The following is a 61,623-nucleotide window of genomic DNA, read 5'->3' as shown; positions in this document are numbered from 1 at the left end:
GTGTGTGTGTGTGTGTGTGTTACAGCAGGGCAGGGGAGTGTGGGTGTGGGTGTGGGTGTGGGTGTGTGTGTGTGTATGGGGTGTGTGTGGGTCTATGGTGTGGGGTGTGTGTGTGTTACAGCAGGGCAGGGGACTATGGTGGAGTGCTATGTGTGTGGGTGTGGTCTATGTATGGGGTGGTTTGGGCTATGGTTTGCTGTGGTGTGGTGTGGGGTGGTGTGGGGTGTGTGTGTGTGTGTGTGCTGTCGTATGGGGTGTGGGGTGTGTGTGTGTGTGCTATCGTGTGGGGTGTGGGGTGTGTGTCTGTGTGGGGTGTGTGTTTCTTTAGGTGTGCCTGTGTGTCGTGGGTGGTGTAGGAGTGAGTGTGGGTGGGTGTTCTCAAGTACATCAAGGGGCTTCAGCAGGGGTGGGTGTCCTCAGGTACAGGGTACAACAAATAGCTTCAATAAGGGGGGTGTTCTCAGGTATAGCAAGGGCTTCAGCAGGGGTGGATGTTCTTCGATTGAGCAAGGGGCTGAGCAAGGGGGTGGATGTTCTTCGATACAGCAAGGGGCTGAGCAGGTGGGGGTTCTCTAATGCAGTAAGGGGAAAGAAGAGAAGATGGAAGCAGAAAGAGAAGCATATAGCAGGAGCAAGAGAGGGAGATGTAATGGAGAGGAGGAGGTGGAAAGAAGATAAAGAAGAACCTGTGTTTGTCACCTCTCTGGTGTGCTGGTTGCAGATATGGAGGCAAGGAGAGCTCGGCTACCCTAGGTCTTTCACAATTTTGAACTCCCAACGGTAAGATTAGGTTGGGGATGGGTTTTTTATGTTTGGGAATAAAGGGTAGTTTTGACATTTTACTTTTGCACAGTTAACTCCCTTTATATCCGTTAGTTTTTGGTCCATTACTGACATATTGGTGCTTAGGGGGGTGACATTAATATATTGGTCCATTTGAGGGGGTGGCGACAAAAATTTCCCATAAAACATAGGGAAAATTACATTGATTAGCTACTATTACTATTATTTTAGGTTTATGTTTACAAAATTATCCAAAACAGTGTGACACCCTCAATCATGCATTTTTTGACTGTTTTACCCCTCCACCTCCCCTTCTCGATTGATCATCATGTCCAATCTAATCCTCCCGCCCCACCATCACAGATCGTCTCTGCCATCCACCGTCGATCTAAACTCCCGCAACAACCTCCACCAGCAACCTCTCCATTGCATTGTTCCTCCTTCGACAAACCCTCCAGCACCCCTGCAATTCCCTCCCATTATCCTCCTTGTCTAAACCTTCCCCCAACCTCCGAGACATGGTGATCGAAGAGGAATTTACTCTCCTCGGCGACTCTTACCTCAGGGACGGTGTTGTGGGCCTTACCAGGAAGAAGGAGGAGGGCTGACCAGAACCTCACATAGCTCCTAGAAGTACTGGCTAGAGATTCGCTATCTTTTGAAGACGACGGTACCTTGGCATCGCGTTCGCTTTTTCTGCTTTGACGTTGCCCACATCGAATCCATCGGTAGTGAAATCGAAAGATCAGAATGGTTTCTGGTTTTGTAATTTAAAGAGGAAAAACGTGAGACGCTGAAAAAATGGAACTGTTGGGAAGTCAAGGCATCGATCTCTGAGATTTGATGGTTATTTTTCTCCACCAGATGTCTTCAACCTCCAAAAGCGTTTCTTGCAACTAATATTCAGTTGAGCTAATGTGAGCTTCTACACTACATAGACTTTTGGGCTTCTTCGTATAGTTTGTTTCCGCACTGATTACAGGGAAATCTTAGTTGAACTTGCACAAACAATGGGTTTTTCTGTTTTCCATATCTGCAATTATTTGTTGTCTTATAGCACTTCAATGTGGCAGCACATGCATTGGCAAATAATGGGAGAGAGAGAGAGAGAGAGAGAGAGTGTGTGTGTGTTGGGCGGGTTGGCAGGAAGAAGAAGGTGGTTCAGAGCGGGTGGTCTCGTCGGAAAACATTGGAGAATGGGAGAGGTGGGGGTAAAATTGTCAAAAAAAAAGGTCTTTAGTGAGGGTGCAACATTGTTTTGTGTAGTCTTGTAAATCCAAACGCAAAACAGTGTATTTTTGTTGACTAAAACAACGAGTGTTTAGTTTTATAAAGACAAACTTAAGAGTGGCTAATCAGATAATTTTCCCTAAAACATAAGTTCATTTATCCCATCATAGGGTATTTGATCAATATATGAAAAGCTCTAGAGCTGACGAAGGGTTTTAGTAATTGGTATCGGTTTTTTCCGATATTGATTTGATATCGATCTAGATTGGTCAAGTTTACCCTTATTTTCTTTGAAAATTTTAATTTTGTTTACAATTTTACCTTTGTCCGTATCGATCCACCGATATAGGATCAAATGATCGACTAGAAATCGAATTGAACTTAATAAATTAAGTCCTTTGTGGCTTGCATAATAACACTTCTGTTTTTTGGGACATGTTTCTATTTCATAAATGACTTTTTGTATTTCTACTACTAGGCAAAATTTCTAGGCGAAAAAACACATTTGGTAACGAATAATAATATCTATTTCTGAGCCAAAAAAGAAACAAAACACGATGATGGTGATCATTTGTTGTTCGATTGCTTGTTTGCTAGAAGTGTTTGGTTTGGCTCTTCGCTTCAGTTCTCTCCTCCTGTTGATTCTCCTTGTTTAGCGAAATGGATCCAAAGTTGGGATGTATGGTTCCATGAAGATAAGAGGCCAGCTTGTGATGCTCTTTCAAGGGCCTCTTTTATCTGTTGGTATTTGTGGAGAGCTCGCAATGATCTGGCCTTTAATGGTAAAGTCTGGACTCCCTCTGAAGTTGTTATGATCGCTGAGAATGCTTATAGGGAGTTTGTTGCTGCCAACCAAAGGCCCTCGCCTCACTTTGAGGAGGGAGGTGGTAACCCCCCTTACTGCTGTCAACACTGGGAACCTTCTCTTGTTGGAATTTTCAAGCTAAATTGCGACGTAGCCTTCTCTAAAAACAGTAGTAGTGGGGGTCTGGGGGTGGTACTGAGAAACCATACTGGCTCGCTCTATCCCCTTCCCCTTTGGAACTGTTATCCAAGGGGAGGTCCTTGCCATTCGTAGTGGCCTCTCAGTGACACTGGAGATGGGTGTTGTGAATGTTCTCGTTGAGTCTAATTGCCAAGACGCTGTCTGTTATATCAATGGTGTTAAACCTCCCTGCGTGGAGGTTGAGGACTTGGTTTCGGATGTTCTCCAGTTGGCGTCTCAAATTTCCTTTGTTTCGTTCTCCTTTATTCCTAGGGCTAAGAATAATATTTCGGATGCCCTAGTTCGGAAGGCCCTGTCACTTGGGTGCACGAAAGATTGACCACACTTCATTCGGTGGCTCCACGACCTCTGTGTCGCTGAAGCCACTGGTTGTACTCACCCCCCTTTCCAACAGTAAAAGTCCCCTTTATCAAAAAAAAAAGAAATAAAGAGGTAAATCAAGAGAGAAAGAGTTTCAAAATTAAAAAGGTAAAATTCTCATTTCAAGTGAAATATAACGATGACATCATCACTTAACGTTTACTTCTTCAAGAATTGTGTGTGTGTTTTTAAATAAAGGGGGTGTACAAGGTGCTGTTTTTTTAAACCTCTGGGTTTATTATTAGTTTATTACTGCGGCAAAGTAAAAGGGTGTACACATAATTTTCTCTTCATTTATTTATTTATTTTGTGTCGAACACTGAACCAGAGGTTTTTTATTTTGTTTTATTTTTTGTTAACACTGAACCAGAGGTTAAAACTTAGGAAAGATTATTATTTCCCATCCAACTTAACAGTCAATACTCAGTATCATGGCCTCTTAGTCGATTCGGTTAGTCATTAACAGTAAACAAATAAGACACCGAAGCGCTTCGAAGTCTCTGCAATTTTGAAGTTTGAAGGTGTCGTCTTCTTCTTATTCCCATTTTGTTCCGACTCTTATCTCCTCTTCTTTCAGTCCATTTGAACCGAACTTTATCAGTTGAGACTCAAGACTGCCAGACCTGTTGTTGCCATGTTCATTATCTTACTATCAGAAGAATGTCTGGACGTGGATTCTGCAAGTTCTTGAGAATACAATTGCCTACATCAATCAAAAGAGATTGTTGAGTTGTGCTTCATGCTCCCCAAGCTAAAAGGATACAAGTGAATTGATATTTGTAGTTGTTTTTCAGAGACAAGCATAATCGAGTGTGTCCTCCCTTATAAGGTCGTTCCTATCTGAAGGTGTGACCTTCCATTTGCGGGTCCTATCTACCTGAATGTGTGCTTTTTCTACCCAAATATTGTGGCTGATATATTTTCTTAGGTTTCACCATTGGTTAAATGTGTATGTAGATACAATGCAATCCACTTCGGTTGGATTTGTATACTGATATATTTTCTCAACTATTCTTTCCTTTCTATGAATTATTTACTGGTTTCTGATGATGGCTATGGAATCCTTTTATGCAGAAAGAGAATTGAGAAAACCAGATGAGTCAAATTTTGAATTTACTTCACGGTACTTTCATCCTTCATAATTCAAGCTTCTGTGGCCATCACAAGGAATCTTTGTTGTTGCTTCAGCAAAGATCATGTTTGTCTCATCGAAACAGTACTGGATTTCAGGGTTGTCTAGGTCTTCAATCATCTTTTCAAGGTTGTCATTCTATACTGAAGCAAATATGGTATTCTTGGATGTACATTCGTTAGTTCTATTAATTATCAATAATTTCAGTTACCACTGATATAGTTGTGTACTATTCTGCCTAGCAGGAAGTTGTGGGATAAAATATTCTGAAGAGAAATGCTTGGTCATCTCTAAGGTACTCTGCTAGCAAACTGATTTCTGCTAAGGATTTTAGATAAAGTCTTTAGTTAACATGGGAATTTGTATGTTGTGCTCCAGTGTTGTACAATATTTTGTGTACTGACGTAGAATCACAGGTTTTGATGAATAGAGAAGTTTTCGTCAATGTGATACAAACTCTACAAGGTTATGCACTTTCAGCCTTGCATTGTCACTGGATACCAATGGATAGTTAAATCAGCTTCTCAGCTGGATTCTTAACAGCGCCCCTCCCCCCCCCCCCCCCCCAAAAAAAAAAAAAAGAAGAAGAGAGAAAATACAAGCGTCTATTTGGATCATTGGCATTCCAAATTGCTGTGAGACACCTGACTTGGACTTGATCAGCTGGGCAAAGATCAGGCATTGTTGATTTACTATCTATGTAGTCTAATTCCCACAACCAATGGGAATTCAGCCCTCCACCTAATTTTTTGTATTTTGATTCTAATAGAACATAGGAGTCTGATTAGGGAGTGGGAATATAACCCGACGATGAATCTTGATTCTACTGAACAGTTGATAGAGCAGATAACCATAGGAGGATTCCTGTAGGCTGTAGCTGATCCTGGCTATTTTTAACATTTCTCACTCTACTTGAATTATGACAGTGATGTTCAATACTATGCTGTCCGACTAGTTCCGGTACCATTTATAGATTGTCTGCTTGGGATATTGCTACCAAATTAAAAATTATTTCAAAATTTCAATACTTCGAATTTTGCAAATTTGCCATTTCTGTTTTTTTTTTATTTTTTAAATCTTATATGTTTGTGATTCTATCCTTAATATTGTAATTTGGTTTTTATATTCAGGCCAAAATCGCTGATGGAAGAGAACTTGATGCCATTCCACCTATACAAACTCTTAAAGAATATCCTAAGGAAGAGCTTTCTGGGAAAGTTGTTATGGTCCGATTTGATTCTAACATTCTGCTTCGGGAAGCACTGTATCTAAAGAGTCCATTAGCTGTTTTTACCATCAAATATTTATATAATGCTGGTGCCAAAGTGGTTCTAGCCAGTAACTGGGGTGGCTCTAGCATCCCAGTTCATCTCTCAGAAGAGTCTGTTGCAGGTACATAAGTATATTTAGATCATTCTTTCTGCTGACTGTCTTTCCCTGTTAAATATTGTTTGGATAATAGCATGACCAATGAAATCTGATGGATTTTTAGAAAAGCTACCTACTTACTTTGGCAGGCATTTACTCCGAATATTTAACCTGTAGTGCAGTTAATTATTTAAGTGAGGAGGCCTGTTTTATTATGTGCATTTTAGTTGCTACATTTGTGGTGTCAATTGGAAAAAGTAAAGAGAAATGAAATTATAAAAGAAACATCAAAGGACAAGAGATATTTCTGACTTGCACATGAATAATGCACTTACAATTGTCTGCTAATTTCTTGACGTGCTTTATATTTCAGATTATCTCTCATCAGTTCTCCAACTCAAAGTGATACCAGTAAATTCTGTTTCTGGCTACATGCAGTCTAAGACGAAAGCACTTGAGGAAGCAGATGCCATTCTTCTTGAGAATCTTTCAAAATTTAGAGGAGAACTTTCCAATTGTGCAGTTTTTGCTGAAAAACTAGCGTCATCAGTTGATATTTTTGTTAATGATGCATTCTCCCAATCTCATAAAAATCTTGCATCAAATGTTGGTATTACTCGCTTCTGCTATGCTTCTGTTGCTGGCTTCCACTTTGAGGAGAACCTGTCTCAACTAAGAGAGGCGACAAAAACTAACAAGTGCCCATATTTTGCAATCGTATGTGCTTCATGTTGTTTAATTATTTCTCTGTTTTTTGGCTAAGCTTGCGTACAGCTAACCCCCAAAAAAATTGCTCCATTGAGGAAAACCTTTTTTTTTTGGGGGGGGGGGTTGAGACCTGGAGGTCGTGGGTTTGAATCTGGAAACAGCCTCTCTGCAAAAGTGGTGGTGGGGGGGTAAGGTTGCGTACATCTGCTCCTCCCAAGCCCTCGCATTGGCGGGAGCCTCATGCACTGGGCGTACATATAAACAGATTTTCAATATATGGTTTGGGTTAGATTTGATGATAAAAACTGTTAAACCCCTGGTTGGTTCTAGTGTATCTGTTGCCATCCTCCTCTCCTGTATTGGAGGGAGCCTCATGCACTGGATACACCCTTTATGCCCTTGCGTACAGATAAACAGATTTTCACTATATGGTTTGGGTTATGTTGCCATCCTCCTCTCTCTCTCTTTGGACGACTAGAGAATGATATTTTTGGATTTTCTGAATGTTGTTAAATTGGTCTGAATTGGTTCTTATATTTCTTCAAGAATGGTGTTTATATGGAACAAACTTTGATGTTGTGATGTTCCAGCCTGTCATTTCTTAGAGGATATATGCCATCAGTAATGATCCATGGCCTGAAAACTCAAGGTTTGAAAATCATGCAGATCATGTGATTGTATTCTTATAGTCACCATTGGTTACAAAGTTTCAGTGACGGGGTCATTGGGCTCATCCAATTAATTTTTTATTTCAAAAGGTTCCAATGCTTGTCCACTATATTCAGGGATAGACAGGAGTTAATACCCCCCCCCTCGGTAGCTTATTTGTGGGAATTTGCTTGTTATAGTTGAAGAACTCATGGTTTCCCATTAATAGCTAAAAACTGGTGTTTTCTAAAATATTCTTCTTCTTTTTTCTTCAAAAGGTTCAAATGTTCAATCCCTACTACAAGAAAGCAAAATTCATGCTTTATTTTGTTGTACCAGAAATTATTTATACCAATGTAATGTTGCTTGCAATATTCATATACTGCTATCTGCTCATAACAAATGATTTTGCTTAAACTAGTGCAGATTGGAGGGGGCCATCTCATTGACAAAGCATCTTCCTTGCATTTCTTAGCTTCTAAATGTGATGGACTGGTGTTTGTTGGTATGATGGCCTTTCAAATAATGCATGCTTCAGGCCTGACTGTTCCTGTGAATTTGGTAGACCCCTCTGCAACTGAAGATTCTTTGAAGATAATTCAGCTTGCAAATTGTAGAAAAATACCAGTTGTATGCCCGAAGGACTTTTGGTGTGCAAATGATCATCTTCCAAAGCGGTTGGATTTATTTCCTATGAATGGGATTGTGGAAGGTGAGCTCAGTTCCATTCGGCTTGCCAGACTTTTGTCAAGTTTCCTTTAGTTCGAGAAATAAGATTTTTCTTGAAAAATTGGCCGTTAATGCTGCAAAGATTATCACCTAATCTTCATTTATATTATGATGTTTTTAAGCTGATGCGCAAATTTGAAATGATAACTGATAAGTAAAATTTAGTTCATCTAAGTTGAAGCTTGTTACTTAATCCAAGTATTAAAATAGGTAATGTTTTAATGAGGGTATCATTAACAGGATTATTTCGTCCTAGGATCAATTAATCTAGCCCTATTTTCTTGGAGGTTAAGCCTACCCTCGATTATCATTACCTGCAAGATTTGAATCTTCCCTGCTTCAAAATTGAAATGCTTTCTGTAAAGAATGAGAAACTAATAACCAATCCACACAAATACTTGAAGGAGAGAAGAAGGAGAGAAGGCTATGGAGGAAGAAGAGAGATCTGAACCAGGATAGATCCAGTGTGTGTTCTATTGTGATCTGTCCCCTTTAGTTATAATAGCGAACAATAGACTCCTAGTAGGAGTCCTACTAAGGGTGTACACTGTACAATACCAAGACTGCTTATAAAGGAAACATAAGCGTACCACGATAGGGACACTCCCCCTATCGTGATTAACCACAACTTAACACAATAAATACCGCAGGACTATAATACCCCTCTGCTAGATCTTAACGCTCCCAATGTGGTTGTTGTTCAGTTGTGTATCCGTGGATACATCTCTCTTTCTACATTCTAGTATTTTGATGTAGCCCCTGGTTATTCAACCTGAAAAAGGGAAAAATAAATAAATAAAAAGTATGATGTGTGGATTTCAATCAGCTTATCTAAGAACAGCTTTGATTATTTTTTCTTTAAAGAAGAAAATTCTTACAGATTTCAGTGAAATTATTGATCATGCAAATATGTATTTTGAGTTCCACTATATAATGTTATTGTTTGTGTTACAACTGCTTATCCCAAAAGCTTGATCTGTTAAGGGCCACAACAATGTATATCAATACATAATAATAGCCCCCGCACATGCAGCACCACACACACACATGGCTCTGCACGTGACACCAAAGGGGCACAACAACACATTGCACAAAACCCTTGCACTTACCAGGGATCAAACACCCGACCTCCTGAGTCCTTTCTCTGATACCATGTTACAACGGCTATCCCAAAAGCTCAAGCTGCTGAGTAAGGGCCACAACAATGTATATCAAAACATAACAACATATGGGAGACCATTAATCATTAACCACTTCAAGTTAGAGTTAGAACTCTTGAGTGGAGGGTTCCTTACTTGTCAGGCTATACAAGCAAACAGTACATCCAAGATTTAAGCAATGAGTAGGGTTCAAGATTTTGGTGGTTTGTTGTGTGTTGTCTGGATACAATAGCTACATATATATTTATAATTGAAATCTCAATTATGCATGATCTATAGTCAGGAAAAAAAACACATTTTCACTTGATTTATTTTTGGTTATGACATTTCTGACTTTGTTATCACATTATCAAAATAATGATATTTTATATTTTGGTTGTTTCTCATTTGAACTTCAGGTTGGGAGCCTGTTGATCTTGGACCAGTTTCCTTGGGCGAGATTTTCTCTTTGCTTTCAAAGGCCAAGGTAAAAAAGATTGCTCTATATAGTGCCATAAATAATACACTGTTTTCCTCAGGTGAACTAGTTTTGCTTCATTTGATTTTTCTGTGCTACAGTTGGAAGAGTGGTTGATAACTTAATATCTATTGTTATTGGCAAAATATTCAAAACTGCAACCAATGGGTCTTGGGTGTGTTTATGCTGAACATCAGCTTTTTTCACTATGTAATACATGGTTATAATTTGTAGTTGGATGATGAATTTCCTGGCTGTAGCTCAGATTGTGTAGAGTTTCTGGCTTGACTGGATGGAAACTTTGAAATGAGTGCATTTTTCTATGTGCTTCATGTGTGTCCACGTACACCTGCATATGTGTTGAGGCATTCATGTAGGCATCTCTCTGTATAGGGAACACAAAAAAGCAACAAAAGGGTCCAAGATGGTTGAACTACCAAACTGAATGAAGAAAACACAAGAAATTAATTATAAAGGCTTTAGGGCCAACCCTACAGATGACCAAGATTTTAACTCAGATGAAATTTACTCCTGATTAAAGTTATTCTTCATGGAAGTTTATGGAAGCTGATGAAAATCAATCGAATGATGAAGTTTTTATATGGAACTTATAAAATACTAGGATAAGCACCAATGCAGACCCAGTAAGCACCGCAAATTGCAAAAGCAAGACAACTATCTAAGATGGTTGAAGATATACTTCTTGAGAGATGCTTTCGTGCATTTTTGGAACAGTAAGGTTCATTATACACAGTAATAATAGTTCCCAGGTCTTAATACATTCCTTAAAAGGAAAACACAGCATAAAAAGTAATCTCTTGACATGACTCTATGTTATAGCTGTAAGACCTCTCCACCGTCCAATCCATAAACTACCTATATTCAGCTTTTTTTTTTGGGTGAATAAATATATTACCAAACTGTCATACCCCGGCCCTGTTAGTAAGGGCAAGGTGTGACCGAATGCCCACTGGCACCCAATCAATCCTCCAGGATCATAAGTGTAGTACTCCCATTCACAGTTCATCAAACACAGTAAATCATCGCAGCGGAAGAGAATAATCAGTTATAATAACAACAATAAATAGAGAAATCAAGTGATAACTAGATATTTATATTAACTGAACTTCGTATTACAGTGAAAATATTCTCACAAGATACTTCCAAACAAAAGTATAACAGTATCTATAAAGTATACTACACAAAAGAAATTTATAAACACAAAAAGAATAGCCTGCTCCATCAGGCCAATCACGCGAACGCGCAAGCATCACATCCACAGGACGCCTTATGTACTTCAAACTCCTGCACTGTATGACCCTCATCGGTGTGGAAGTCCGAAGCAGAAACAAACACATCATCTGGTTTCTCAGAATCAACAGCACTATCTGAAAAAGAAGAGGTACCAACGGGGGTGAGCTCCACTGAGCCCAGCAAGGGAAACATACAAGCATCTGCATATAGTCCATGATGCATGACCAAAAACTAAGAATGCTACTAGCATCAATTCTAGGTCTCATGAGGTATAAATGTTACTGTAATAGGTATGATATTCCCAGTCACGAAATGAACTCATCGGTCTTCCCAAGAATACCACTCTACTACGGTGGGGACCCGCCAGTTCCGGAATGAACACATCAGACCCCAATGAACCCCCAATGATAACCCTACTGTTTGTTCCCATTCCAATATGTACTCATCAGACCTGGGACAATGAATGGCATTCCGGTATGTACCCATCAGACCTGCCACGGGTTATCCAACACCTCACCCCTGTTGGCAAGGGTCGTAGCATTGGGTTCATGCTAGTCCTAACCATATGCATACTATCATGATGGCATATGAATCATTATCAAATAAGAACATGAGTAATTTTTATGCATATGCATCATGTAATGCATCCTAGTAACATGCATCATCTAATGCAAAGAAAGAAGAAGCTATAAAACTATATGATCAGTTTGATAATATGATGCATGACATGACAAACATTAACAAACAACAATAAATACAACAAACACACTGAAATTAAGTCAAATCCCCTTACCTGTATTGGAGAAATATCCTAGCCAAATGAAGCTCCAATACACACAAACTACCCCACCACTTGATGATATTATAGCCTATATAAACATTATAAATCATGTATTAGGTCTAACAAAGCCCTGAGTAAAAGCCCTAAGCATACAAGAATCAAAACTAGGTTTGTGGGTAGAACCGGATTCAGAGCTGGCAGAATCCGGTCGGCCATAGGATTCAGCTGGCTGAATCCGGTGGCCAAACCAGTGGCTGTTTTAGGTCTTGTTTTTGCTTAATTAAACCTTGCTCAGGTCCCCATCACCCAAATTGAATTAAGGCTATACAAGGGTATAGTTTTGGGTCTAAAATGACCCACTTACATGTATCATCCATGCAATAGTTGAAACCCTAGAAAGGATTAAAGGAAATTTCTGAGTTTTATATGTAAATGGGCAGGTATGTATGGAACCAAAGGATTAGGGTTCTAATGGGTCGGGTGATGCCCTAGAATGGTAGGTTAGTCTAATTAGGTTAGGGTTTAGGGTCATTAACAACCCCAAACTTAGGGTTTCTTATGCTAGGGTTGGTATGGGTTATGAACCCAACTGAAACCAAAGAAGAAGGGAAGAGATTGATATATCAGCATGGCTTTGGTGACCTACCAAGCTATTTCCATGTTTAATTTTGGGATTATACCATCAATTATCTAATCCCCTAGGTTTGAGCTAAATTGAATTATAAACCCAAGAAGATTTCAGCAAGAAATCAAAGAAGAGATTGAGAAATCAGAGTTGGGGTTGGGTTATCTACCTGAAATTAGGGTGGAGATGATGGTGGCAGTCCCAATTCCAAGCTCCAAGTGAAAACCCCAAGTTCCAAATGACCAAACCCTAGCTTTCCTTCTCTTTTCTCCTCTTTCTCCTAAGCTGAATCGTTTCCTTAGCCTTAGATAGGAAATGGAATGAATAAAAGCTAAGTCCTGTATTTATAGTATAGCCCTACTGAGGAGTGTTTGGTTTGGGTTAGGTAGAATCAATTTTAGGAAATGTGTTTCTTACAACAGGTTTTAAAGATAATTAATTACTTAATTCAAATTTTTAGGTTATGATTTAAACCTTAATAGGCTATAAAGGTGGGCCCGGGTATGCTGGCACACCGGCAGCCCCAGACTACAATTTGGGTGTGGGTCCCACGAGGGAAAATTACTATTCTGCCCCTAATACATTAATTAAACTATTATACCATATACATATATATAAGAAACAGACTTTTACCTATAATCTGGCCTAAGAAATTGTGAGGTTCTGCATATGCTCGATCCAACATGTTTGGCATATGAAGCTGATATGCTGGGACCCGGCAGGATTCTTAGACTCAAGGATAGCTAGCTGTGCTGGCTCCTCGGAATCCTCCATAGGTGAGTCCATGGATTGCTCCGAATCCACCACCGATGTAGCCCACAACATAGAGGCAAGCATAGACACTGACCTAGAACCTGTAATCATACAAGTTCAAAAAAGTTCAAATTAGAGGTGGGTTTCACACAAATCCCAGGAGGGGGCAGGGGGGGGATATACAAGGAGAGGGGAGAGGGGAGAGGGAAGAGAGGAGGAGGGGGGGGGAGAGCAAAATCAGGCCATCCTAGAAAGGGGAGGCCGCAAAAGAGAGAGGTCTAAATCCCAGGTAACAACAATGTGCCTGTTCCTTGGGGTGTCAATGAGAACTATGGGGTAAGGTGCTGAGCTTAGAGGAGACATCGAAAGGGATGTCTTTCCAAATCAAGTCAATAGATCTAGATTTGGAAGTCCATCTTCTAAGATTCCTCTCCATCCAAATGTGATGAACGGCAGAGCCAAAAACCAGCTTTCCAACCATATCACAGAGGGTGCTGCCTTTGTAGGTCATTACCTATATTGAGCTTATTAAGATCACTGATGTGTTTGGATGTCAGCAACCCTTCTTGGGACAATTAAATATTGGTGAGAACATATTTTGATCTCTAATCTAAAGCACTGTTTGTATGCTGAGGCCAATTTGTTGACATTATAGGGTCAATGATCCACCAATTTGTTCAGTACATTGACAAACTCTTCTTGATTAACATGATCTTGATGAATATCAGATCACCATCATACCTTTCAATGAGCCAGGGGTATTTTTGTGATTATAAGGGTCATGACCCTGTATATGTGTTTGGTATGTTGACAAATTATTATTGGGCATTTTTTTTCTTATTTGCTTTGACAATGGATGGTGGACTTGATCCTTCTGTAAGATTGTCTGCGCTTTTTTTTTTTTGTTTTTTGATAAATAATGAATTTTATTGGAATAAGAGAATGGACACAAAGACCAAAATATACAATCACAAGCCAGAACAAAGAGAACTTACAGTCCCCACAACCCAGACCACCAAAACAAAAGAACCTATTACAGTGGGTAGGCATTATCTGAGCACAATCTTGGTCTCACAATGCCTTGCTTTGACAGAAGATCAACCAAAATCAGTTTCTGATCTGGGGTTCCAGTTGAATTAGAGGTTCACTTGAGAAGCTAGATACTTTGTTTGCCCTATTATGTGACCGAATCTCCACATCTCTCCTCTGAAGATGAGACCCTATATATAACCGTGGCAGTGTCACCCTCCACCGTAATATTATTATTGCCCTCCTTGATTTGTGAACTCCAACCCAACTTGCAAGAGAACAATTCAGCACATCATTGAGTTCCCTCTTCTATAGGACCAGAATGAATCCTTTGTGCTTTATTTTTACACTTATTTTTTGTGATTTGTTGATTATGTAAAGCTATTTCATTCCCTTAATCTTTTCTAAGATGCAAATGTGCTGTATCAGTCTGTCTATATTAACAAAAGGTTTTCTAATGCATTTGAGGTATTTGCAATGGGTTATTTGATAAAAAAAATGGAAGCTCTATAAAAAAGGGAGTACCCAGTGCAAGACGCTCCTGCCACTGCAGGGTCTGGGGAGGGTCATAATGTACGCAGCCTTACCCCTGCTTTCGCAAAGAGGCTGTTTCCAGACTTGAACCCATGACCACTTGGTCACAATGGAGCAACCTTACCGTTGCACCAAGGCCAACCCTCTTATCGAAAATGGAAGCTCTAATTTTTTTAAATTGAATTGTATCAAACAGTAATTTCAATTCATTTCAAAAAAAATAAGCCTAATCCTCATCTATAGGGAAGGCTGTCACACATAGAATCACCACCACCGTCATGATCCAAACATTGTTATTTTTTTGGGTGAATAACCCAAACGTTGTCATTACTAAGGCTAACCAATGGGGATGTTGGAAGGAGACATGGAAAAACTGAGTAGCTAGAGAATATGAGGAAGGCTTCTCCAGATCATGAGAAATATCAGTAAGCCGAAAGTTGAGATTAGACATTTATCTTAAATTGCTTATTTCTCTTAGACCTTCCCAAAACCAATGAATTATTCCATAAAGAGTAAATTTTTTTAGCCAACACTCCTACAAAATTCTAAAGAATCTCAGCAGTGGGTGGTAAACGTAGAGGTGGTGAAATGCAACCCTACCTGCCAAAAGCTGCCAAGTTTTATCAACTTGGGTCATCTTTCCTACTCATGGCCTCATGGGTCAGTCACAAGTTGTGAAAGGTGGACTGTTACAGCTTACAACACTTATCCCAAAAGCTTGAGCTAGTAGGAAGGGCACACAACAATGTATATCAACACCCCCGCACGTGCAAACCCATACACACATGGCTCTGCACGTGAACACCAACACGTGGCACTGAGGATACATGGCTCAAGGGCACAACACCATACTCTCCCACAACCTAGCAGGGATCAAACACCCAACCTCCGGCAAACTCGAGCTATTAGGAAGGGCACAGAACAATGTATATCAACATGGACAATCTATAATCTATTTGCATTAAGCTAGGTACTGGTATATACACCAAATCTGCTGGTGATGGTCATATCTTTCATTTTTTTTTATGTTGAATGTGAACCAGCAACCTTTACAAACAGATTTTGTTGAGTACAGAATCTACCTACAACAACAACTCAGCCTTATCCCAACTAAATGGGGTCGGCTACATGGATCCTTTCAAAACAACTTAGGGAAAAACTGAGGTCCTCACAAAGAAAAGAAAAAAAAAAAGAGTATTGCAGAAAAAAAAAAAGAAATGAGATAAAAAAAAAAGTGAGATGGAAAATGAAAATGAAAGTAAGAGGAAAGAGGATAGCCCATAAAATCAGGAAAAATCCCAGCTACATGGTGTCGACAACATGGATCCTTGCCCTCCAATAGGCTCTATTTGAGGTCATACTTGGCACAAGTCCCAGACTATGCATATCATTCTTCACAACCTCTCTTATGGTCATTTTAGGCCTGCCCCTAGCTCTTTTAGCTCCTTCAATCGGAATCTGATCACTCCGCTTTACTGGGGCGTCCCCTGGCCTCCGTTGCACATGACCAAACCACTTCAGACGACATTCTCGAAGCTTGTCATTAATCGGGGCCACTCCCACATCAGCTCTAATACGTTCGTTCCTCACTTTGTCCTTCCTAGTTTTGCCGCACATCCATCTTAATATCCTCATCTTTGCAACACATAGCTTTACTATATGACACTTCTTAACTACCCAACATTCCGCCCCATACATCATAGCAGGTCGGACAACAGTCTTGTAGAACTTTCCTTTAAGTTTTAAAGGAATGTGTCGGTCACACCTCTCCACTTCATCCATCCCACTTTAATTCTTTGTGAAACATCATCATCTATGTCCCCTTCTTTGTGTATGATAGACTCCAGATATCTGAAATAGTCACTTGGCGGTATCTCTCTCTCCTCAATTTTCACCATGCCATCATCCATCATAGTGTGACTGAAGTTGCACATCATATACTCCGTCTTTGATCTACTAATCTTAAAGCCTCGTGTTTCCAAGGTCGATCTCCACATCTCTAGCTTAGTGTTGATTCTTACTTTTGGCTCATCCACCAAAACGATATCATCGGCGAAGAGCATATACCGCGGAACCTCGTCTTGGATGTGCTTGGTTAACTCATCCATGGTAAGCGCAAACAAATAAGGGCTAAGGGCTGATCCTTGAGGTAACCCAACCCTAATTGGGAATTCCTTGCCCTGGCCTCCCTTAGATCTCACACTAGTTACCACATCCTCATATATATCTTTAATTACATCTATATATTTACTTGACACCCCTCTCTTCGCAAGAACGTGCTGGATTAAATCTCTAGGGACTCTATCATAGGCTTTCTCCAGGTCAATAAAGACCATATGGAGACCTTCTTGCTAGCTCTACATCTTTCCATCCTCCCCTTTGATACATCTCACCTGGTCGAAATCTCTACTCTTCCTTTCTCTAATTTTGGCTATTTTATAAATAGCTTTTTCCCCTTCCTTTGTGTTTAGATTAATATGGAGCTCCTCATATTTCCTCGCTCTAGCCATTCCCACCATCTTCTTAGCCTCGTTTCTAGTCTCATTATACCTCATTTTGTCTTCTATTTCTTTAGTCCATTGCCAAGTCTTACACCTCTCTTTCTTGGTCTTGATGGCTGCTTGGACCTCCTCATCCCACCACCAAGTCTTCCTAGGCGCCTAATGTTAGAGTTGTTAGTATTTTGTATAAGGGTAGTTCTGTCAACATAAAGTTGATGTTGTTGCAATTGCAGAACCTAAGGCGCCAGTCTCAAAGGCGCGTTTGGTGATGAGGAGAGTTGGTTTAGACTCGGTTCATACTTCAGATAGGCTTTGGGTTTTTTGGAGGGCATCGGTTCAAATGTAGGTGGTGGAGGAACACCAACAATTTGTTACTTTTAAGGGTGTGGATGTTAGTGTGGGGAGGTTTTTTATAACCTTTATGCATGGACTTTGTTCGGTGATTGAGAGAAGGGAGATGTGGACCAGGCTCGAGACGTTCTCTAGATCTGTTGCTTGCCTGTAGGCTGTTGGGGGAGATTTTAATGCGGTTGCTTCCCCGTTGGAAAAAGCGGGTGGTAGACTTGCCTATTCGACGTCCATGGAAGAGTTTGGGAACTTTGTGAGTGGAGCTGGTCTATTGGATGCTGGTTTTTCAGGTAGTATGTTCACTTGGTCGAATAACCAGGTAGGAGCTGGAAGAGTAATGGTCAGGCTGGACCGGTTTCTGGTTAATGTCGAATGGGTTGGTGTTTTTTCTAGGTGTGAAGTCTCCCATCTCAATCGTACTTGTTCAGATCATGCTCCTATTTGGTTATCCTTTGCCGTTACGTGTAACCAGTCTTTTTTGGCCTTTAAGTTCCAGCATATGTGGCTGCTTCATCCAGGCTTTACTAAATTTGTTAAGGGCCAGTGGGAAAAGCCTGTTTTTGGCTCGCCCCTATTTGTGTTGTTTATGAAGCTCAAGGGCCTCCGCTGTGCCCTCCGTAAATGGAACAAGGAGGTTTTTGGCAATATCCACCAAAAGTCAAGGATGCTGAGGATTCGGTTAGCAGGGCAGAAACGGACTTCGACCAGGGTAATAGTGTCGAGTCCAGGGCGACTCTCGAGGAGGCCAGAAAAGTGCTGCAGGGGGTTTTGCTTCAGGAGGAGATTTTTTGGAGGCAGAAGTCCAGAGTAACCTGACTTAAAGAGGGGGACCGGAACACGAAGTTTTTTTCAGTCCATGGTTAATGTCAGAAGGAGGAAGGTTGGCATTAATAGAATTAAAGGGGAGGGTGGTGAGTGAATTTCTGACCTTGATGAGGTACAGGCTGAGGCTGTGCGGCACTTCGCAAGGATTTTCGCTTCTCAGGGGTGCCTGGTTGATGAGGAGCTCTTGTCCTTGATCCCCAAGGTGGTGACTGATGTTGATAACTCCGCCCTTATGCTAACCCCCTCTCTGGAGGAGGTCAGGGGGGCAGTCTTTTTTCTATCTGGTGACAGTGCGCTGGGTCCAGATGGTTTCTCTAGGATCTTCTTCTCGGCCTGCTGGGAGGTGGTGAGCAATGATGTGCTGGCTGCAGTTTAGGATTTTTTTGAGGGAGGTGTTCTCCCTAGAAGCTTCAACTCTACCAATCTTTTGCTCGTTCCTAAGAAGGATAACCCTGAGGTAATGACTGATTTTAGGCCTATTAGTCTCTGTAATTTCTCTTATAAGATTATTGCCAAGATCATTACTTCTAGGTTGGCAGGGCTCCTCCCTTCCCTAATGGCAGAGGAGCAAGGTGCTTTTGTGCAGGGCAGGTGCATACATGATAATATTGCCAATGTTCAAGAGGTGACTCAAGACTTAAACAGGAAAGCTCGGGGGGGGGGGGCAATGTGATTGTCAAACTGGATATGGCAAAGGCCTACGACAGGTTGGAATGGCAATTTCTTTGGTTGGTACTTTCCAGATTTGGCTTTGGCAGTGCTTGGCTTAAATTAATCAAGAAGACGATGGAGAATTGCTGGTTCTTTGTTGTTATGGGGGGCAGATAGTCTGGTTTCTTCAAGTCCTCCAGGGGAGTGCGGCAGGGGGACCCGTTATCTCCTACTCTTTTTATCTTGGCGGAAGAGGTCCTTAGTAGAGGTATTAAGGGGTTGTTTGTAGAGGGGCATGCTTCTTTCTTTAGGCTTCCGAGAGGGTGCCCTGGGATCTCTCACAGCCTGTTTGCTGATGACACCATCATCTTCACTAGGGGCTTGAAGACCTCGCTCAAGCAAATTATGGGTTTCATTAGTAGATATGAAGGCTCTTCGGGTCAGCTAGTCAACGGACAAAAAAGCTGCTTTGTGGTAAGTGATAAAATCTCGATGGCTCGAGCACGCATGATTGGAACGGTTACTGGTTTTCCTAGACAGTCGCTCCCAATTACCTACCTAGGGACTCCTCTCCACTCAGGTAGACTCAGGATCTGCTTCTTTGATGGGTTGGTGGAGAAAATCAGGAACAAGGTGGCTGGCTGGAAAGGAAGATTGTTGTCGTCAGCAGGACGTGTTACGCTTTTAAAACACGTTCTCTCTTCTATCCCGATTCATGTTCTGCCCACATTGGACCCGCCGAAGGCTGTCATTCGTAAGCTTTATGGGATTTTTGCTGATTTTCTTTGGGGAAGCTCGGAATGGGGGAAGCGCAGGCATTGGGTGTGTTGGCGGAAGGTCTACAGACCTCTTGAGGAAGGGGGCCTGGGGGTTAGACTGTTGGAGGAGGTAGGTCTATCCCTCAGGCTTAAAAGCCTTTGGAGGATCTTTTCAGATCATTCTCTGTGGAGTTGCTTTTTCTGGGCAAAGTATTTTAAAAATACTCATCCTACCCTGGCAGGGGCGGTGGGGATGGGCTCTAAGACTTGGAGAGTTACCTTGGAACACAAGGGGTTCATGATGGATAACTCACAGTGGCTACTCGGTTCTGGTAATGTGTCCTTTTGGCTCGATAATTGGGCTGGGGCTGGCCCCTTGATTGACTTTGTAGACAATGGACTTCTGGTTGACCCAGATTTGAGTGTGAAGGACTCGTTAGATGAGGACGGTTCTTGGAGGGAGGACATTTTAAACCATATTGACTCGGCAGCAGTTAGAAACAGCATCTCCTAGGGTAACTTCACTCTTTCAGATAGTGATGATGTGCTGGTGTGGACTCCTTCTAGTGATGGTTGCTTCTCAACTAAGTCGGCGTGGAATGAGATTCGGCGTGTGTCACCAGCCGCATCCTACGCTAGATGGATCTGCAACCAAGCGTTGCCCTCGAAAATAGCTTTCTTTTCTTGGCAGCTCCTTAATGGTAAAATCCCAACCGATGACTCTTTAATGTCGGTGGGTATCCCCCTGGCCTCTAAATGCAATTGTTGTGGGCAGCCAAGGAGGTAAACTACTGATCACTACTTGGGGTCTGGTATCATGGCTTCTGAAGTCTGGGGGTATTTCTCAAGGCTCTTGGACATATCCTTTCTTCCAAACCAGGATGTCAGAGGTCGGGTTATCCATTGGCAAGATTCGGCGAACTGTAATAGTCTAAGTGCGTACATCACAGGGATTTTGCCTTCTTTGATTGTTTGGGAACTTTGGAAGGAGAGAAATAATAGAAGGCATGGAGAGATGAGACGCGCCGCTGGCTCAATTATTGAGCGCATTAAAGGCTGGGTGAAGGAAGTTCAGCTTCCCTCCAAGTTGGGTCGGTCGGGATCCTCTAGAGATGACTTAATCCTTCAGTGTTTTGGCCTGGAGGCGCCAACGTCAAGGCTGAAACGCCCGATCCCAGTTTATTGGTGCCCACCCTTTGTCTCAGTTAAGCTTAATGTGGATGGAGCTTGCAAGGGCAATCTAGGTGTTGGAGGAGGAGGAGGGGTCGTTAGGGGTCCGAATGGGGAGGTAATGGCAGCCTTCTCAAACTTCTATGGTGTTTGCACTAACTCGATAGCGGAGCTTAGAGCAGTGAGGGATGGTTTGCAGCTTTGCAAGGAGTTAGGTATGGTTGATCTGACGGTTAACTCAGTTTCTACTTCCACGGTTAGGATGATTAACCTGAAAAAGTGTAACTTATGGAAGGGCTGGTACTGGTTCCAGGAGGTCTTGACTCTAGGTTCCCATACTCGTGCTAGGGTGACCTTTGCTTATCGCGAAAGTAACAGAGCGGCTGATTGGTTGGCTAATCATGCTTGTGATACTGGGTCCTCTTGCACCTTCCACCAGGGCGGCCTGCCCATGGGGGATCTTCAAAGAATCCTTAGGGAAGACAAGGCAGGACTGCCTGTTCTCAGACACTAATTCTTTGTGTTTTGTTTTTTTACTTCTGTATGGGATTGGAGAGGTTTAGCTTAGAGAGGCCTATAAGAGCCTTGTGCTCCTTGGGTTGGGGTAAGGTGGTATTTCCCCCCCTTGTATTCTTTCATTCTTTTTGGAAATTGATAAAATGCTAGGGGCTGGCCCGGGTCCCAGGTAATGTTCGGGGTAAAAAAAAAAAAAAAAAGTTCTGTCACTGTCTTTTTATAAGACATGACTTAAGTTGTATTTTTTCCTTTTCTTTCCTTATTTCCATTTACCTCCTTAGGGAGGTCAGTGTAATTCTAGAAGTTATTAATGAAGTTAATATGTGTGTTGAGAAACTCTCAACACACATAATCGTTTTCTCTCCAAACCCTTTTCTTCTTCTTCTCTTCTCCTCTCTTCTTCACCTGTGAATCTTGCCCTACTACTTGTATCTATCTATTCATAAAACCTAACTTGGTATTTGAGCAGTCTTTCACTGGTTTGAGAATCGACTAAGGCTCGGTTGGTCTATTTCACCTCTTCTTGGAACCCTAGAAAGGTAGAGGGTTCCATTAGAGGCTGTATTATGTGAAATATCAACTATACAACATTCTTTGGAGTTGTTTCTTTCAACCCAACAGTAATGGAGGGAGTTTTCTAGCTCGTGGAATGCATTTGAAGCCCTAGAAGCTTGACAGAGCATTACTGCCAGCTGTAGAGTATTCTGCTCATCTCTCTCTCATCTCTCCACCACTTGGGATGAGAAATTAAGCTTTTGGATCGCCTAAGGGTCCTCTTTCAGACCCCCAACAGCCGTGTTGTTAAATGCCTTTGATTGAGGAGCATAGCTTGAATCATTGGTGCTCCTCAAGATCCACTTTCGGTTTGTTTGTTAACTGAACTGTTGGTGATTGTTATCGCTTCGGTTGTTGGCTGGACTGTGTGCAATCATTTTCTTTGAGCTGCCCTATTTGCTGAACTACTTCCTTGTGTGTTTGCTGGATTACTTCCTTGTATTTGGGTAGAGTGTTTTACTCCCCATTTGTCAGTTGTGCAAGGCACTATTCTGCTGTGTTGAGTATTTTTTGGGACCACATCCACCATGACTGGGAATGATTCTGAGGTCACTGGACCAACTGCTAGCAGCCTAAGTAGTGGTTCTCCAACTGTGGCTTCTTTCGATAACCCCAACACCCAAATCTTTGTTGTAAAGTTGGACAATACCAACTACTTGGACTGGTCTCGTTCTGTGAAGATGTCCCTGAGAAGTAGGGGAAAGTTGGGGTATATCAATGGTTCTATTAAGGAGCTTGCTACTACTGATCCAGGATATCTAAAATGGGAGACTGAGAACTCCATAGTTATGACTTGGTTGGTTTTCTCCATGAAACCTGAGAGCAGTAGGAGATTTATGGATAAGGAGATTGCCAAGGATATGTGGGACAATGTTGCCCGTACCTTTGATCGAGTTGGTGACTATGCAAAGGTGTACCAAATTCACCAAAAGGTCACCAATATGAAGCAGGGTGATAGGAGCATCTTTGACTACTACAACACTGTTGTCAGCTTGTGGCAGGAATATGATCACTGCAAGTATCTTCGACTGTCCAACTCTGAAGATGAAGTCAAGGTTTACAAGAATCAGGAGGTTGAGAGGATTTTTTCTCTACTTGGTAGGCTCAATCCAGAGTATGAGCCCATTCATCTGCAGATCCTAGGGAGGTCTCCCTTTCCATCCTTGGATGAAGTATGTAGTTACTTGCAAAGTGAAGAAACCAGGAGAACAACTATGGATACTGCACCATCTACGGAGTGATCTGTTCTTGTTTCTAGTTCCCACAGAGACTGGAAAAGTGGGGGGAAAGGCCAAGGGCCAACTGGTGATCACCGTGAGAGATTTAAATGTGATCACTGTGCAAAACTGGGACACACCAAGGATAGGTGTTGGGACCTTCATGGGCAGCCCCCTGGTATGCGTGGTGGTTCATCTGGTGCCCGTGGTGGCAAGCAAGGGGGAGCTAGGGCTCACTCTGTGACATTTGGACCCTAGCCTGCTCCTAATTCCCTTTCACAAGATGATATTGCAGCCATCCACCAGCTGATGTCTCACCTCGGATGGTCAGCTATTGGTGTTACCTCTGGGGGGTAAGCTTCTTCTGCCTCAGCTCTACAGGTCTCGTCTGCCTTGTCCACTGCTCCCATTTGGATTATTGATTCAGGCGCCTCTGACCACATGACTAGTATGTCACAGTATTATGATTCCTATTCCATTTGCTCTGGCCTAGACAAGGTAAGGGTTGCTGATGGTTCCCTTTCTTCTGTCTCTGGTAAGGTTAATGTGAGAGTTACTCCTTCTATTTCCCTTGAGTTTGTCCTTCATGTCCCTGATTTTGCTACGAACCTATTATCAGTGAGTCACCTAACCAAATCCTTAAATTGCTGTGTCACTTTCTTTTCTTCCTATTGTCTTTTTTAGGATTTGGAGACAAAGAGGGTTATTGGCAGTGGGACTGATAAAGGAGGACTCTATCATCTGGAACCACGGTTACCTGATTCATCTACTGCTGCAGCTTATGTTTGTGGTCGAAGTGACCGTAGTACTTTGGAGTCTGTAGTGCTTTGGCATCAACATTTGGGTCATCCCTCTTTTGTTGTTATGAGGAGACAATTACCCCATTTGTTTACTTCTTTTCCTTCTTCTTATGTTTTTCAGTGTGAATCATGTATTTTTGCTAAACATTGCCGCACATCTTATCCTTATCATGGTAATAGATCCACTGTTCCTTTTTCTCTTATTCATTCTGATGTTTGGGGGCCTTTCCCAATACTTTTTTTTTTTTTTGGATGAATAAATAATTCAATTACCAAAGGGGGGAGAAAAAAGGGGGGGGGGAGATACAAGTAAAGGCAACACTAAGCCCTACCAAAAGGCAAGGACAAAACAAAGGCCAAAGCCCAACCAAAAGCGCACCAAAGAACAAAGCGCCAGCCCAACCAAAACAGAAGAGCCAAACCCCGCTCAAAGAGGACCCACTAACCCGGGTCAATAGGCTCACCACTTAAATTGAAAATTCTAGAATCAGAATTGAGGGATGAATCCAACTTAGGGCCATGTAGGGAGTAAGAAATGTAAGGACACTTCCTAGTGAAAGGATGGGAGCTGGGATTACGGCGACGAAAAACGAGGGGAGACTGAGAAGCGGAAGGGAGGGGAAGACGGGAAAAATTAAGGGAAGAGGGGTTGGAGGGGACAAGCACGTTGGGACCCAATGGGCCAGCTTGAGAGGAGTAGAGAGAGGACTGGGCCAGAGAGGAATTAGGACCAATTGGACCCGAGGAGGACTGGGCGAGAGAGGGAGAGGATAAGGGAGAAGAAGACGCAGTGGGGACCACATCGATTGAAAGGGGGACCACGTCTATTGGGAGGGGGACCACATCGGTAGGAGGAGAAATCGAGGAGAGAGAGGGCCTAGGGGATAAAAATCCCTTAGGCAGCGATTTGAGGAAGGCAGAGATACCGATAGGCGAAGGGGAAACCTGCAAAGGGGCGACAGACTCAACAGAGACAGAAGGGATGGCAGATTCAACAAGGGCTACAGGAGCTGCAGGCAGAGAGGAGGTCAGCGCATCGGGGGAGGAGGAGACATTGTTGCAAAGGCTGGCAGACTAGAGAATGGAGAACCTGTTTGACCTTGCTGTTGCAGGGAGGTCCAATGGGACAGAGGGAGAAGACCGGCGAGGAGAGATCGAAGCTGGGAGACCTTTCCGATGAGATATACGGTGGCGGCTTCTTCCCCGACCACGGTGGAGGTTGGGAAGAGCAGCAACTAGCGAAGAAGAGTCAAGGACTTCTACTCCGGTAGCAGCAGGGAGAACTGGAGCCGCGATTATGGGGCTTGCTACTCCGGTCACAACAGGGACGACAGTGGTCTCGATTCCTTCCCCATCCACGATGGGGTGACTGCAAACCGTCGTAGCAGGAGAAAAGATTGTCAAGCCAGGGACCTCGACTGAGGTACTGCTGGGCAACAGGCTGGGGCAGAACTCCAAGGCATGGATGGGATTCTCACAAGAAGAAGGTGGAACAGAGGAGGCTTCTTCTGTAGAGGGATCTTCAGCGGAGGCTCCACGCCCAGCAGCAGGGCAATTTTCGGTCGAATGGCCAAACAACTTGCAGGATAAACACTGAGGAGGGGTCCATTCGAAGTGGACAGCCTGGTTGAAGGAGAACCCTTCGTCATCAACAACAAGGATGGCCGCTCGCAAGGGATCATCTGCCGAAACTTCCACACAAATTCTGGCGAAGGCGAGACGATCCTGGAGTTTGGTTATGCCGTCGGAATAGAGAGGGTTTCCAAGGACCGAGCCAATAACGCTAAGGCCCTCCTCACACCAGAAATGCAAAGGGAGCCTAGGGAGGGAGCCCCAGAGAGGGAGCGAGCTGAGGTCGAGGCGTTGCTGCTGGAGGTAGCGATTCCATTGGCGGAGGAAGATAGGTTTTCTTCCAACATTCCAAGGGCCTCCATCCAGAACTCTGCCTTTGTCTTCTACTTTAGCAAACTTGAAGATGAAGACTCCATTGTCTAGCAGGTAGGTTTCAAAACCACTCTTTATTTTCCATTGCTTCAGAAGGGAAGCTTTGACAAGAGCGAATAGGGGTCGAGATCCCATAAAATGCCCTACAAGGCAGTTACACCATTTCTTAGCTTCAAGACAAAGGAGATCAGCTTCATAGTGGGCTGCTTTGGAGCCACCGATGATGGTAGGACGAACAAAGTGGAGGGGAAAGCCATCACTAGATGAGGGGCTTAGGTTTGAGAAAAGGGAGGACCAAGGCCTAGGATCAGGGGGTGCCCTGGGAGGTGGTGGCACCACCCCAGGGTGGTCGGACATTGGGGGGCGAGTTCAGGCAGTTTCACAGGGGGGAGGGAGAGCCATCCGGTAACATCCTTTTCCCACTACTTCTTTATCTAGATTCCGTTACTTTGTTTCATTTGTTGATGACTATTCTAGGTCCACTTGGACTGTCCTGTTGAAACAAAAAAGTGATGTTTGTGATGCTTTTAAGAATTTTTATCAATTTATCAGCACTCAATTTGGTACTCGAATTCAAATTGTTAGGTTGGACAAGGGGGGTGAATACATATATGGGGGGCTCCAACAGTTTTTTACTGATAATGGGATGATCCATCAATTGGTATGTGTTGACACCCCTCAACAAAATGGGGTGGCTGAGAGAATAAACCGCCACTTGTTGGAAATCACCAGGAGTCTTCTCTTTGGTATGCATGTGCCTAAGGCATTTTGGTCTGATACACTTCTTGCCACTGCCTTCCTTATTAACCAGATGCCATCTCTACTTCTTAGCTCCAAATCTTCCCTAGCTCTCCTTTCTCCTCAATTCTCAGCCTTCTCTTTGTCTCCAAAAGTCTTTGGTTGTGTTTGTTATGTCCATGTCAACAAATCAGCCTGCACCAAGCTTGATCCCAAAGCTCTCAAGTGCATCTTCTTGGGCTACTCCGATTCAACCAAAGGGTATATGTGCTACCGTCCTCCTTCCCGAAGGCGACTTCTCTCCAAAGATGTCACCTTTGAGTCTCTTCCTTACTTTTCTTCTCCTCAGCATCCTCCTCAAAGGGGAGTACTAGAAATGAACAGGATGCTGATGTCATTCCTTTTCTATTTCCCTTACCTACCTCCACTTCCCCATTCCTATTTGATATTGGAAAATACGAAGAAGTGGATGTTGTTGATGCTGATGGTGTTGTTGATATTGATGTTAGTAGTGGTGGTGATGCTAGCAGAAAAAAAGAATACAAGGGAATAAGATTCAAAGATGTTGTATTCACAAGGGGTAAATGCTTGTTGAAGGGAAAAGGGAAGCAACCCTGCCAAAACCCCTCTTTGGATCCACATCCTTAGTCTCATCCTCCTCAGTTAGGTAATACTTCTCCTTCTGAATTAGATCTTCCCATTGCTATGAGAAAGGGGAAGAGAGCCTGTACTAACCCATAGCCCAGTTTGTTTCCTATGACTCTATTTCTCCTTCAGGTATTGCCTTTTCCACTGCTCTTGAGTCTTCTTCCATTCCCAAAAATGTCACAGAGGCCTTATTCGATCCTAAGTGGATGTAAGCAATGTCTGAGGAAATGGTGGCTCTAGAGAAGAACAATACTTGGACACTGGTTGATCTTCCCAAAGGGAGAATTCCAGTTGGATGCAGATGGATTTATACCATCAAGTATAAATCAGATGGTACAATGGAAAGATACAAAGCTCGGCTAGTTGCAAAAGGATATAGTCAAGTGTATGGTATTGACTATCAAGAGACCTTTGCCCCTGTAGCCAAGCATAACTCAATCAGAGTTCTTCTGTCAGTAGCAACCAATAAAGATTGGCCTATGTACCAGTTAGATGTGAAGAATGCATTTCTTCATGGAGACTTAGCAGAAGAAGTATACATGTAGCCCCCACCTGGTTTTAAGTGTCCCTCAGCTGAAGGGAAAGTGTGCCTCTTAAAGAAAGCTCTTTATGGCCTCAAGCAGTCTCCTAAGGCCTGGTTTGAGAGATTTAGACAAACCATCTTGGAGAATGGATATTATCAAAGTCAAGCTGACCACACCTTGTTTATCAAGAGAGGTAATGGTACAGTTACAGCCCTCATTGTCTTTGTTGATGACATTGTGGTAATTGGGAATGATGTGGCTGAGATTAACAGTTTGAGATCAAAGACCTTGGACTCTTGAAATACTTCTTGGGTATTGAAGTATCTAGATCAAGGAAAGGAATCAACATCTGCTAGAGGAAATTTGTCTTGGACCTTCTGAAAGAGACAGGCATGATGGTGTGCAAACTAGCAACTTCCCCCATTGATCCAAATCATAAGCTTGGTGATGAATGTGGTTCTCCTCTCATAGATGCAGGCAAGTATCAAAGATTAGTTGGGAAACTAATCTATCTCTCCTTGATTCGACCAGACATCACTTATGCAGTTGGGGTGGTGAGTCAGTTCATGCATGCTCCCAGGAGTGGACATTTGGATGTAGTGTATCGCATCATCAGGTACTTGAAATCCTACCCAGGAAAGGGTCTTCTATTTGCCAAGCATGACCATTTGTAGATTGAGGGTTACACAAATGCTGATTGGGTCAGTTCAGTCTCTGACAGGAGATCTACTTCTGGGTACTGCACTTTTGTGGGTGGTAATCTAGTTACCTGGAGGAGCAAGAAGCATCCAGTTGTAGCTAGATCCAGTACGGAGGCAGAGTTTAGAGCCATGGCTCATGGAATGTGTGAACTTAAATGGCTGAAGAGACTACTTCAAGACTTGCGTTTTGACACTGAGGGCCCAATAAGACTTTATTGTGACAACAAGGCTGCTATAAGTATTGCCCATAATTCGGTTCAACATGATCGAACCAAACATATTGAGGTTGATCGACACTTCATCAAAGAGAAGCTGGATTCTGGTTGCATTTGTACTCCTTTTGTGAAGACAGGTGATCAAATAGCAGATATTTTCACCAAGGGTCTCATTCTTGGTCTATTCAGTACCTTATTGAGCAAGCTGGGAATGTATGACATTTATTCTCTAGCTTGAGGGGGAGTGTTAGTGTTAAGTGGATCTGAATTAGAACTCTATGCTTGGATGATTAATTCATCCCAAGCACCTTCTTATTTATAAGAATAATAGAATAGTAAAATATGTACATGAGCAATGTGGGACTAAACCACATAATACAAAACTAACAAAATAACAAAGAAAAGGTCCAGAATACCCCCCACGATATTCTGGCCATATATCTAACACTCCCCCTCAAGTTGGAGCATATATATCATGCATGCCCAACTTGACTAAGATAGGATGAAACAGCTTGCTACTCAGTCCCTTAGTGAACACATCAGCCAGTTGATCAGTAGACTTCACAAAAGGAACACAAATGAGGCCGGCCTCAAGCTTTTCCTTGATGAAATGTCGGTCAACCTCCATGTGCTTAGTACGATCATGCTAGACAGGGTTATGAGCAATGCTAATGGCTGCTTTATTGTCACAATAAAGCATCATGGGAAGATGGATAGCAACACCGATATCCTGTAATAATCCTCTAAGCCATAGAAGTTCACAAATTCCTTGGGTCATCGCACGAAACTCGGCTTCAGCACTGGACCTGGCCACAACATTCAGCTTCTTGCTACGCCATGTGACAAGGTTCCCACCAACAAAGGAACAGTAACCAGAGATAGATTTCCTGTCAGGAGAACCAGCCCAATCGGAATCAGTATAGGCTTCAATCTTAAGGTGACCCGTGGGAGATAGAAGGATTCCCTTTCCTGGAGCAGACTTCAAATACCTCAAAATACGACGGACTGCATCCATATGAGAGGAATAGGGATCATGCATGAACTGGCTCACCAAACTCACAGCAACTGCAATGTCAGGTCGTGTGTGAGAAAGGTAGATTAACTTGCCCACTAACCGCTGATAAATACCCTTGTCAACAGGCTCACCCTCTTTCTCCCTAAGTTTTGTAGTAGCTTCCATAGGAGTATCTGAAGGATGACAGCCTAGCAGCCCTGTGTTAGTCAATAGATCAAGGACATATTTTCTTTGAGAAAGAAAGATGCCCTTTGAAGAGCGAGCAACTTCTATCCCTAGAAAATATTTCAGAGGACCAAGATCTTTGACCTCAAACTCACGGCCAAGGAGGAGCTTCAAATCCCTGATAGCATCACCATCATTACCAGTGACCACAATATCATCCACATAGACTATGAGAAGAGTTACCTTGTCACCAACTCGTCTGATAAACAAAGTGTGATCAGCATTACTCTGCCTATAACCTGCTGAAATCATAGCCTTGTGAAATCTGCCAAACCATGCCCTAGGTATTGTTTCAGCCCATAAAGTGCACGCTTCAGTCTACAGACCTTGCCCTTGGTCCTGTCATCAGAGAAGCCTGGTGGAATGTCCATATATACCTCCTCCTCAAGCTCCCCATGGAGGAAGGCATTCTTGACATCTAACTGTTGAAGATCCCACCCAAGATTTATAGCACAAGATAATAGCACCCGACCAGAGTTGAGCTTCACCACTGGTGCAAAGGTCTCCTGATAGTCAACTCCATAAGTTTGAGTGAACCCCTTTGCAACCAGACGTGCCTTATATCGATCCACAGAACCATCAGCCTTCTGTTTGACCACGAAGACCCATCTACATCCAACTGGTTTCTTTCCCGGAGGAAGAGTCATAAGCTCCCATGTATTATTTTTATGTAGTGCTCTCATTTCTTCCAACATTGCTGCCTTCCACTTTCCATCTGTAGATGCTTCCTGCCAAGTTTTAGGAATCGAAACAGAAGAAAGAGAAGATACAAAAGCACGAAAAGATGGAGAAAGAGATTTATAAGAAACAACACGAGATATGGGATGTAAAGTACAAGTCCTAGTACCTTTGCGGTGAGCAATAGGTAGGTCGGAAGAAGAGGGATTACCAGGAGATGGAGGATCTGGATCTGGAGCCGGCAATTGGATGGGTATTGGTGCTAAAGTGGATTGCAACTGCCCTCTATTGGTTCTGCCCCTGGTATAGGTGAGTATGTTGGAATTGTTAACTCTCTTCTGAAATTCACCAATAGTTCTCTGGACTGGAGTCAGCTCCCCCTGAATAGGAACATTAACAACACTATTTTCTATGGTCTCCCCCTGTAAAGGATTCCCATTAGGTAAGGGAAGAACAGCCGGAGGACGTTGGACATCATCCAAAGGAAGTGGGGCATCAGTCAAAGGAGGCTGGACAGCAGCCAGAGGAACCTCTAGTGGAGGAATCTCAAAGGGCACATCTTCACTAGAACTCGCCCCTTGAAGAGGTGGTGAAGAATAATAAGAAAGGGTCTCATGGAAAACAGCATCCATACTCACCAAGGTACGACGGGAAGGGGGATGGTAACACTTATAACCTTTCTGGGTTGGAGAATAACCCAAGAAAATACAACGGAGCCCACGAGGCTCAAGCTTGCCTGGAGATCTGGTATCCCTAGCATAACACACACACCCAAATACTTTGGGAGGGACAATAAAGGAGGAATGGCCCAGTAAAATATCAGAGGGGGTATGGGAATTAAGAACCCGAGAAGGGAGCCTATTGATGAGATAGGCGGCAGTGAGAACCGCATCCCCCCAATATTGAGAAGGAACATTCCTCCCAAACATCAAAGCCCGGGCCATTTCCAACAAATGGCGGTTTTTTCTTTCTGCCACACCATTCTGGGCAGGGGTATCAACACAACTAGTTTGGTGAATAATGCCATGATCAGCCAAATATTTTTGAAATTATGATTCAGTAAACTCGGTTCCATTATCACTTCTCAATATTTGGAGAGTAGCCTGGAACTGAGTTTGAATCATCTTATGAAAATGCTGAAAACATGAGAAAACCTGATTTTTAGTGTGCAAAAGATATACCCAAGTGTTCCGAGAATGACAATCAATAAAAGAGACAAACCAGCGATGACCAGAAATAGAGGGCTTGCGACTAGGCCCCAAACATCAGAATGTACCAAATTAAAACAAGAAGAACTCCTTTTATTTGAAATAGGATAATTTGAACGTGTCTGTTTGGCCAGAACACAAGCCTCACAAAAAAAGTCATCCTTAGTATGTAGGGTGACCAAACTAGGAAATAAATGAGCTAAAATTCCGAAAGGGGGGGTGACCTAACCGAGAGTGCCACTGGTAAAGTTCAGAAGAGACCAAGGAGTTCTGATGTAGCGGAGAAGGCAATGGTGGTGGAGAGAAGCGACCGTCATCAAGCAGGTACAAGCCACCATGCACTTTACCCAATCCAATCGTCTTCCCAGAGGCCAGATCCTGAAACACACAATGAGATGGAAAAAAAGTGACTTTGCAGTTAAGATCACGAGTAATACTACTAATGGAAAGAAGGTTAGTAGTAAAATTAGGAATATGTAAAACAGAAGACAAGGGAAGAGAGGAAGTGCAGTTGATGAGTCCTTTTCCAGATATTGAAGAAAGGGACCCATCAGCCACTTTGACCTTATCTTTCCCAGAAATGGGAGAATATCTGTGAAACAGACTAGAGGAACCGGTCATATGATCTGTAGCTCCAGAATCTATGATCCAAGGATGGGAAGCCACAGAAGCACAATGACCTACAAATGGAATACCCGACCGGGCAAAGTGTGAACTCAAGGAGCCGAGGAATTGGCGATGAGCGATGTAGTAGAGGCGAGCGGCGGAAGTCCCGAGCATATGTAGGAGGGCCTGTAGATCATCCTGGGATAGACCAGTGTCAGTAGCAGGAGTTGCAGTAACAGTCTCAGTCTGATGGGCCTTGGTCTTTGTCTTTATCTTTGTCTTGGCAGCCCTTTTAGCTTCAAAATCAGCCGGTTTCCCATGAAGTTTCCAGCACTTCTCCTTGGTGTGGTAAGGTTTGTGACAGTACTCACAAACAACAGACCCTGTAGTAGAATCACCAAGAGAAGCAATGCCACTAGGTGCAGGAGTGGCAGGGGCAGCAGCCTGGAGAGCTGATCTATCAGTAATAGGAGGGTGCAACATGGCAGCCCTACGGTTTTCTTTAGAGGAGACTAGGGCATATGACTGTTCAAGTGTGGGAAAAGGCTTGTGACCCAACACTTGAACCCGAATCTAATCATACTCCACATTTAATCCTGCCAAGAAATCATAAACCCTGATCTTGTCCATGATACTCTGGTTTGCTGTTTCCATCACCAACATAAGTAGTAGTCGAATCCACAGAGTCACCCATGGAGACAGTGAAGAATCCCAAATCGGAGAAGAGGGCTGTTGTGAGAGAAAACCAAGAACACCTCCAAGTTAAGGGCTGAAACAAGGATGAAAGCCCTCTAATAATGAAGGAATAAGTGTCTCCAAGAATCAGCAACAGCAGCCAGAGAAAACCTTGAGATCGATATTTTCGGGGTTTTGAAAAAACCCAAATTGCTGAAATCGATAAGATGATGTGAGGCCTGAAAAATGACTGTATGAGGCTGAAATTGCGGTCGAAGGACACTTGAACAGATGTGAAGCACTCCTCAAAAATCAGAATTAAGCTGATAAGTGGAACCCCAAGATCGACAATTGTCAGGGTTTTGAAAAAAACCCTGAAAGTGTGAAGAGATATCGATCTTGAGGGCTGGAACTTGATGTAGGTGCTGGAATACTGATCTGCCGCAGGTCTGAAGCTCCAATATAGTGAACAAAATCCTTGTAATATAGTGTGAATCTGTCCAATGAAGGCTGAAGTCTTCAATAGTCACAGCAAAGGAGGGCAGCACCTTATCGATCAATTCTTCATATCATGAAGTGAGGTAACAAGGGAGGGCAGCAGCTGGATCAATAGATCACCTCATCAGTGCTGCCCTGTGGGACAAAGAAGAACAATGCAAAACAGAGGAAAGAAGAGGAGAGAAGAGAACAGAAGAGAGATCGAGAATTAGAGAAGGGGAGGGAATCGTGGATGGTTCTAATTCATAACCATCTCTGATACCATGTTAAGTGGATCTGAATTAGAACTCTATGCTTGGATGGTTAATTCATCCCAAGCACCTTCTTATTTATAAGAATAATAGAATAGTAAAATATGTACATGAGCAATGTGGGACTCAACCACATAATACAAAACTAATAAAATAACAAAGAAAAGGTCCAGAATACCCCCCACGGTATTCTGGCCATATATCTAACAGTTAGAGTTGTTAGTATTTTTTATAAGGGTAGTTCTGTCACTGTCTTGTTATAAGACATGACTTAAGTTGTATTTTTCCTTTTCTTTCCTTATTTCCATTTACCTCCTTAGGGAGGTCAGTGTAATTCTAGAAGTTATTAATGAAGTTAATATGTGTGTTGAGAAACTCTCAACACACATAATCGTTTTCTCTCCAAACCCTTTTCTTCTTCTTCTCTTCTCCTCTCTTCTTCACCTGTGAATCTTACCTTACTACTTGTATCTATCTATTCATAAAACCTAACTCCTGATGCCTACCCTTTGCTTCCCCTAGAACTTCTTTGGCAACTCTCTTATTACAAGTCATCATCTTGTTCCACATCACATTGGTGTCTCCTTCAAAGTCCACTTTTTTATTTGACCAAATTTTCAGTAAATGTGCCTAGGGACTCCCCTTTTAGTCTCCACCATCTTATCTTATGGTACATAGTTTATCTCTTCCTACGCTTCAGTGTACTGAGTCACATATCCAGGACCACCAGTCTATGTTGGGTGGTTAGACTCTCCCCAGGAATAACCATACAATCCTTACACAACATTTTGTCATCTTTTCTACTTAGGAAGAAATCTATTTGACTGGTATGGGTCCCACTTTTGTAGGTAACTAAGTGTTCCTCTCTTTTTTCAAAGGAAGTGTTCACAATGGATAGATCATAAGCTACCTCAAAGTCTAGGATTGAGGTCCCCTCCTCATTCCTCTCCCCAACCCCGAAGCCTCCATGGATACCTTCATAGCTCCTACAATTGCTGCCAACATGGCCATTCAGGTCACCTCCAATAATAATCTTTTCATCTTGGCCAAAACCCTGCATTAAATCATCCAAGTGGTCCCAAAATTGGTGCTTACTACTCTCATCCAATCCTATCTGGGGTGCGTAAGCGCAAAACGATATTGACAATCTCTTTCTTCAACACTAGTACAGAATCTACCAGCATCCTTAAATTACTACAAAGCCATATCAAGGATATGTAAGAGAAAATTTTGCAGGGAAGAGATTGAAAAGAAGGAGAAACAGAAGAAATAGATGATTAAGAAAATATTGCCACATTTATCTGGGCTCAATCTTTGGGTTGAGCCCAGTTTATATATGGGTTGGGCGTGGTAGGGCTGTTAGAGTAGACAAAGAGAGTTTTGTCCTTGAATCTTAAAACCATATATTTGTTAAATGGATATGGCCCGGCCAAGGTAGCACATGGTAGGGTAGGACACACCATAACCCCCTGGTCAATTGTTGTTCTTCTGTGGGTTCAGTCTAGTTTGGTCCACGATGTTTGGTCAGTACAGTTAAAGTAATTCATTTGGTCATTTAATAAAATATTGTAAAACATAGGTGATTTGGTGGTATGGGTCCTGGTAGTGGGTAGGTGTTCTGAGCCATGCAATAGATGGTCGAAGGTCAGCCCTACCAACTGAGCCAATCATTGCTACTCCTGGTACAACATTTGTCACATTGAAAGAGAATTTATAGCAAAACATGTCACAGGAGATGAATACATTCATAGCTTTTGCTCCATCTAAAAAAAATGGGAGTGGCTTGAGAACTCAAAAGAAAATCTATGATCAGAAAAATGATAAGTTGTGCATAGTCATTGCAGAGGCAATTAGTGTTTACCTTTAATAGTTTAAGTTTTTAACTTCCATTTAGGAGAAGGGAAACCATTAACTTGGTCAAAGTATTCCCACATTAATTTAGTTTTAACAGTTTCTAACAAGAAAGTTATCAGGAAAAATGATGGCTATTTCACTTAATTTTAAAGCACTCCTTCCAGTAGGTCAATCATTTATAATGATTAACGAACTAATTCCAGATCACCCTCTCGATTAGTGTGTAACCTGCACATAGCCTCCCAATTCTCACCCTTTGTATTAAATTTCCCCCACTTTGATTACTTTAGACGTCATTGCATTTGAATTTAGCTTGCATGATATGAGCTCGCAGGTTCAGACCAAGAATTTGATCATAAATTCTGTAAATTTGTTCTTGTACTGTATCTTCCACTGACCTTTTTCTTTTCCCTTTTTCATGTTTGCTTTCTTTTGCAAAATCATCTCTTAGCAGTTAGCATACTTTTGTAAATGTCATTCTTAGACCTGACATAATATCTATAGTTGTTCAATTGCAGAAAATTTTGTGGATTGGACCACTAAAATTCAGGTCTACAGGAGAGAATACATATGGAACATATAAGTTGGTGATGCTGCTTGAAAAATTAATTCAAAATGATTGTGATGTAACTGTTGTTGGGAGTGCTGCATCCAAAGCAATAATGGAGACAGCAAGATCTCCCTCAGTTTACAATATTGTTGCAAGCGCTGCCGTTATGTGGGAATTTCTTAGAGGAAGAAAGCTTCCAGGGCTCTCGGCTTTAGATAGGGTATGTTTGGTTATCTCGTATCAGTATTTGTTATCATTATAGAACTGAAATAAAATATTTTAAAATACTCAAATCAGGAGTTGGAGCACATGTCATGCATCCCAATGGATCGGAACTCATTGTTCAATGGGTTTCTACCATAGGATAACTTGGGGAAAATCAACCTGATCTATCTTCTCCCCATCAGAATAATGGTATATGAAGGAGTTAAGTCAAGTGGCATAATGTTGGGTAGAAATACCCAGTAGATCTCTATGGTAGTGTTAGCAGAACCGAGAATGGGAGAATGGCTTGAATGATCAATGAGATCAGTCAAGCTCTCTATTTATAATAATAAAAGAGATTACAAGGGGAAACACTATTCACGACACTGTTCACGTACTGTTTACGTGAATAGTATCACAACCCTAATTATATTTCTACCCTTGCTCATAAATACATAAATAAAGAATAAATAAAACACCCAAAAGACCAGAATACCCCTATGGTATTCTGGTGTACATATTCCAACACTCCCCCTCAAGCTGGAGTATACAAATAAGTAAAGAAGCTCCAGCTTGAACTAATAAGAAAAAAAAATGCTAACACTCCAACATTCTAACACGCCCCCTCAAGTTGGCGCATATACGGCACTAATGCCCAACTTGAACAAAATAGGGAGTAACAGAGTTGTAGCAAATTCCATTCCAGCTTGACACATAGACGGATGAATGAAGCTCCCAAATAAACCTTCAAGAACTTGAAATAATTGATCTTCAAAACCTGGGCAGACTTGATCAACAAAGTTTTCACCAATCTTCAATAGCTGTCCAGTGATGAATCTCAAAGTGTCATAGTGACGTAAAATCTTGAAGTGAAAAACTAGGGCAGCAAGCAGCGGAAACAACTGAATCAACCCAACTATAAATCCTCAAATAGGCACTATAATCCTCAAATAGGCAGGCAACAACCAAATATCTTCAATACTCTCAATACTTCAATCTCCCCCTTACGGCAAACTCAACCCAATAACAAAGATTACCCAATGGCAATGGTGGAGAAACACTAATCTTCTATGTTTTGCACCAATGTTCTTGCAAGTTTTGCGTTCTGCAATGTCTACAGGTGTATTTTACATAATCCCCCCCCTTACGTGTAGTAGTACATGTGGACAAATAACGAAGATGATGTAAGAAATAGGGCAAAAGTATGATGTTCTAGAATTTTTCCAAAGGTGCTATGGGTAATTAAAAAGAATGAATGGCAAATTAGAGTATACCATAAATTTTCAAAGTAGTTATGGGCAAATGCCAAAGGTATGATATGGGAGATGGGAAAGTGAAAAAGGCAGTGGGATAAAGAATCATGGAGAAAAAACAATGCAACATAGCAATTTTCAACCTTCTTCAATCGATCAAACAAACTTCTTGGATGGAAACTCCTGCATGGGAGAAACACCAAACTCCAATTTGCAGATCTAATAAGAAAACAGATCTGATTTGAAGCAAGGAAAGGCTCCAATCTTCAAGGCTTGAGCAATCTTCAAACAAGGAAGAACCAGTGTGCAAAACTCCAATCTATAAACTCCCACATGCTGAATAGAACTGATGAAGATATCTGGGCAGAATTGATGTAATAAGCTTCTAGAAAAACTTGGACCAGATCTGAATTAGAGAACAATGCTCGGATCAAGTTCTCAAAGTAAGCTGGATATGAACTAGTAGAAAAGCTTCACACAACTGAATAGATTCGTAGTTGCAACCAATAACCATGAACACACTGTTGTTATCCCAAATAAACTGATCTCCAAGGTAGTAGATTCAACTCTTCAACAATGTGATATAGAGGTTTGTTCGTAATTATTGAAAATCGGCCGGGGACAAAGTAAAGCGAAAGTTTGGATTTGAGGGGCTTTAGCACAATTATTAGAAGTTATAAGTTCAGATTTGAGGGGTTTTAACATAATTATCATAAGTTATCTTTCCTGTTAGCCGAAAGATTCCATTTGGAAGGCTCTGGAGCAGTCCAACTTCAACTTGAGATATCTTGGGCTCCCAAACTCCAAATTGGACGAAATTTTGGTGATTTTTTGCAAGAAATGCAATAGTGAGGCCTATATAAGCACCCCATGCTCCACGTTTTTTGAAGGACATAATGGATATTTTATTTGTTGAGTGGAAGCCTAGTCATCACTTTCTCTCTCTTCCAACTTTCCAATGGCACTTTTGGAATTTTACTACGGATAGATTTATTTTGAAAAATATTCTCTCATCCATGGAAGGTTGAAAAGTCAAAGATGCCTTGATCTCATTGTTTGGAGAAGACACCTACAAAGAAAAGAAAGCACAAGTTTAAAACTAGAAAGTTACTTTTTGAAAAATAGAAGGTTTATGTAGCTAGGATTTTTATTTCTCTTAGTTTCTATTTTTCTCTTTTTTCTTAGGATTCAAGTAATGTAAAGGAGGAAGGAGAAGAGAATATAGGGAATATTTCTCCTACCTCCTACCTCTTCTCTCTCCCCTCTTCCCCCTATAAATACCCATTGCCCTTTGGGTTGTAACTAGTTAATTTTTTTAGTTAGTTCTAGTTCAGTTTTTAAGTTAGTTTTAGTTTAGTTTTAATTCAGTTTTTAGTTCTTCTTCTCTTCTTCTAGATTTTGGCTTTCTAAGTTCTAGTTTGATTTCATGCTTTCAATTCCATGGTTGTAATGCTTTTAATTCATGCTTTAATTTTATGTCTTCAATATGGTTGTAATAATTCTAGTTTAGTTTCAAGCTTTCTAGTCTAAGTTCCTAAGTTGATGACAAGACTTGGAGATTTAGAAGAGGAAGCAATTTCAGTCCGGTTCAAGCACATCCAGGTTTTTACTCTCTAAACTCTTAATCTCATTCTCCCTCTCTTCTATCTCATTCTCCTTCTTCTATCTCATTCTCTCTTCTTCTATCTTATTCTCCTTCTTCTTCTTTTGTTTTTTTTTTTTATGTGGTTGTGGTTTGTGACTGCATTTTTTATTCCTTCCAATTCGCGTTAGTTTGATAGGTTAGATGCTCATGTGTTAAGACGTCAATTTAATCTCTTAGATGCTTAATTTTGTTAGATGCTTGTGAGTTAGGGCGTGTTAGTTTAATCATCATTAGTTTAATTTAGTACTTTAATTAATTTGGTTCACTTTGCATTGCTTTAAAGTTAGTGAAATAGAGTAGCGTACATCTCTTCGTGTTCGACCCGTAGCTACGATTGACCCGTCCGCTTGCGGTATTATTTTAAACTCAAACAGCTTAGTAGAAGGATGTTGATGATGTGGTGAAATGCTCTAAAAATGTTGTATTTCTTCTTCTTCTCCTTCTTCTCGGTGTTCTCTTTGTTTGTATTTGATGTTGGTATCAGGAATTTTGTGAGATGAGTAAAAACCCATCTTTTATGCTCTGTGGTGATGTTTCATCTGTTCAATTTTTTATTCTTCCTCTGATTGTTACTTCCGTTTTTCATTTGTGCTTTATAATGAAATTTATCCAACATAACATATGGCTTCTACTATGAGTGATCATACCATTGCTATATGTTGAAGGCGATCATCATAGATCCGCGGAAGCATGGTAGGATCTATTCTATCAATGGAGATTGCTATTAAATTATCTAGAACAACAGGGGAATCAATCGTTACCTGGGTCTCACAGATGCAAGACCTCCAACTGATGATAGCCCTTTCTCAGTTGTTCCACACACTACGCAAAGCTTGGCGTTCCCACACAATCAAGCCAACTCATCCACACATAAGGGTACTCAAAACCCAAGCTTTCTCCAAGATCAAACACTAAGAGAGGGAGAGGAAGAGAGAACTGTTTGAATTAAAATAATACCGCAAGCGTACGAGTCAATCGTAACTACGGGTCGAATATGAGGAGATATACGCCATCCTATTTTACTCACTTTAAAGTAATACAAAGTGAACCAAATTAAAGTGTTAAATTAAACTAATTAAACTAATAAACTAACGGATCCTAACTCAAAAGCATCTAACGAATTAAATTGGCGTCCTAACACATATCCATCTAACCTATCAAACTAACGCGAATTAGAAGGGATAAATTGCAGCCACACACCACAACCACATAAAAAAATAAAACAAGAAGAAGGAGAATGAGATAGAAGAAGAGAGAATGAGATAGAAGAGAGGGAGAATGAGATTAAGGGTTTAGAGAATAAAAACCTGGATGTGCTTGAACTGGATTGAACTTGCTTGCATGAATTAATTAAGCCTTGCATGAACACTTGAATAAACTTACCATGGCTTCCACTTCTAAATCTCCAAGTCTTGTCATCAACATAGGAACTTAGACTAGAAAGCTTTAAACCTAAATTAGAATTAAATTACTACAACCAAATTGAAGACATGAATTGAAAGTATGAATCAAAAGCATTACAACCATGAAATAAAAATCATAAAAGCAAACTAGAACTTAGAAAGCCAAAAATCACAAATTAGAAGGAGAACAAGAGAAGAAATTTCACTACATGAATGAACAACTTTACAAGAGAAGAAGGGGGGTATTTATAGGGGAAAGGGGAGAAGAAGAGAAGAGAGAGGGAGAGCCCTCTAAAAAACATGAGAGGAGAGAGAGTGTGGGAGAGCTAAGGGAATATTCCCTTCTCCTTCCTTCTTTACAATGCCTTGAATCCCAAGAAAAAAGAGAAAAAATAGAAAGAAGGAGAGAAGAGAATCATAGCTACATAAACCTTCTATTTCTAGAAAAGTAAATTTCTAATTCTAACTTGTGCTTCCTTTTCTTTGTAGATATCTTCTCCAAGCAATGAGATCAAGGCATCTTTGACTTTCCAACCTTCCATAGATGAGAGAATATCTTTCAAAAGAAATCTATCCCAAGTAGAATTCCAAAAGTGCCCTTGAAAAGTTGGAGGAGAGAGAGAGCAAGGGTGATGACTAGGATTTTCACTCAATCAAATAACACAATGGCCATCATGTCCTCAAGCAAAATCGTGGAGCACTGGGTGCAGCCCAATAAAAATCGTGGACAGTAGTGGGCCTTAAAAAATAATGAAATCTAGTGGCAGTGTGGGTCCCTCCATCTGGGTAGCAGTCCTTCTCTCTCTTCAAGAATGAAAAATTATCGTAACGGTCCTGTACTTGCAGTAGATCTCCACCATTGCTTAGAAATATCTTCTATACTATCAAAAATGTCCTTGGGCAGTGGTAGAATGACTATGGGCTTGCACTACAGCTCCTTTCTGACCCATTATCCTTTCTTGGGCTGAAAAGAATAATCAACTGCATGGAGACCTAAATGAATGCGTACTTGCGTTCCGTCATGTTCATCTTACTCCAAATTTAGTCCTCTTTACAGCCATGGAAAGAAAAATGGTAACTTTATGTGTAACTTGGGACATGCAGCTCCCGATAGTCCAGAATAGCCCAAAACCTGAAAAGCACAAGAAAGCACCAAAGTAACTCTGTCCAATGTGGTAAAATGTATGCTTTATGCACTAAGATTTCACACATAAATGTGCTCATCAAGAATGGTTCTAGGGAGGGGAGTGCTCCACCGATTTTCCAAGAATGAGAGAGTGCCTCTTAAATTTTACCAATCTCATGAATATATGTGATTTGCCCTCTCACTCCCAAATTGGTAGCACACATGAGCAAGGAATATTAAGTTTTCTATTGGGACTCAATCACCAACCCATCCAATCTTTCCCACCAAGGAAAAATCTCTATTGCTAGAGGAATCCAATATTAGGTCCAATATCCAATATTGACCCAACATCTTTCCTTTTCTAACATATGTGACGTACATGGCAGTAGTTGTATAATTTTTACTACTAGATCTTCTAGTAAAAATACTATACGAAGTCTTTACAAATGTCCAACAACCAATTGTAATTTTTTCATGTGGGTGGATCAATGGAGAGAATGTAAATGTGGCAGAGGTCAATGTAAGATCAAAACATCGAAAAAATCTTGGAGCAAAGGTCGACAATTTTAGTGTTGCCCACATTCTATTGGAGTATGTCAAACAAACTTGTGTTTCCTTATTTCTTTATTATATTGGGTTTTAATAGTCATATTTAATTGGAATGCAGGTTGAGAATATTGGTTGTAGATTTTCAAATGAGTAGATGAAGGAATAGATAGTTCTACTACCCATTAAGCTTCAACTTCATCTACTCATCCTGTACCTTCTACATCTGCATCTCCTGATCCTATATAGTATTTTGTAAAAGGATTTTTAGAAGGAGTCATTACAGAGTCTGAGAAACATATAAGGAGTTTGAGAGTCGTCCTTACTGCCATAACCAAACTTACTAATAAACATATTACCGTTGTCTAATAATAACAATATTATTATTATTATTATTATTATTACAGAGTGGACTAAGTCAAAATAAAGTCACAAAGTAAGGGGTGTCTATGATATTCTGATAATTTTTGGGGTGTCCATGATATACGATATACTTATAAGGGGTGTCTGTGAACTTTTCCCTCAATATTATTATTGTGATTGTGTATAGTATGCGCCCTACACCCAGACATGTACAACCCCTTGAAATGAAGGATCTGGATCCTCTCCAACTACTTGGGCATCCAACTCCTCTCCAACCACCAATCCAATGGCTGGGAGGACTTGGACATGCATCCTAACACCTGCCAACACCTCAGGATCTTTTTACTTGGGCGTCCAACTCCTCTCCATAACCAATCCAATGGCTGAGCAGACTTGGACATGCGTCCTAACACCTGCCAACACATAAGGATACATCTTCAAGTCTTCCATGTTATTGGATGGGTGGTTGGAGAGGAGTTAGAGTTGGAGATGATATTTTTCCTTGAAATGACTGCCCCACCCCCTACAAAAAGAAAAATTCCCCTTGTCTATGCGGCCCTTGCACGCAATCCCATTTTGACATGAAGGCAACCTTAGTGTAGTAGTGGAGCCATTAGTTGATTGTTGATGCTTGATTGTAGAATCACTAAAAGTCCAAGTGCAAAGAATGTGACACTATGTTGTTCGCAATTATGCCTAGCTAGGGTTTTGACCAACTCCCCTTCATTTGACCCAATTTTTGGTACGTATATTCTGATTTCCTACCATATGCAAAAATTACTATAATAAGCAATATCTTTAAGAACGAAACTGATTGTCAACAAAGAGGCAGTAGTGGTTAAAGGTCACAGTTATGTGTTATTTAAGTGGAGATAACTAAGGAGGAGTGATATTTTTGAACTCCCTAAAAACTCTCATGTGAGATGAGGATTGGCTACCCGGCCTGATTAAGCCATTGGCTCTCTAATTCATCATCTACCTTTCTCAAAACACACACTCTCTCTCTCTCTCTCTCTCGTATTTTCTCACTCCCTTCTTAAGTCTCCCCTCCTCCACCCCTCTCAAGTCTGAAGTCTAATAGTTGATTTGACAAGGTCTGATACACTCTCTTATACGACTCTCCCTCCGTCTCTACTATCTCACATCTCTCTCTCTCTCTCTCCATCACCCTCTTATCTCCTATCATTTCATCTTCTACAACAGCAAACTGATTAGCAGCAAACAAAATCAACTTGGGATAGAAGGGATCGCAGAGTTACCATGGAACAATAGACATAGAGTTCATCCATGATATGCTAATTCCATTCACGAGTTCCCTCAATGCCAAGTATATCATTGATTTACTAATCAATGAAATCGGATCCGTACTATTATTTTACATTTTTTTGGCAACTTTGATTGCTTTGATCGTCTTGGTTGTACTTTAATTTGTTCCATATTATTGATTAGAAACTTAGAATTGCTATGCATCTATTGTCAAAGTTTCAAATGCCACCAATTTTTAAATGTCGATGCATGTTTTGTTTGATTTGGGTTGATTTTGTGTCATCTTCTACTATTTTTTTATTGGTATTTGAACTAACCCTCTTGTCGACATTTAATCAAGTGGAATTCATTGTTTGCAATTAGATCCTTCTGTTGAACACAGAGTGCATATGACAGTGACTGTGTGTTGGTTGTCATTGTTGTCGACACAGTGCATGTATTGTTGTTGTTGTTGTTGTTGTCAACACAATGCATCTTGGTGCAGTACAGTGATAGATAGAGTGCATAGTGGCAGACCAGGGCAGTGTATGTGATCAGGACAGTTTAAGCAGCATTCTGGTTGAGTTAGCAGGCCTATGGCAAGTGATTGGATAGTGTCCTAGCATCCCTAGTAGTTCTTATAGTGTTCACAGTGGCAGTGACATTTTTATAGGGGTTTGTAGTGTATACAAAGGTCCCATAGTAATGATGGCCTAGGTAGGTGATAGTCAGCATACAGGAGAGTTTTGGTGATTATGTCAGTCATAGAGGACAATGGGGTATTGATACAACTCATAGGGGCATTTTGGTCATTTGACAGTGATGTGACATTTTGGTAGTGATGCAGGAGGATCTGGGCTTATGTGGCAGCATATGACTATTTCATACAGGAGTGTTTTGGTGATTATGTCAGTCATAGAGGTTAGTGGGGTGTTGATACAACTCATAGGGGTATTTTGGTCATTTAATAGTGATGTGACATGTTGGTAGTGATGCAGGAGAATTTGGGCTTATGTGGCAGCATATGACATTTCATTTTAATATTATAATGTGTTTGGAAGCCATAAACAGCCTTGGGTGAAGGCTAGGTGCATTAAGAATGTTGATTTCATGGGTTTCCGCACTAACAACGTGTTCGTCGGCATTTTTGGAGGGTGTAATGGTGGAACTGGGCGGAGAAATCTGCATGAATATTGTAGTTTGTTGAGTCCTCTTTGAAACACAACTGGAATCATGCAATTCCGAGTTCGGACGGCGAAGTTACAATGTTTCCTATTTGGTCACCAAATAAAGGGCATTTTAGGGACTTCGAATTATTTCTTGCTTCCCTCAGAAAACAACAACGATTTTGCTGATGTGGCCAGTTTAGGTTGGTAGTGCTCCTCATCATGGACACGTGGCCGTAAATGGTGCTCAAATTGGAGGAAAAACGAAGCGTTATAGTCAAGATTCCATTTCAGCCTCTGTGGTAGGCTGGAAGTGCAGAAGATTCCGATCGATAAGACAAGGTTCAACTGGAATTTTGAAATTTGAATATACGGTCAGATATGGTCCAAAACCGTAGACCTTCATGGTCCTTCATTCAATGCAACGCTCGTGTACGAAGTACCAGATCAAGATTTTGTTTCATGATGCCTCAGAGAGTCACGTGTTATGAGAAGGAGAATCTCAGATCCAAAGGCCAGGAAGAAATCCCGCCTTTTCTCTTTTGATCTGACGATACTCAGATCATCGTACTGTACAAGCCAATCAAAGCTTGATTTCATGATGACTCAGAGAGTCATGTGTGTGAGAAGGAGAATCTCAGATCTAACGGCCAGGAAGAAATCCCGCCTTTTCTCTGCTGATCTGACGGTACTCAGATGACTGTACTATACGAGCCAATCAAAGCTCGAAATGCGTCGTTGAAGTGTCAGACGTTGACGATCTTCTCGTTTCATGATCCAGATTTGACGGACGAGATCTCCCTCGATTCCTGCTAACATTAATAGAATCCTACAGCCAACATTCGAAGTATCTTTCCAGATTATGATCTGACGGACTTTGTTAAATGGACAGATGCACTGGCGCTACATGGGATCCAGAGCCGTTTAAGTGCAATGCACGTACACCCTACTCTCCCCCAAGATTCTATTTTGAGCTTTACGAATGGTCCAACTTCAAAACACGATATCTCCCTCATCCGATGGCCAAATTAAGTGTTTGAAATTGGATTTTTCTCATCTTTCTGAGCTCTATCCACTGGAATGACCATAAGACTGAGGTTGTAGCTTCTATGGAGCAAAAATCACAAAAACCCTTCTCCCTTCTTGTTGTGTACATGGAAGGCTTCACCAACCCCATCCTTGCACTCTTTAAAGTCCATTAAGCTGCCATAATGGAGTGTGTCCACTGTTAGTCGAATCTATGTTGGTGGTTGCATAAAAATGGAGTGAAAGAAAGGGGAAGAAAGAAAAGAAAGGAAGAGAAGGAAGAGGGAAGAAAGAAAAGAAAGGAAGAGAAGGAAGAAGGAAGAAAGAAAGAAAGGAAAAGAGAAAGAAGAAGGAAATTGGAAGCTCATCTCATATTAGGTGGAGGTCTAGTGCAAAAAGAAAGAAAGGAAAAAGGAAAGGGGAAAAGGAGAAGAAAAGAGAGGAAAAGAAAGGAAAGGAAAGGAGAAGAAAAGAGAGGAAAGGAAAGGAAAGGAAAGGAAAGGAAAGGAAAAGAAAGAAATGAGAAGGGAAGAAGAAAGTGGTTTCCCACACTGTTAGGAACCACTCGAGGACATCAGTGATTGAGCACGCTTGAAGATTCCAGTTCTCCATCTGTTTGGGAAGAGTTAAAGATTCTAGTGAGCCAGCAGTCATCCCGATTTATCTTCGAAATACCACTGACCAGAGACATAGCATGTTGTAAGCATTTCTTACCCATTAAAATGTCACTTTGATATTGTGTATTTCTTTGTATATGCTAGCTAGGTTGTATTACTGCATTGACCTAGGCTAGATATGCTTGATATTGTAGAGCATTCATATAAGCCCAAGTATTTTATTGAGTTGTCAAGTTGTCTGGACACAGTGTTGGTTACCAATGGGTGTTGGGAAACCATTGGGGGTAATACCCTTGTCTCTATATTTAGGGACTAAAGCAGGTCAAATGTCCTGAGTCATAGGTGTGACTGAAACATCATCTGTCACGAGTGCGGCCTCTCAGTTTTATGCTAGGAAAATTAGTAATGAGTAGATGTGGAGGTTTGAGTGACCATTACTCCGTGTATGTAGGTAACTTGCCGAAGCATGTATTTCTCTGTGTTGTGGATGCTTGCTTGCTTTGGTTAGAAGTACTTTTCTACAGGATGGGTGTATACACCTGGTAGAGCCTTTGACTGTCAGGCTGAGATGTGTATGTGATTATATGTGCCAACAGTGTGTGGTTGAGTGCCATATTGTGTGATAGCATCATCTCTTGGCAGCACTTGGTTTAGTAGCTCTTGGCAGCAGTATTAGTGACTATGGTTGTATGAGACTGAGTCAGGATTGCTATTAAAGTGTGATTGTGTGCCTGTGTGTCTTTTAAGAAACTGTGTGGGTGGTTGTGGTGAGTGTTGAGGACATCAATAGGTGAACTAGGAGGTGAACCTATTGAAGGGATAAGTTTTAGAGTCCACTGATTCTCCCCCCCCCCTCTCAGTGGCCATCAATGTTCAACACATTCAAGAAAAGATCATGAACAACCTAAAACCTCCTAAACAACAAGTTCATGAAACCAAGGAAAGGAACGGAATGCGGTCAATTCATGTGTGGAGTGTAAAGTATGTTTTTCCTTATTTCATCCAAAAGATTTAAGAGTCCCCAACTCCTGTTGTCAGTTTTCCTCTCTCTAGGGCCAAAGCTCTATATATAAAGCCTCCTCCTTCAGTTCACAACCTCAAGCATCCGAACTCAACAGTCACAATCTCAACTTCTCTTCTTTTCCTTCTTCACTTTTAACTTCTAATAAGTAATTAATTACTCAAGCTTCTTTTGAGTATGGATTTTTCATCTTCTGTTTCCCTTATGCTCTTACAACTCATGCTTGTTGCTTATTTCTCTCTTTTATGTCCCCTCTGCCGGGAGAAAACTATCCAAAAACAACCACCTCTGCTTCAATACTACGTACAAGGGCTCTATCCTCTTCAGCTAAATTTATGTCATTTTACTTTGGAACGGTAAATTCAAGCCTTCCCAATGTATCATCGTTTCTGATCGATTTCCTTTCTTCCTTCACCACAACTTAGACAACCCAAACCCAACAACCCTCTGTTCTCACATTGTGGAATACCACCGACAAATACTACCACCTCAGCTCCAAGAAACCCTCTTCTTTCTCCCTCCATCTGGGTAAACACCTTCTGGATGAGAACTACTCATGGGAAAATCTCTCACTAGTAAGCAACTCCTTCATCTTGCAGCCAGAGGTGAACAGAGGAACGCCGACCATTAACGTCGTCTCTCTCTCTCTCTCTCCTCTCCACCCCTATCTGAGCAATCTGTGTCCCATTGGCTACCTCACCCATCTCGTCCTCGTCTGCTTAGAGAACTCTCTCCAAAGATTGCTTCCAACGGGCAACTCAACATCCCCTTAGTTTTAAAAAAAAGGGCGAATCTCCGGGTGCACGAGCTCCCGCTACTACGAGGTCTGGGGAGGGTTATAATGTATGCAGCATAGCTAAACATCCCCTTAGTTATTGTATAAATTTTATTATTATTTATTTTTTATGTGTATGTATATCATACTCGATCATTTCTTATCCTTTTTATTATTTTGTTGCATTTCTTGATTTTGGTTATATATACATTAGCCCCTTTTCTTTAGAGCTTATTATCCAACTAAGTTTTTTTGTTACAGTTACCATTTTTCAGAGCCATGTTGGAGCTTATGAGAGAATCAAAGATGTCTGGGTTAATATTTAATTTCCTTGGAATGGTTAGTCTCGGTAATTTGGTAAGCACATACAATTTCATTACACATTTGGTAATATCTACACATCTAGTTTTATTATATCTCACGACATTGTTATTGTTTTAGGAACCATAATTAGATAAGCATGAAAAAAGACACATTTGTAGGACAACTTAAGGAAAGCATTACTGTTAAGAAGTGGTTAATGAGAAAGAAGATTTGCAAAGATAAACTTAAAATCTGCTATCCACCCTTGTTCTTTTTCTTCGTGTATTCATTCATCTGCTGCTAAAAAAGCAAAGATACCCACTAAATAAGAACTTCAGGAGAGACCTTAATGGCTTAGCAGTGAACAGAGCACATGGTAAAGACAACAAGCTTATCGGAGTCACCATGCCTTCAATGGTCCCAAGCAGAATAGGTGAAGGTGATCTTCACTCCCGAAATTGTTGCAACTTATGATTAGCAAAAGGGGAGAGTCAAACCTAAGACCTAACTCTCCCTGCCGTATTGGTTAAGTGGTTTATATAAAACTGAATGGAGATCATAACATTTGGTGGTAAATCCTTGTTTTACCTAACTTATTGATCTAGTATTTGTTCAGTTGTAATTGATCTACAAAATAAGCAAGAAATTGTCCTATTCAATGTGGCATTGTACAAATACTAGATTAACAACCAGAGGATCCCGATTGCTCTTTATCTCTTCTTTTTGATCGAACAACACTTACTAATGTACTATCATCTTTTCAGTGTCAATTAGGCCGGACTTCGAAGTTTTCTTTTTTGTACCAAATTGTAGGTTGACCAACTAAGGCTTTTGATATAAGGGTTGTTTTCTTTGGAGGTGTCGCCCAATTGGTTGTGTCGATGCTTCTTCAAAGAGATGACCAACTAAATATTTGGGGGATGGATGTGTCGCATTTAACTTAGTTGCTGAATATTCATTATATATTTGGCTTTCTATACCTAAGGAGACCAAGAAGGTTGACCTCATTCTCTTTTTAGTGACTGAAATGGCATAATTCTTGGTAATCTTCTAGACTCATTGCTGTTTCTTTTGGCTCCCTGATAGTATTTCTCTTTTAACTTCTATGAACGATCTCTCTTTAATGGGGTATGCTCCTCCTTTCACTAATATTACCCTTAAATTTGCCACAGTGTGGAAGTATTAAATTTTTATTTAAACATTTTCTATGATTGGCAGAACCACCACAACCTTACAGCAAGATACGATTCCCACAGCTATATGTGACGCTTTATGAAGGAGAAATTCGAAAGGATAGTTGGTGTGAGGTTAGCTACAGCCTTGTTAAATTTGCCACTTTTCTGGTTATTCACATGATTGTAAAGTGCTACTGACTGAGTTTATTCTCATGGCATATGAGTCCAAATTATTGGCAAAGCAAAGTTCAATAGCATTCTGTCGAGGTCCGGATCCTCTCCAATACTTAAGGAATCATTCATCTCAAGTTTGGAGAACAAGGAGAATAGGAGATGGCACATCTTTTTTATCCCAGTTGAATGGCTGAGATAAAACAAACCTTAAATTGTTTAGGATTCTTATTTAAAGATCTAAATAAACTAGATCGTTATTTTACTTTGAATGGTTCTTTAAGCATTGAATAGGAGCCGGATCCTCCTTTTTGTGCCCCTCAAGTTGCGTTAGTGCAGCTAGGCCTCCCCCCTACTGTTAATGCTCCTCTATTGATATTAAGCTCTATTTGTTCTACTAATGCTCCTTTCTTGAAATTTCAGTTTTCTATTTTCCTGCTCAAAGCTACTATAAAAATGGGAAACATTGTAAATAGGCACCATTAACCACTAACTGTAGTTAATGGTCTATGACCTGAGAGATATGGGAAGAAATTTTAATATCATTCATATTTTTTTTATATGATTGAGTGGCTATCCAAGACGGAGTGATTTTCTCTAGAAAGTAGAGTTCTTCTTGGTGATTAATCTCCATTGATGTTCAGAGTTTTCATCAACTTCGAAATGACCTTAATATGTGATTTTTACGTAGTTGAATCGAACTCCCTAATGTGGTTCGAACCAAGATGGTACTTGATTGTTGGAGTTTATACTGGCCAAGCTCCAGTTTAAAGAAGTTTCCAATTAATCCTGTAGAAGATGGTTTTGGTCCAAAATCATGAATTTTGTTAGGTTTTTGCTCTCCATTGACATTCAGTCTCTTGGTCTCGAATTGGATGTTGGGGAATCCAACGTCTGCCAAGATCCCGGCTCAGGCGGAGCGATGCATGCTGGCTGGTTTGCAATAAGGAAATAAAGTTGCACCTTCCCTCACAAGACATTTTTTGGGGGATTGGCAAACACTTGATCCTACAATTGATATCAGAGCAGGTGGTCACGAGTTCGAGTCTCTCCGCGTGTGACATACTGCGGAGCAGACTGTACTTGCGAGTGGTCCTTGAGCGTGCGTTGGGGGGGATTGTTGGGGAATCCAACATCTGCCCAGACCCCGACTCGGGGCGAAGCGATGCGTGCTGGCTGATTTGTAATAAGAAAATAAGGTTGCACCTTCCCTCGCAAGGCGTCTTTTGGGGGATTGGCAAGCGTTTGATCCTACATTGGAAACTGACATGTGATTCTATGTTTGACTTAATTGATTCAAACTTCTTTATTTGAATTAAAAGAAGATGAAATCAGTACTTAGACCTCAGGTCAGCCAAGTTACATAAGTTGTTATTTTTTCTTGTTCTCTATGAGAATAATATATTTCATTCCATGTTTGTAGTTTGGATGTGCTAAGTTTACCAAAAGATGGAGGATATTTCCATGTTGTATCTCTTTCTTATCATAATCAGATTAGTTATAACTTTAGCAACAACAGATATTCTCTTTCTCCATTGGCAATTTGCCTGATCGATTGTTTTAGGTAGGCTTCATATTTTTTTATAATTAACTATTTGCTTTAGTATTGATATTTGTTTCAATAGAAGAATTTCTTTCTGAGCTAACTAACTAAAATGCCTGAATGTCACATGTATTGTAGTGTAGCACAGCGAGGATTTATTGTTGCATTTATGCTGTATAACATGGAAGGTATCCTGCCTAATAAATTTCTATTTATTTCCTTGAGTACAGGTGGGGGGAAGGTTGCAACAGGGGAAGGTGGTGGGTGTTATTTATGAGATGATTCTAATTACTTGCACAGTTAGATTTCCAAATGAACGACTTCATTTCTGTTAACACCCTTCCGCTGCACAGTTAGAAACTAAAGCACTTCAAATTACTTAAAAATCAAAAAAATAAAGTGGTCAATAATCTCCCCGGCTACGGCGCCAAAAACTTGTTTGAGTTAAAATAATACCGCAAGCGTATGGGTCAATCGTAGCTACGGGTCGAACACGAGGAGATATACGCCACTCTATTTAACTAACTTAAAAGTAATGCAAAATGAACCAAATTAAAGTGTTAAATTAAACTAATTAAATTAATGAAAATTAATGCATCCTAACTCATAAGCATCTAACAAAATTAAAGGATTAAATTGACGTCCTAACACATGAGCATCTAATCTATCAGACTAACGCAAATTGAAAGGAATAAAAATGCAGCCACACATAATAACTACATAAAAAGGAATAAGGGAATAAAAGTGCATCCACAAACCACAACCATATAAAAAAAAAATAAAAGAAATAGAGGGAGAAGAAGAAGAAGATAGAGAGAGATAGAGGAGAGGGAGAATGAGATTAAGGGTTTAGAGAATGAGATACCTTGATGTGCTTGAATACTTAAATAAACTCACCATGGCTTCCTCTTCTAAATCTCCATGTCTTGTCATCAACATAGGAACTTAAACTAGGAAGCTTTAAACTAAAACTATTACAACCATTAAACTAGATTTATGAAATCAAAACTAAGAACTTGAAATCAAAACTAAGAACTTAAGCCAGAAATAGGAAAAGAAGAGAAAATTTCACTAAGTGAATGAAGTAAAAATTACACTAAAAAACTGAATTAAAATTGAACTAAAAACTAAACTAAAAAACTCACTTGTTACAAGCCAAAGGGCAAGGGGTATTTATAGGGGGAAGAGAGGAGAAGAGAGAAGAGGGAAGTGTAGGAGAAATATTCCCTAAGAAAAGAGAATATTCTCTTCTCCTTCCTCTTTTACAATGCCTTGAATCCTAAGAAAAAAGAAAAAATAGAAAGAAGAAGAAGAGAAGATTGTTTACATAGACTTCATTTCTGAAAAGTAAACTTCGATTCTAACAAGTCTTCCTTTTCTTTGTAGATATCTTCTCTAAGCAATAAAATCAAAGCATCTTTGACTTTTCAACTTCCATAGGTGAGAGAATATCTTTCAAAATAAATCTATCCCAAGTAAAATTCCAGAAGTGCCCTTGAGAAGTTGGAGGAGAGAGAGAGTAAGGGTGATGACTAAGATTCCTTTAAGAATAAATAAATACCCATTCTGTCTTTCAGAAAATGTGGAACATGAGGTGCTTATATAGGCCTCACCATTGTGTTCCTTGCTAAAAATTACCCAAAATAGACCTAAATTTCGTCCAATTTGGAGTTCGGGAGCCCAAGATATCTCAAGTTGAAGTTGGACTGTCCAGAGCCCTCCAAATGGAATCTTTCGGGTACAGGAAATATAACTTTTGGTTATTATGTTAAAACCCCTAAAATCCAAATTCTCGCTTCACTTTGTCCTCGGCCGACTGTCAATAATTACAAATAAACCCTTACAGACCATTTTCGCGCTACATTATGGAAACGGCCGCAACTTCTTCGTTTCAACTCGGAATTAAGTGTCGTTTGAACCGTTGCGAAACTGACTCGATGGGCTACGCATCCAAGTCATTAACACCTCTAAACAGCTTAAAAACATTTCATTAACATCATCTCCTCTATTTTCACAAGAATTCACATAAAACCTGAAAAGCACAAGAAAGCACCGAGTAACTCTGTCCAATGTGGTAAAATGTATGTTTTATGCCCTAAGATTTCACACATAAATGTGCTCATCAGATTCCCCCACACTTGAATGTTACTTGTCCTCAAGTAAAGCAAAAACAAAAACTAACCTAGAATGCAGAAAATCCTAACTCACTTTCGTAGGAATCACGGTTGCACTTAACATGTGCAACAAGCCTTTAAACCCCTAGGTTACCCCTAGTAGACGAGTTGTGTCTCGTGGGTGTTTGTAGTGAATATACACCCAAAATTCAATTGTAAATAAATGCTACAAATTTTAATCATGGCATAACTAAGACAGTGCACATAATCCCAAAAAGTGCTCAACTAAAGATCAAGGGGCCAAAGGTTCCCCCACACTTGAATTTTATCACCCCACATCAATTTAAGTAACAAGCATGCATCAAGGTCAAGGGATCTCCTCATATTTTCTGAACACTACTCACCTTCAAGTAAATCACTGATAGCATTGATGGAACCAAAGACTTAGGCATTGAGTATTGTTGACCATACTTTCTTTTCAGGCATTAAGGCAAAAGCTTGTCTTTTTTTTTTTTTGTTCTTTTTCCACAAACTCTATTTCTACTCTACTACTGTTCTCTGAATGACATGGTGGAGCATACACCAGACACCCAAATACTTGGTAGCTTCGCTTTTTGCATATATCCATAAAGACATTGAGACATTGATGCAAGAGTTTTTTTTTGAGTTGCCTTCCAAGGAATTTCGATCAAGTCACCCTGCTTCATGAGGCACAGTGCCCTGTCTAGTCCCAAGGAATTCCTCTTTTCTTTTCTGTTCCTTATTTTTTTTTTTTCATTCACTTCCACTTTCATGCCTTACCTTGCCACAAACAAATTGGTCTCAACTACTAGCCAAAAGATCAAAGGGTCCATAAAACACATAGAGGAATCTAGCCATCAAATGAAATAATGCTCATATTTTTCAATTCAATCCCTCTCATCGGATACAAATCAATTACCATCATTGAAAAGAGATTTTTTCTTATTTCACATGCTAGGACACCTAATTCCCTCTTTCTCTCGCTTTGCAATAAAAGAGACATATGCACAAAATCAAACTATTGTTACAATCAAAATTCACCAATTAAGCCCAACATCCCCCTCACACTTAATTCATGCAGTGTCCTCAATGCATGCATAAAAGAAAGAATAACGACAAGGGAGGAGATAAAGGGGCTTACTGGATATAATCAACAACGAGGATCATGAAGAGTCATGAGCTCTATAAAAAGTGTTAGGAGTAGCAACAGAAATCTCAATCCATGGCCAGTAAATGGAGAAATAGCTTCAGACCCAGAAAACACTTGACCATAAATTTTAGTAAAGCGAGAAATAATATGGAAGTTAATCACAACTGAGAAATATCCAATAGAAAAATCTATCCTCATGGGATAGTGGAAAATGAAGGCATTAAAACTCAGGCCATAAATCCGTCCCTCCTCTCCAGTTTGCAATGTAGAACACCTATCATTATTTGAAAAACCAATCAAAAACGGATCACAATAAGCATAAAAAGGATTATGAATAACCTCATCTAAATAATCATAAAAAATTGGAGGTTTACTCAAATCAATCCTAGCAATACAACTATCCGCTCTTTGCATAACTTGGTTTGCCAAATAAGGATCATGGAAATATGCTTGAAAGGCATTATGACTAACATTGTCCTCCTCAATAAAATCGTCAAACCTAGGAGGTTTGGACAAATCAACATGTGAGACAATGAAATCCTCAAAATGACAATTATCTAAGTTTTCCAAAGAGAGAGGGGGAGATCGAATTTCCTGGCTTTCTATGTTATCATGAAAATCTGATTCTAAATCAATAAATTCACTAGGCTCACTAAAATCAGAAATTTCAAGTAAAAGGTGAACTTCCCCAGGTAGCTCATAAAACCTCGCTTCACTAATATCTTTAGGAGACTCAATCTCAACAAATAAATTATCATGAAAAGCATCTTGTTGGGAGTGACTCTCATTAACCTCAAATTGGGGTGGTGGACTTTCAATATCATTAAACTGGGGATGGGGTGGTTCAGGCTGACTAGGTAATGTACCCGTTTCCTCCTTTTGCACCATGGTTATCAGTTGAGAGAGTTGCTTCTCCATGGTATTTTGGCTTGTTGTGAGAAGGTCTATGTATTTTTCAAGCTCACTCAGTCTGGCTTCCTCACCTATGTTCTGAAATTTAGGGGGTTGGTGGTATGGTTCAAGGAGAGGTGGCCCATTGAGATTCAATGGAGGGTTGGGCATTGGAGGACCATACTGACCATGATATTGGAAATTAGGTGGTCCAGCTTGGTTATTCCATTGATCCCACGAGAAATAAGGATGATCACTCCACCCGTGATTGTAAGTGCCAAAAGAATTGTATTGAAATTGAAGACTCACATTCTCATCACCATAGCTACCCCCATAAAGATTAGGGCATCCTTCCATAACATGGATTGTCTAGGGAAGTGACCAATCAAAATTTCTCGAAAGTCCATAGTTGGGTTGGGGAGCAAAATTGTACTGGGGTGGCGTAAAATTATTCTCTATCTCACTATTTTTGGCTTCCCTAACCTGTTTAAACATTTCCTCCAAAATCATGGTTGCCTTAGCATAGGTCCATCTTTCCCCTAAAGTCTTATAAGGAAGTGTATCTCCCATTATTTTAAATTAACCACCTATCCCAAATTGAGGTCTCCCATAAAAAAAAGTTTAAAGAAAAATAAAAGACTAGAAAAAAAATACTAAAAACAAGAGGGAGCCCAAGGTAGATAATGCATCTATCCCTCTGAAATCGAAACAATAGTTCCAAAGCTGTAAGGTTGTCATATAGGTTGACAGCAAGGGAACCCGTCTAGTATTCACGAGCCACCTATGGGCGATTCCAAATGGATTCTGATGTAGAGTGGAGGACTACTATACGTTTATGTTTCCAACGCTCTCACTATGTCGCTTTCCTGTTATCAAGAGTGGTCACCTCCAAAGATAAGTCACATGCCAATCCAAACCACCCAACGAATCAAGGGGCACCAAGATTGGCTGGGTTTGGGCATATGAATGACTTTAGATTGGTCGCACATTATTTGAAACAGAAGAGAAACAAGAAGAGGTTTTCAAAATTTATTATTTTTTTTTTTTTTAAAAGAAAGAGGAGAAAGAGAAGAAACTAAAGCACTTCAAATTACTTAAAAATCAAAAAAATAAAGTGGTCAATAATCTCCCCGGCAATGACACTAAAAACTTATTTGAGTTAAAATAATACCGCAAGCGTACGGGTCAATCGTAGCTACGGGTCGAACACGAGGAGATATACGCCACTCTATTTAACTAACTTAAAAGTAATGCAAAGTGAACCAAATTAAAGTGTTAAATTAAACTAATTAAATTAATGAAAATTAATGCATCCTAACTCATAAGCATCTAACAAAATTAAAGGATTAAATTGACGTCCTAACACATGAGCATCTAACCTATCAGACTAACGCAAATTGAAAGGAATAAAAATGCAACCACACATAATAACCACATAAAAAGGAATAAGGGAATAAAAGTGCATCCACAAACCACAACCATATAAAAAAAAAATAAAAGAAACAGAGGGAGAAGAAGAAGAAGATAGAGAGAGATAGAGGAGAGGGAGAATGAGATTAAGGGTTTAGAGAATGAGATACCTTGATGTGCTTGAATACTTTAATAAACTCACCATGGCTTCCTCTTCTAAATCTCCATGTCTTGTCATCAACATAGGAACTTAGACTAGAAAGCTTTAAACTAAAACTATTACAACCATTAAACTAGATTTATGAAATCAAAACTAAGAACTTAAGCCAAAAATAGGAAAATAAGAGAAAATTTCTCTAAGTGAATGAAGTAAAAATTACACTAAAAAACTGAATTAAAATTGAACTAAAAACTGAACTAAAAAACTCACTTGTTACAAGCCAAAGGGCAAGGGGTATTTATAGGGGGAAGAGAGGAGAGGAGAGAAAAGGGAAGTGTAGGAGAAATAATCCTTAAGCATGCATAATCATTCATTTCATTTCTATAGATACATCACATCATAAATTACATAACCATGATCCCTCACCTTTAACTTCTCTAATACTTGTTGAGTTGTTTCAATCAATGAACGAAATGCTTGTATGGTAATGAACAATTATACAAAGAAGATAAAATATCATATTTAATGGGACGCTTTAAAGTCATTTTAGGTCTAATACAAAAATCCCCAAGAATTCCCATAAAAAAGTCCTTAAGAATTAAAAAGTGGTCTGCCGGTCGACTGGCACCTGGGTTTCAGCCCAAGTCCAAACTAATTTGCTCTCCGGTTCCAGTAGGGTTTAACTTGGATTTTGACTCTCATCTTCTAATTAATACGTCTAATAGGGTTTTTAACCCTTATAATCCAGCATAAAATATTACTTCAAATCCATCCTACTATCCAATCTATGCTACAAATTAAACAATTTAAACAAAAGAAAATAAAGAACCAACCCCAAGGGGTCGGCTCAGTTGGCAAAAGACCAACTCCTCAAATAAGAGGTCAAGAGTTCAAACCACCTTGGGGCCTATCCCCATCCCCTATCCCCCCTATTAAAGCTCTCCAATAAGAAAAAAAGAAAAAAATAGAAAGAAGAAGAAGAGAAGATTGTTCACATAGACCTTCTATTTCTAAAAAAGTAAACTTCCAATTCTAACAAGTGCTTCCTTTTCTTTGTAGATATCTTCTCCAAGCAATAAAATCAAAGCATCTTTGACTTTTCAACTTCCATAGGTGAGAGAATATCTTTTAAAATAAATCTATCCCAAGTAAAATTCCAGAAGTGCCCTTGAGAAGTTTGAGGAGAGAGAGTAAGGGTGATGACTAGGATTCCTTTAAGAATAAATAAATATCCATTCTATCTTTCAGAAAACTTGGAGCATGGGGTGCTTATTTAGACCTCACCATTGTGTTTCTTGCAAAAAATTATCCAAAATAGACCCAAATTTCGTCCATTATGGAGTTCGGAAGCCCAAGATATCTCAAGTTGAAGTTGGACTGTCCAGAGCCCTCCAAATGGAATCTTTTGGGTACAAGAAATATAACTTTTGGTTGTTACATTAAAACCCCTAGAATCCAAACGTTTGCTTCACTTTGTCCCCGGCCAATTGTCAATAATTATAAATAAACCCCTATAGACCATTTTCGCACTTCATTATGGAAACGACCGTAACTTCTTTGTTTCAACTCGGAATCAAATGTCATTTGAACCGTTGCGAAGCTGACTCGATGGGCTACGCATCCAAGTCATTAATACCTCTAAACAGCTTAAAGACATTTCGTTAACATCATCTCCTCCATTTTCACAAGAATTCACCTAAAACCTGAAAAACACAAGAAAGCACCGAGTAACTCTGTCCAATGTGATAAAATATATGTTTTATGCCCTAAGATTTCACACATAAATGTGATTATCAATAAGTATGACAGACATTTGTGCCATTATTGTGTGAATCCATAAAATTTCCTTAGACACACTTTATATGCTAATATATTATTTTGAATATTTTAGTTTTTCTTTAAGACTACAGAAAAATACAATTTGATAAAAGAGAGCCACAACTATCATCATACTCATCGTTAGTTTATTATATGTCAGGGTTAATTAAGGTATCCAATTTTGGCATCTTTGTCACCTCGTATTAATTTTGATTTCCTACATTATTGTGCAGATTATGCTTTTGGTGGGTACAAAGATGCTACATGTTATTGCAACTTTAACATTGAAGAATGTAGGAAAAAGATAATTCCAGGGAATAATATTTAGACCTTGGGGTGATCTTTTCTAGTTTAAGAAATGAAAAGTGTTATTATTATTGATCCATTTTATTTTTTTCCAAGTTAGTCCCTTTTGCTATTTTAAAACGGTTTATTTTCTTATCTAATAATATACGGTATGAAAAATAAATTCATGTATATGTTCATTTTTTTTTCTCTCTTTTTGGGTGCATACCTTCATCTAGTTTTTGGTACATTCTCTTATGACACTGGTTTTGTTTACATTCTGAAATATACGTTTTTTCTTTTTGTTTACATTTTGAAATATAGGAGTTAGCATTCTCAACCCTCTTGCTCTAAGTTTTCAATAATTTTTATCATCATTTAATAATATGTCATTTCACATTCATGCTCATTTTAACGTTCATCAAAACACGCACCACAAATCATGACATCAAACAACATATTATTCATAACCTATTCATACAGCCATTCAGTAAATACATGCCATTTAAACATACATAATCTTGCATCTCATTCATTCATATATGTTTTCTACACCATATATATGGCATATTGTACACTAAACTTGTTCCTATTATTCATAGATTCTCATATTATTCACATCATATCATACATGAGCATTTTATATATTACATAATCCTTAAGCATGCATAATCATTCATTTCATTTCTATAGTTACATCACATCATAAATTACATAACCATGATCCCTCACCTTTAACTTCTCTAATACTTGTTGAGTTGTTTCAATTAATGAATGAAATACTTGTATGGTTATGAACACTTATACAAAGAAGATAAAATATCATATTTAATGGGACGCTTTAAAGTCATTTTAGGTCTAATACAAAAATCCCCAAGAATTCCCATAAAAAAGTCCTTAAAAATTAAAAAGTGGTCTGCCGGTCGACTGGCACCTAGGTTTCAGCCCAAGTCCAAACTAATTTGCTCCCCTATTCTAGTAGGGTATAACTTGGATTTTGACTCTCATCTTCTAATTAATACGTCTAATAGGGTTTTTAACCCTTATAATCCAGCATAAACATTACTTCAAATCCATCCTACTATCCAATCTATGCTACTAATTAAACAATTTAAACAAAAGAAAATAAAGAACCAACCCTAAGGGGTCGGCTCAGTTGGCAAAAGACCAACTCCTCAAATAAGCGGTCAAGAGTTCAAACCACCTTGGGGCCTATCCCCATCCCCTATCCCCCCTATTAAAGCTCTCCAATAAGAAAAAAAGAAAAAAATAAAAATAAGAAGAAGAGAAGATTGTTTACACAGACCTTTTGTTTCTAAAAAAGTAAACTTTCAATTCTAACAAGTGCTTCCTTTTCTTTGTAGATATCTTCTCCAAACAATAAAATCAAAGCATCTTTGACTTTTCAACTTCCATAGGTGAGAGAATATCTTTCAAAATAAATCTAGCCCATGTAAAATTGCAGAAGTGCCCTTGATAAGTTGGAGGAGAGAGAGAGTAAGGGTGATGACTAGGATTCCTTTAAGAATAAATAAATATCCATTCTGTCTTTCAGAAAATGTGGAGCATGGGGTGCTTATATAGGCCTCACCATTGTGTTTCTTGCGAAAAATTACCCAAAATAGACCCAAATTTCGTTCAATTTGGAGTTCGGGAGCCCAAGATATCTCAAGTTGAAGTTGGATTGTCCAGAGCCCTCCAAATGGAATCTTTTGGGTGCAAGAAATATAACTTTTGGTTATTACATTAAAACCCCTAGAATCCAAACCTTCGCTTCATTTTGTCCCCGGCCAATTGTCAATAATTACAAATAAACCCCTATTGACCATTTTCGCACTTCATTATGGAAACGGCCGTAACATCTTCGTTTCAACTCGGAATCAAGTGTCGTTTGAACCGTTGTGAAGTTGACTCAATGGGCTACGCATCTAAGTTATTAACACCTCTAAACATCTTAAAAACAT

At 40.3% G+C, this 61,623-nt stretch overlaps 1 protein-coding gene across 1 annotated transcript; it reads left to right on the top strand.

Annotated features, from left to right (window-relative positions):
* Positions 1-4,359: 4,359 nt before the first annotated feature.
* On the top strand, positions 4,360-56,956 carry LOC122655091 (phosphoglycerate kinase-like). The gene is made up of 9 exons (XM_043849329.1): positions 4,360-4,640; positions 4,757-4,806; positions 5,642-5,903; positions 6,253-6,596; positions 7,662-7,947; positions 9,523-9,590; positions 36,197-36,452; positions 41,685-41,691; positions 56,926-56,956. Exons 1-9 carry the CDS (start codon positions 4,475-4,477, stop codon positions 56,954-56,956), a joined length of 1,470 nt encoding a protein of 489 aa, XP_043705264.1. The 5' UTR covers positions 4,360-4,474.
* The last annotated feature ends 4,667 nt before the right edge of the window (positions 56,957-61,623 follow it).

This window comes from Telopea speciosissima, chromosome 3 (assembly GCF_018873765.1).
Source record: "Telopea speciosissima isolate NSW1024214 ecotype Mountain lineage chromosome 3, Tspe_v1, whole genome shotgun sequence".
NCBI classification, from domain to species: domain Eukaryota; kingdom Viridiplantae; phylum Streptophyta; class Magnoliopsida; order Proteales; family Proteaceae; genus Telopea; species Telopea speciosissima.
Note: the sequence above shows the minus strand (reverse complement) of the source record. Positions and strands in the feature narration are given on the sequence as shown.

Excerpts from the sequence above, each read along its gene's own strand:
- LOC122655091 (XM_043849329.1), top strand. The coding sequence starts at position 4,475 with ATGAGTCAAATTTTGAATTTACTTCACGGTACTTTCATCCTTCATAAT. Across the intron at positions 6,597-7,661 it reads AGTGCCCATATTTTGCAATC|ATTGGAGGGGGCCATCTCAT; the intron begins GTATGTGCTTCA and ends AAACTAGTGCAG. Across the intron at positions 9,591-36,196 it reads CTTTGCTTTCAAAGGCCAAG|AAAATTTTGTGGATTGGACC; the intron begins GTAAAAAAGATT and ends GTTCAATTGCAG.